Consider the following 72,089-nt stretch of genomic DNA (forward strand, 5'->3'; position numbering starts at 1 on the left):
CCCCGGCGCTCTTCCCTGCTGCCTTGTCTCCTTGCGTTCATCCCCCTCTGTTGCAGCACCGCTAAACCAAGTCGATCCGCTTCCTTTAGAAGGAATCCCTGCTGCCCCCTCGTGCTCCCTCCCCTCGCACTCTCCCCTCCTATCCTGCTCCCTCGCAGTTCCCACTCCTACTGCAGCCCCCCCCCCCCCCCCCCCCCCCCCCCTTCACGCTCGCCCTCTGTAGCCCCCCCCCCCCCCTGCCCCCCTGTTGCAGCCTCCCTTGGCGCTCGCCCTCTTTAGCCCCGACCCCCTTGTTGTCATGTACGTAGAGAGAGAAAGCTGAGAAAGAGAATATATATATATATATATATATATATATATATATAGAGAGAGAGAGAGAGAGAGAGAGAGAGAGAGAGAGAGAAAGCGTAGAGAGAGAAAGTGGAAAGAAAATACGCAGAGAAAAAATAGAGAGAGAAAGTTGAAAGAAAATATGTAGAGAGAAAAATTGCATGCGTAGAGAGAGAGAGAGGGAAAAAATCGATTTTTCCTCTCTCTCTCTCTCTCTCTTCAATTATGTGAGTGCGGGTTTTTTATAGTGGATATCCACCCAGATAAGTTTTTCCCCCTCCCCCTCCCACTCCCCTCCCCCCCTGTTCCCTTTCCCCACTTTATCTTCTTCTTCACTACATTCTATTTCTCTTCCTCTCCTTTTGTGGCCTTCAATCATGAGGAAACAAATTGACAAGGATGAATCTATGGAGGATGCCATTCAAAAATGCAAAGAAGAAATAAGCAACAGGGATTTCATTAACGTAATCACGATCGTGTGATTACGTCAACACCTCTAGTATTTACACAAGAAAATTGCGTGATCACGTTAATTGTAACGTGACTTTGATTATGACCTACAGAAACCTATAGAGCCAGTTTGCCCTCCGGGCTTTTTGATTTGCCCTGCGGGGCCCGCCGGGTTTTACATTTTCTCGGCGGGTCCGACGGGTATATGTAATTACCCGACGGGCCCGCCGAGAAAATGAAAAATCCCGGCGGGAGTGATTATATATAGTAAACAGTGTGCTAATCGTATTCCTTTAGTTAGGCAAATCCTTGGGGAGTGTATTCGAGTGCCGGGTATAGTCATCTCCTTGTGAATTGACCTAAGGTTATAGAGTCATGAGTCCTTTTTTTGGGCCGAACGTGATTCTTAATTCGGTAACCACTTCTAAAAAATTTTAATTCTTTTATCGACATAAAGGTACGAAACCAAAACAATTGAAAACTTGGAGAGTCATGCTCATTGCGAAGAAGCCATTGGTCCAAATGATGGCTGTAATTGGTTTTAGAAGATGAGCATATGTAAATGACGAGTCGATAGTCAAGGGTCAAATGTCTTGTACTATTGTACTGGGCATATAAAGATCCTTAAAGTCTTATATTTTTTACCATCATAGATTTGAGTTGATATACATTGTCATTCCACAATATAAGAGCTATAATCCTTAACAGGGTTAAAATAGTTTTTATATATGGAATTGCTTGCATGGGGGGGCTACACTCCTTCACTGGGTACAAGTAGTCCTCAATTAAGTGATTATATTGAAGATTTATTTGCGTTAGTTCATGAATTGGTTTATACACAGAGTGAATTATGTTTTACGATAGATTATTAGTACATGAAATGAAAATCATTATATGTGTCTTATTTGAAATTAGATGTGTCTTATTGTTTGTAAATCAAAGTGGACATATAAATAATCATTATAATAATAATTGCATTCAGAAATTCATAGCATTGTTGTAGTTATTATGTCGTGCATAGACTGTATTGCAATGTGTATGTTTGCTCACAATATAGGTGATCGATATGTGGATTGACTAGCGTGCATTGAAAATCTCATATTGTGTATCATGGTTCCTTTCATATTGAATGGTTTTTTAATATATATTGAAAATTAAAAAAATGTCTCAAAAACTTAACATGTGGTTCTTTTGTCTTCAGTTTCAATTTAAAATCAATGGAGCAAAATGTGAGCACGAGTGGTACGAAGAAGCCAAAGAATAAAAAATGTGTGTATGAGTGGTACGAAGAAGCCAAAGAATAAAAAAGCTCCTGGCAAAGCGTGGGATTATGCTCACAACATATGCGACCGATATATGGAGTGGCAATGTAAATTTTATCACACAACAAAATCTGGCGGTGCACCACGTATTAGGGACCATTTTTGGGTAGCGTTAAAAAGAGTTGTAAGAAATATGAGCATGCTCAGGCACCTGCACTTGCAAATCATTTGAGAGAAGAGCTCGCCAAAAAGGGTGGCAAGAGACACAGATGTATAGCTCTATGGCTACAAGTCAAGAGTTCTCAGAGCCAAATATTAACTCCACAGATCCTGTAGTGACGCCACCTAACCTTGGAGAACAACTCGCACAGGGGGAGGAAATTCCAGGCAGTGTTCCTTTTAAGCTTCACAATGAAGGTAGACTTGGTCAAATGCGTCAAAAATCATTACATCAAAGCTTTCGAGTGCAGTCTCTAGAAGAAGCACAAACTGCACCCGCCAAAGCAATATTTTTTACTGGAAGTTCTTTGGTCATGATAGACAGCAATCATTGGAAGGCTGCTTGGAAGAAAATCGGTAAGTTTGGCTTAGGATTTTCAGCTCCTTCTTATCACACGATACGAAATGTTTTCTTGGACAAATGTTACAACGAAGTCAAAGAGCGTGTTGGCAAAATAATACTTAGGAATATTTCGCTTTCAAGATGCAAATTGTGAGTGATGGCTGGTCAAATGTTCAAAGAAGACCGCTGATCAATGTAATGCTGGTTTGTCCAAGGAGAGAAGCGTTTATAAAGGTGATTGATAGTTCTGGTGCAATTAAAAGTGGCAAATACATTTTTGAGGTCTTGATTAATGTAATTAAAGAAATTGGTGCTAAACATGTCATTCAAGTAGTCATGGAAAATGCAAAGAATTATAAAAATGCCAGTAAATTAATAAAGAAGTGCTTTCCACACATTTTTGTCAATGGTTGTAATACGCCCAGGTTAAACTTGGTACTGAAGGATTGGTACACTAGCGAATAAACCACATGGTTCGGCAAAATAATTGACACAGCGCGTCAGGTTGTGAGATTTATCTTGAAACAACAAAGAGTGCTTGATTTGTTAGTGATGTTAAAACTTCCTGCTGAAACTCGGTTCTGCACACACTTTTATACCTTGGAATCACTTCTCCGCAATAAATGCATTGTGATTGACACATTCAATTGCATGGCCTTTGATGAATGGCAGCTTGAGCAGAAAGAAAAAGTAAAAGATAAAATTACATGTCTACGTGGGGATGTAAACCAGGCTGCTTGGTGGAAGAGTATAATGGATGCATATCATGTAATGATGCCCGTTATATTCGTGATCCGCAACCTTGATCAAAGGGCGCCAAACTTGGGCAAAGTGTGGATGACATGGTGGTCAGTCCAACAGAGTCTTGAAAATCCCGAAGAGCAGAAAGAGTATGTAGTAGAGAAGGAGTGGTGACTACCATTCTCTGGCAAACATTGAAAAATTTTGGCCAAGTATTTTCATGCAAGGTGGAAGAGCGCTCATAGTCCACTCCATAGCGTTGCTTACATTACTCGATCCGAAGTATTGGAATTTAGATATGATGTCCAATACAGAGGTGGTGAGTGATTTCTATCACGTGGTCAACAAGTTCTACTCCAACGTTCAGGACCAAATTGATTGAATCATTTCTGCATCAAAGAAATGAGTACATTTAGATTAAAATAAGGTTCTTTTGCGAATGATTTTGTACAGATAATGGCAAAAGAGCAACCTGCATGGAAGTGGTGGATGATGAATAGTGAAGAGCATTACTCTACCTTACGTCCCCTTGCATTGAAATTACTGGCACAATGTGCAATAAACTCAAGTTCAGAGAGAAATTGGAGTATGTTCATAGCACTATTTGCAAAAGACTATTAGCAGACAGAGCGGAAAAATTAATGTATATGTTTTGCAACAAAATGATATTGAATCACATCGAAAGTTTTGGCTACAAGGAGGAAATGCCAACCTAGTTGTATGATTGTCAAAATGAAGACGAAGAAGAGTTCAATGTTGGTGTATCTCAATGCACTATAGACAAAATAGAAGAGAATTTGATAATAGGTGTGGAGGTTGAATTACAAGGAGAACCACAACACTCAGACTTGAAACCAGATAACAACTTCACAAATTCAATATAGCTTGAGAGTAGAATGAAGACCGTATCAAAAACCATTGTAAAATACCTTGTATTCAAATGTGTTTTGATCATATATAATGCTTCAAATTCGCGATTATACATAGTTTGTCAATCTCAATTGTGTTGCTCTGAAGCAGTATCTTGTTCACTAAACAGATTTCTAATTGTGGTAGGGGTATTTTGGCAGGCTTGCTTGAATTTATACTCATTTTTCATGCCAAACGTAATATATATTCCTTGTGGAATATCTTGTGAACATATTGCGCATCGGCTACTATTTTGCATTAAACGAATAAGACAAACGAAGTGATAATAATGACCACATGTCAATGTATAATATCCACTCCATCCATCAAAATTCTTATAGCAAATTGAACATTGGGAAGATGAGGATGCATCTGAAGTAGACAAGGAAACCAAATCTAGATGCAGGATAAGGTGGTTGATGTGTGTCCCTTGTATAGCTGTTGGATTCACTCAATGTGTCAGATTTTGAATATCCTGGCTTAAGCGGTGAATGCTTTTTTCCATCCGGACTTGTGAGGGTTGGGGTGTCTGGGTGGTTATAGAAAGCCGTGTTATTTTAGCATCTTCTCTGTGTCATGTAATATCCTTCTCTCTCTTTAACTGTAGGTCGCCGCCTTCCACTATCAATGCCAGCTCATCTCGGGTGAAAGTGACACAACTCTCTCTTAAATCATGAGTGGCAATAGTTGTCTCCTTTGACAAAAATTCTATTGGTCGTTGTTGTACAAAGTGAATATATAACATTTTTGTAAAATATAACGCACAATCTGCATTGTGCATGGGATGTCCATAAACTTCCAAGTAAATCATCTCAGTGTTTTCTTTGATCACATTATGGTTGCACTTCGAAACCTTCCACCTTCCTTTCTTGATCTCTGCGTCCTCACATGGCCATATTGTTTTAATATGTCCTTCGTCACTTCTTTATTGATCTCTTTCCATTGCATGTGGTTTGGATTTTCCCATTTTGAGAGTCGTCGAGCAGTGCGCATTGCTTGTTGTGCCGACACACCGTGTGCTAGAGACTTCATATACTGAAATGCATTAACAGCCGCTTGTTGTTGATCATCAGGCACTGATTGGGTGCCAATATCTTGTTCTTCATCGATCATTTTCTCTTTAAGCTGCAATCGACAGATAGACAAATATTCAATATTAATGATAAATATATATTCTCACGATTCAACAGTCTCACAGATGTACAAGATAGCAACTTCTCATCCACTACATAAGACATCAAAATCCACTAAATCAAACCAGAACTAATATAACTAATTGAACCATAAGACAAATTTGAAATACCACCACTCAACACGACAAATTTGAAATGACCAAAGATAACTGACTCAAGGAGGTGAACCGCTTCAAACCACATAATACACTCCAATAACAAATAGAATACCATGACTAAGACAGATATATATCATAAAAATATTTAGATCGGATAAAATGATGGTGCAAGTTCAACAAGGAGACGTTGGACAGGGTTAGGGTCTGTCTTTAAATGTTCTTTGAAAAATATCAACACGTCAGATGCATTTCTTCTTTATTCGCGCTCTTTTAACTTCATCCAACAATCTACTTTAATCTGAATAGCCCTCATAACATCTTCGTCCGAGTGGTGAAAACTTCTTCTAGAAAATAAAGTTTCCTGGCTGCACTCCAAAAATTTGCCAGCATGTCGAATAGATAGCCCAATGCATAAATGTCGTTCGATTTTGTGTATGCATCTATGCACCATGGATCGTATAGTTCTGGAGAAATCCACGATCGCTTAGCCATCTCTGCATCCCCTGCTCTCTGTGCCTCCAAAACTGTAGAGTCCGACTATGTGCTTGGATGCAAATAACTAATTGTTGCACGCTTAGCTGGCATTCTGAGCATCATCCCCCAATCAATGATACCGACGCGGGATTTATTTGTGCGAGTAAAGTCCAACATTATGTTGAACGGATTGAGGTCACTGTGCACTATCCCGGCCGAGTGGACAGTCGTAACGCCATCAATTAAGACATGACAAATGGTTGGCATCTGCTCGATCACTACTTTGATCCATGCCGTGTCTATCTCTTGTATAGGAAGATTTGCTACAGGGAATGACCTCCAGCCATGTTGTAGCCTATGTATGTATCGTCTGAACAATCCGCGAGCGAATGGTAAGAGCCACATCATGTCGCCCACGGTACCTCCATTGTAGTATGGGAATATTGTGATCCAAGGAGCTTCGGTAGTAAAGCCAATGCACCTTACAATGGAGGGGTGAAGCATTTGCATTCCTTGCTCTGTCTGAAAGCTGTCAAATTTCGCCTCACTCCCTCCCTTGTAGCATTTTTCCACATATGTAATGTGGTCTGGAAAAAAGAGATGCCTTTGATGGTGTACAATGTGCACACACCAAAGGAGCCTGCTCCAATCCTCATACTTTCTACCAAGGCTTCATGAGGGATTTCGACAAGATGAGCGCACTTGGCATTCAAAGTCGAGTGTATGATTATGCCGGCGCCGCTAGCATCGAATCGACCTCCCAAAGCTCCTTGCGCATCTTGGGCCATCTTCAATCTCTTGGGTAAGGTTGCTTGGTCCTGCGCTTTCACACGCTTCATCTTTACCTTCTGTTCCTCCCACAATTTATCCCAGAGCTCTAATTTTGGCATGTCGCAGGCAGGAGGGATGTCTTCCTTTAAGTCTCTGCAACATACTTTCATATTGCCCAACACTGTCCCAACCTTGTGGTGGGGGTCAAATTCTTGAATCCCTGTTGAAATCAACAACTCGTATTGGCCTTCACCTCGCAGCCTGCACTCTGTGTTCTCCCATATAGCGCTAATGAGGTCTTTGTTGAAGACATTGCTTTCACTAATCTGTTGTATGCGACCATTTGCACATGCCATGAAATTACCAAAATGCATTCTTTACGAATGGCACACATAATACTTTTCTTTTGATTTGGAGTCATATTTGCATTGGACAATAAAAAAGAGCATATCAAATACAAATTCATGGTTGCAAATGGCACTAACACTCTCACACTATTTCAGGAAAACCCTTAACCACGACTTGAAGACTTCAAGAAATGTGCAAGGAAATATTGATAAAAAATAAAAACAATCTTCACTTAAAACTGCAAACTGTTACACGTGTAAAATGCAGATCAAACAAGTGTTTTATAAGAACTTAATCCAAATCAAACAATACATGTTAACAATCTGGCATATTTTACCATATATTGCATTTTTAACTTATATTTTTCTCCATGCGCACATACTAGTTCAAACAAAGCACACACCGACTTAAAGACTTCATAACATTTAAAACATTGGAAGTATATAAATCGGGCTAGAAAATTGCAAAGAATGTCTTGCTCTTTAAAAATATAGAAATAAATATTTAACATGCAAATTGTGTTCACACACTTTTTACTAGAATTTATAAAAATGTAGCATTCAAAATAGCGATGATAATTGAAGCTCTTTAAAAAGATACACAAAAATATTTAACATGTAATTGTGTGCAATTTCTTCTTTACAAAGAATTTATGTAAATGAATCATTAAAAATAGCGATAATGCTTGAGGTCCTTTAAAAAGATAAAAATGAATATTTAACATGCAAATTGTGTGCAACTACTTTTTTGCATATAATTTATGTAAATGTATCATTTCAAATAGCGATGATTGATGAATAAAGCATTCTTTTGAATATGACTAGCTAGTATATAATTTCGTATGGACACTTAAAAACAACAAAATCAAACAATTCAAACATTTGTATATGAAATACTCTTCACAGCCGCATTACCGACCAAGTATTTTATATACTTAATACTTAAAAAAATTAATTGCACATGCACATACAAATTATATGACATTCGTACGGTCAGGTTAAGGACCTGGACACCAAATTTATGCAAGAACAGATGCTTCTAACAAATGACACTCTATTAGCCGCGTTACCGATCGATTGCCGCACAAATCTAAGGAGAATAATGGCTTGCATATGAACATCATATAGCCGTGTTACCAATCGACGCCCATATTTTTTTTGGAAAAGGGGAAGGGAAGTTGACTTACCATAAGGATACTAGATTCGCCATGTTACTGACGTAGTACCCAGACAGTAAGCCAATACTTACCACAAGGACACCATCTTTCTCGCATCACCGAGGTGATGCCCCCGTGGTAAGCATTGTTCTGTAGAACACCTTACGCACACACTCCCATTGTGTGGTAAGGTTATACATTATGAATTCAGTGCAATACGACAAAAGGCACGCTACCACACAACGCATACAGACACATAACACATACCCGGATCGTGTGGCAAGGTACTCCGTTACTACCGCGCACTCCGATGCAGAGCACGCTTTCACACGACCCCCTCTCTCCTCTCTCCTCTCGACGTACCTGCAAAGGCGATTGACGAGCTCTCTCTCTCTCTCTCTCTCTCTCTCTCTCTCTCTCTCTCTCTCTCTCTCTCTCTCTCTCTCTCTCTCTCTCTCATACACACACACACACACACACACACAAAAGATGAAACAAGCGGGCCCGATCCGGCCCGTATATATACAATTTTGCAGGCCCGGCAAGCTTTCTTATTTTTTCAACAAGCCCGCAGGAAAAATGGAAAAGCCCGGCAGGATTTGAGTGGGTTTCCAGGTCGCCCTAAACCAGATTCTTTGTGATCATGTTAAGTGTAATCATGTAAATGTGTCAATAAGACCATGTGATCACGCAAAATTTGTGGTAATTACGTAATAATTAAATCCATTAAGCGAGTCCATCAATTACAAGATCAATCGCCACCTCCTAGGTACTATTAAGTCAATGATACATACACTTGAGGATCATGTGAAGGCCCAAGATGAGGAAATCGCACTACTCAAGAAAGAGCTTGTAGAGGTGCGATCGCAAAATGTCCTCGAAGAGGGAGAGCTTCAACCCTCAGTAATTGAAGAGCTTAACACGATTAAAGAACAAGTGCACGCCATCAAAGAAGGTGAGGAGCAACAAAAAGAATCGACAACCTCATGGGTAGATGCCATCACAAAGACCCAACAAAAAGCAAAACAGGCCGAAAAATGGATGGAGATTGTCAAGAAAGGAAAGGACAAGAAAATAACCACTACAACACGTCGCACGAAACTCGATTGTTGTACCGATGCAAATAAATGTGGTGTAAAATTAAAATGTGTCGGAATAAGCATCCCTATACACGTCGGACTCGTATCGTCGATATACACATCGGTATAATCACTTTCTATATCGACAGGTATACCGACGCTTGTATAGACACGTATACCGATGCTTATACCGACGCTCATATCGATGCCTGTAGAGACACCTGTACAGATGCACATACCAACGTCTTCATCTGCAAATTTTTTTGAGCAGAGAAGAGTAGAGCCATTTGTTGTTACATGTGTTGCAGTAACAAAGGCACAACCTCTCTACTCAAAAGAAGAAGGCAAATGTAATCGCACTTTGCATTAAGATAGATTGATAGTGCATCATAAAAAAATAAGAAAGTGTTAAGCAAACGATCATAAATACGAAACTAGAAATTGCAATAATCAAAACCATGATAACCATAACTATTACCATTGCCATAAATAAACACAAAACTATAACCATAATGATAACTGTAAGAAAAACCATAACCTTGAATTTAAACATAATGATTACGTTAACCAATGCCAATGACATAATCATAAACAAAATCATGACCATTGCCACTATCATAACCATAAAAATAAGCATAAGCATGACCATAAAAGGTTGTCAAAACCATAACCATTGCGAGTGACATAACTATATAAATACCATATCCAATACCGTTGTTAACACCATAACCGTTGCCACGATCATAAGTATAAGCATAAGCATAAGCATAAACATAAACATAAACATAACCATAACCATAAAAGAGTTATCAAAACCATAACCATTGTTGCTAGCATAATAAAAAATAAAAGATAACCAGTTTTAGTGACATAGCAAAAAATAAACCATAACCATAAGCATAACAATAAAGGTATTGTTAGAACCATAAACTTTTTTTATGTGCATCATAATCTTAATCATAATCATAAATAGTGATTATGTGTGTGTAGTTCTGTATGTATATTTATGCGTATGCATGTATGTGTTTATGTGTGTGTGCATGAAAGAAAAAGAAGAAGCACTCACATTTAAAGAATGTGAGTGTGCGAGAAGTACGAAGAGTCAAGCAAATACCTGCAAAAATAAAGCATAAACATTTTTACCCACACATAGAAACACAAATATTTATGTGTATGTGTGTGTGCATGAAATAAAAAGGAGCACTTACATTTAAAGAATGTGAGTGTGCGAGAAGTACCAAGGGTCAAGCAAATACCTACAAAAACAAAGCATAAGCATTTTGTTATCGACACACCCAAACACAAATTTTCTCACACAAATACAACAAAAAAAATGTACCTTCTTTGTGTAGAAATGTGTGGAAGCATAGATGAGAAGCCGGAAGAGGCAACGCCATGAAGGTCTGCAAGGAAGGAGGAGGATATGGGGAGGAGCTATGGAGGCGGCCACGGTGTGAGGAGAGAAAACACGGAAAATGAGCTCTCGGGTATTGTAAAGCAGCAGATCATCGATACAGACATCTATACAAGTGCTGATACAGACGTCAGTATGCACATCGATACATGCGTCGAGTAAAAAATGTTGGAATAGGTGTCGGTATGAGCATCGGTATATGTGTTGGTATTGGCGTCGGTATAGGCGTTGGTATGAGCGTCGGTATAGACATTGATATACGCGACAAAATTTAAAATTTGAATTTTGAATTCAGCAATGTCTCCCTCCATCTTTATCAATGCCTATACCGGCGCCCGCCATCGATGTCAAAAAAAATTGCGTCGGTAACCAAGTGATCCCTTGTAGTGAACCCCCACCCGCACACCAACCATCATTAACCTGACACTAGAAGAGGAGCAAAGGAGACGTGTGTGGGCCTTACACATAAGGATATGTGGCCTCGGAGACTATTAGCAGCTGGACACACCCTACACAGAATGATTGCTTAACGAAATATTATTTTTTGTAATTATTCTTTAATTGATAAAAACCGACATTTCACCTTTGTAAATAGTGGGGCTTGTAGAAGCTTCCAGATTGTATCCCATTTTTGACATTTAGATTGAGTAGATGGTTAAATTGGAACATTAGGGTTTGAGATTGTAAGGTATTTATACCACTTTTGACCTTAATGAGAAAAAACCTTTGTCATTTTAAAAAGTTATGTCTGTGAGTGAGTGTACTGTGTACGAGAGAGAGTGAGAGTTTCATCTTGACACTACGCGCACACCGGTGGTCAAAATCGACTACAGAGAAGTGCAACGTGTTGCCCCCGACGAGAGCTACGCGTCGATACCTACATTGCGGGTGTACGGTCTGGTTTTGCGAACTCGACCCACGAGCTACATCTGGTGATTCGGTGAGCATACTTTATCCGTTTTTGCATTTCAGCATATCCACGCGTTCGCATCGATTAGAGCTACACATTAGGCACTTTAGTTTTTGGAAACTACGACCTGCAAATTTCGACCAGACATCCTACGTGATTTTGCACCAGGTGTTTAGAATTGGGATTTTGGTTCATGGACCTTAGGGAGAGCGACCTATTGGTGTTAGTAGAGTCTCCTTCAAGTTCTGTGGCATTTCGAGAACGTTTGATGGGTATTTGGCTCTTGGAAGCGTTGTAGGAAATCTCCTCATATGCACTCCTGAAGGCTGTAGCTTAGACATTGGGTAGAGACCTTTGTAGGAAGTAGTCGAGAGTCGGTCGAGTGTAGGTTGACACCCTATGCTTCCTTCCACGTGCCTGCGGGTCGAGCTTCGTCCTTAGCTGACAAATCTTGTTAGGTGAGTTCTCGCTGTGTTGACGTCCGTCACGGCGTGTCCGCCAACATTGGCGCCGCTGCCGGGGACGAAAACCCTAGGTAGGTGACCGAGACTAGTCCTTGAGGATAGGGATTCTCTGGCTTGCCAGAGTCTTGTTTTACATTTAGATAGGATCAGAGGGTGGAGGACTCTCTAGGTCTTAGGAGGAGTCTAGGGAGCGAGTGTCTGGCCTAGATCCTTCGACTTAGGTAGACTTAGGTAGACTTAGGTAGACGTAGATAGTTTTAGGTATTAGTTGAGTTGTGGTGTAGAGAGTAGGAGTTGGAGTGGTAGAAGCGGTGAAAGGAGAGCTTGAGAGTCCGGAGAGGCAAGGAAGCAACCAAAACACCAATATCACCATCTCACATGATGAGTAGAAGTAGAGTAAGTAGGACATCATGATTAATGATCTGGAGCACTTCATGCATGTTATATTTGTTGTTAGGTTCATCACAAGGTTGTAAAAGATGCAAAAGAGTGTTTGAAAGCTGAAGTGAAGTTCAAAAAATTCTATGAGTGTTTCTGAGAGAGCTGCAGAGCATCAAGAGCATTTTTGTCAGGAAAAAATTAAAATTTAAGCCAGGAGACATCCTACGCGTAGGATGTCTACAGGGTGATCTGGTGGAAATTTTGAAATTCTAAGTTGACCAGTGTGTTTAGAAGGTAGGTTTTACCCTATTTTCACCTAGAAAGTGGAAGTTTGACCATATCTTGACAAGATAAGGCCAGTTAGAAAGAAAATTGCCAAACATCCTACCCAAATTGTGCCAAGGTATTATTTTAAGACCAAAACCATAGGGTGGGTGCATGAGCATGATCTACATGATTTATTGAGTGCCTGAGAAAGGTTTCATCTCAATTGGGTGAGAAAATTGGGTTTTAAGAAGACTTTAGCATTTTTGACTAAAAAAGGCTAGGTCAGCTAAAATTGGGGTCTTTTGAAAGCCAAACTAAATTCTAAGCATAGCACAAGGTTGCTGACATCAAGGGAAAGTTGTGGCTCACATTTGGGGTCAAACAGACCATATTGACATCCTACGCGTAGGATGTGTTCTGTGTGATTTAGCACTCCAAACCCTGATTTGAGCATACCAAAGTGATCAGCACCTTAAGAGGAGTCTGTGCTTTGCATTTGAGGCCATTTTGAGCAGTTAGACATGCTACACATAGAATTTCTAATGCATGAAATTGAAGCCAGAAACTGACTGTAGGCATAGTAGGGTGTTGTATAGTCTGAGACAAGCCTCCTAGTCAATTTTGGTCCAAATTGGAGTTGATTTGACTGGTCAAACCAACATCAGGCTGCTGGAACAGACTTTTGATCCATTGACCAGCTTATAGGTGTCCAAATCAAAAAGTAAAAACAGTTGTGGACTCAGCACATCAAGGGGAATCTATAGTGCAAAAACCAGGAAAAACAGAGCAGGAGACATCCTACGCGTAGGATTTCTACAGGGGCTTAGTGAAGAAAAAAGCTGACTGAGGACATAGGGTGATGTTCCAATTGACTTGAGGGTTCCAGAACTTCTTTCAGAAGTGAATTTGGACCTTGTTTGACCTTTTGACGGAGCAAAGACGGGATTAAGACTTTCCATGTAAATTGACCAACATCCGAGGGAAGTACAGTTCCAGATTAGCAGACCTAGTCAAGAACATCAGAAGTGTATAAAATAGAGTAGTGGTTGAGGTTAACCCTCCAGTTATACCAATCATTACTAAGACCACCTCTGGTTAAATGCTATGATTTGATTCGCTGAATTAAACGCTTGTATACAGGTATATTCAGCGGAAAAGGAAGAAGTTGTGCGGAAACTGATCCTTTGCCAGGTGAGTGGTTGGATTTGTGATAACCCTAAGGATTACAATAGATATGGAGATAATGTGGCAAAAGGAAAAATGGTTTCAGCAACTCAGGAACCGCCTCTAAACATTGATCAACCTGGAGCTCTTTTTATGTATAATAAGAAAACAACCAGGGTCTCTACTTATAATGAGAATGTGGGAATTTACAAGCATGAGAGCGAGGGAATAGTCTCTTACTTTCGGTGCAAAGAACCCTACCCAAATGAATTAAGCAAAGACAAGGTTCTTTACTTATTTAGTTATGAAATTGCTATGGGGAAGGATATTGTTTTTGTTGATAGGTACGGGAGAGAATACAAACGTATTCTCCCAGAAGAGGTAGAAAAGGCAACAGTTCCAGATACATCAACGTATGCCCCCGAAGAAGTGTCAAGGGTCACCTAGACCCCTAGCAAGTCGACAAATCCCTTTTCAGAAGAGTATGACGCGACCTCACATTCTAACCGTCGACAACAGATGTTCAACTACCAGAAGCAACAAGCAACCCAGCCATCATTGCAGGCATGGCTTCAATAGAGTGCAACATTAGAACAAGACCAAAAGCGAGATGGTTATCCAGCCGCACGAGGGCTAAGGGATTTACAAGAACCACCACTCTATTCACGGTATCAAGGCGAGAGTAAGCCAAAAACTCAAGGGTCAACAGAAGATGAAAGACCACCCATAGAACGAGTTCGACGAGATGAACCATCTCTTGTAAAAACCGTCAGAAATTATGGCTTAGGAGCACCACTGGGAGAGGAACCCTTCCACTACCGAAGGCCAGAGGAGGTATATCGATTAGGAAGAGGAGATCCAATGATGATATTTGTAGACCATCGTAGAATTAGACCTTCTCAAGTGCAAAAATGGGTAAACAAGAAATACATGGGAAACAGAGATCCTAGAGATCATGTAGCAACCTTTGTGTGTGTAATTAGAGCTGAAGAGGTGTTAGACTTTCCTACCTAATTTGGAGGGTTTGGACTGACCCTAGAGGAGGATGCTGCTACTCGGTTTGACTCTGTGGAGCGTAGAGACTTCGAGTCTATGGAGGAGGTGTTTGACGAGTTTATTGAAGAATTATCACAAAGGGGGATAGCTCATAATACAGTCTCACAAATCCATAAATTCAAACAGAAAGAAGGAGAATCTGTGCGAAAGGCAGCCCTACGATTAAAAAGATATGTTAAGTTCTGCCCTGTGGAAGAACTGCCAACTCAGTCCAGACTTATGTTATATTTATTCAAGGACTAAGGAATGCAGATCTCCAGAAGGACTTACATATAGAGAGGAGCACAACGTTAAACAAGTTACTAAGGAATCTCTTTACCTTGTAGACAATTGTGCGGTCTACAAGGAGGGTGAATTCAAGGATCTTGATGACGATTCATCCTCACAAAAAAGTGGAAGCAAGTCCGCTAAGACAACACCAAAAGGACAAGTAGCTGTAAGCCAGGAGCAGCTTGTACAGAAAGTGCTAAAAAAGATTAACCTGTATGCCAAACCTCAGGCTAAACAGCCAAAGTGGTGTGCTATTGAACAAAAATGGACAAATCATGTGACGGAGGAATGTTATTATAACAAGGGATATGTGAGAGAACGACCTTATGCTCCCTAGGCTCAGGTAGCATCTCCTCAACTTCCACCGATGCCTAGGTATCAAGCAGGCAACCTACCATGACCTGTCGGTGTAGAAAGACCACAACCAGTGTTGGGGCAGCAACCACCCCTACCAGGATTAAGATCAGTCGGCATAAGATACACACCAATAGTAACCAAACCAGAGGAGAATGCTTTGGTGCCTATGCATGCATATTATGAAGATCCCAATGGATATGCTGCAAATCTTTTCTATTATCCACCGGAAGAACCCCCGACGCCAGAACCATGGAGCATGATGGGAAGTGCAGCACCACCAACAGCTGCATAGGCAACAGAAGAAGGAATATATAGCTTGGATGAACAAACATTGTTTTTCATAGCCAACGGAGGCATAGGTGGGCAGAGACATGCATACCAACAAAGAGGAGCTTAAGGAGCACCTCAACAGCCTAAGGGACCCTGCTACAAGTGTGGTGGAGACCATTGGCTAAGAGACTGTCCTCATGATGAAATCATTAGAGTCAACACATATTGCACCGAGTGTGAAATTACTCATTTAATTCTTGATTGCCCTAAGAACCCGAGCAAAGGAGCAAAAACTACCTTGAACATGCTGGAAGCAGTGCCTTCCAGTGGAGGGTCAGAAAACGAGACAGTAATACCTATTCAGGCAATGACACGAGCCCAAGCTCAAAGAATGACGAATGAACCCATAATTGAAGAGCCAAAAATCGATGCCCCAAGTTCAGAAATGAAAACACAGAGAAGCACTTGGAAAGCTAGAAAGGCGTGTATGAAAGCCCGGAGATAACGAGAGAAAACGGCTCTATCCGAGGAGTTAAAACACACGAAGGGTAGATTAGAGCAGTTAGAGGATCTAGCTAGTCTAAGCTCACACGCTGCGACAACCATAGTACCCAAGGAAATAGCAAAACCCAAAAGTGCAGGATCAGGAGAATTAGTGTTGGTAGAAAAGGTAAATGAGCAGTTAGACGCACTTTTAAAAGCTTACGAAGCCAGACTCAAAAACAACCAAACCCAAGAGCAAAGATGGATGACTTATCCATATGCAGAGATAGAAAAACAGAGATTGGAAATGTGTCGAAATATGATTGAAACAGCCCAATCCTTTGATAGAAAACCCGCTTGGTAAACCTGCAAGTTGGCACGAAGTACCAGATCCAACCCCTATCAAACCAACTTTAGAGAAACCAGTAGACACGAAAGAGAGACTCACGACTACCTCTGAGTCTAGGAGAGAACCTATCATAGTGCCAAATACAGCAGATGAGACAATTGATGAGTTCCATCCTAAAACATTGGTAGAAATGGGTAAGGATTGTAACGGTCTAGATGACCTGTGGAAGCAAATCCATGATGCCAATGAAGCTAATAGGGTGAGTTACCACATGAATAGCATGAGAAAAGAGAAAAATGAGATCTTACCTCCTATTGAAGAATTCGAGGTAAGATCACAAATGAACTTTGATATGCATTCACAAGGGGGAGACCATGGATCAATTAGTTCGGGGCATAGCCAACCAAACTCGCTAAAAACTCTACCCTCTTACCTAGGGGAGTATGAAACAAAGTCTGAGGTGAGAGCAATTCCATCTCAAAGACTTTCTTCTAACAGAGTGATGGATTCACAAGGGTTGATTGAGTTATTGTCCACCCCTGTGGCATGCACAATCACATTAACCGAACTCCTAAGGCTACGACCAAACATGTGGACCACCGTAGGCAAATGCTTAGAAAAATTTGGAGTAAAAGACCGCACCTCGAAGTTTCAAGAAGGGATCAGAGAATTGGACAAGCCTCAACTAAACACTAGGCCAGTACCTTTAAACAAAGTTGGAGAATATTGTGAGGGACAAGATGGAAACACCACACTACCAGTAGAATTCCAAGGAGTAGTTTCCAAAGCTATTCTTGACAGTGGAGCAGGAGTCGCTATTGCCACCAAGGAAATCTGGAAAAAATGGGAAAAACCGGCTTTGAGAGCTACCAGAATGAAATTGCAATTGGCAGATGGGTTCATGGAAAATCCTCTAGGACTCTTTAAAAAAGTAATTATCACCTCGTGCGGAATCAAGTATGAGCATACATTTGCAATAATCGATTTCGACAAAAAGAATAATTACGAGATCATCTTGGGAAGACCATTCATGAGACAATTAAAGATGGTCCAGGATTGGGGTTACGACCACATATACCTCAGACGTGGCGAGACTACAACCAAAATACACCTAAAAGACCATAGTTACAAAGATGTGACACCAGTGGAAGATTTTGATTCAGCTACATTGGCAAGGTGCGAACTCCCAACATGGTTAGGGCCAAAAAAAAAGCTATGGATGTGCGGAGCTTCACATTGTGGGAGCTTAAAAAGAGAGGAATGCGTCTTAGAAAGAGCTGTTGAGGACAAGGATTATATTCCGGAACCTTTTTCTGAAGATGCCTTAAAACCTCTGGAATGGGAACACATACTAGAAACATTGGATGTCTGTACCATTACAAATAGCCCAACGACAAAATTTTGCGATAAGGACGGCTATGATGTGCTACCCTATTACATGGTAAGCCTTATACCAGCAGGAGATGAGAATGTAGAACCACCAAAAAAAGATGAGTTTTATAACTCCTTTGAGCATCTAGAGGTAAATAACGATGCAGATAACGAGTGTACAGATAGCTCAAGCGAGCGTGGGGAGAAAACAGCGAATACCAAGTTTTATGATTTTGCCAATCAACGCCCTAGATGCCAGGAACTCTATAGAAAAAAACGAGCAGAAAACAAAATGAGAGAGAACCCTATGCCTAGGATAAAAGATAAAACTCACTATCTAATGCTTGTCAAAGCAGAGGATTGTGTAAAAGACCAAATATCAGGCAGATTCTCAAAAGTTTGAAGGGAAAGAACGCAAGAGGAAATAAAACAAGTACGGAAGACTAAAACAGAAACAAAATTAAAAAAATCTCAACAATCAAAACAGGAAAAAACAAAAGACCCAGAGTGGACCAAAATGGAGCGTAAAAAGAAATACCAAGAACTAAAACGGTCGTTACGAGAGGAATGGACTACGGAGGGAGAAAGTGATGGTAAGGAGGAGTCAGAAAAAGAAAACATGAATGTACCATCCCACTATCAAAAATTCACCATCCAGGATAGAAAAATCATAATGACACCACCAGTCAGGGAAAGAATAAACCAGGAATCTTACGATGGGCCGAAAAATGCAAAACGGATAGACCTCGCTGCGCCAGGCGAAGAGCCTCAGCCGGTCTATATCGCAACTAATTTAGAGCCTGAGAAAGAAGAACTGCTAACACAACTTCTCAAGAAGTATAAAGATGTGTTTGCATGGTCCTACAAAGACCTCAAAGGAGTTGATCCATCGATATGCCAACATACAATTCCTTTGAAATCAGATGCCAAACCTAGCAAACAGCGTCCTTATACATATAATGACACATTTTCTAAACGAATCAAAGAGGAGATTGACAAGCTGATGGATGTTGAATTCATCTATGAAATCGAACATACAGATTGGGTGTCACCCATTGTGGTTGTCCCCAAAAAGAACGAGAAGTTGCGTGTGGGTGTGAACCTCAAAAAAGTAAATGCAGCCACACCATAAGGGATAATTATCCCTTGCCAATCATAGAACATGTACTTGAGAGGGTGGCTGGGAAAAGGGCTATAGAGCTGGAGGCTCGCAACTTTAGTTTAATTGGGAATCAACTCTATAAGCGAGGAAAGGATAATCAACTTAGAATATGTGCAAGTGAAAGTGAATACCTATTGATTCTAGAACACGCACATGGAGGTATAAGTGGAGGCCATTTTTCAGGCGATAAGACTGCAAAAATTGTCTTAACCACAGGAATATGGTGGCCTACATTGCATATGGATGCCGAGGAGTTTATAAAGCGTTGTGACGCATGTCAGTACACCAAGGTGCCGATAAAGAGAGATGAGATGCCACTACGGCCAATGATGGGAGTAAGGGCATTTGCAAAATGGGGCATTGATTTTGTGGGGCCTATTTCACCCCCTGTATATCGCACCCATACCCAATATATCATTGTGGCTACAGACTATCTCACAAAATGGGCGGAAGCCAAGGCAACACAAAAAGCAGACGTAAGAACCACTGCACAATTTTTGTATGAGAATGTTTTTGTACGATACGGATTTCCAATAGAAATTGTCAGTGATCGAGGAACACATTTTCTTAATGAAGTCATTGAATATCTACTAGAGAAATTCATGGTCATACATAGAAAATCTGCTCCATATCATCCACAGGAAAATGGACAAGCTGAGGCCACAAATAAAACACTGTGCACTGTTCTGACTAAAATTGTATCAGAGTCAAGGACAGACTGGGATCAGCAGTTACACTCAACACTATGGGCATACAGGGTAGCTTACAAAACATCCATAGAAACAACACCATACAACATGGTGTTTGGCCTAAACGCTATATTACCCATAGAGTTTTTAATTCCAACTCTACGAGTAGCGAAAAGCTTAGAATGGACAGGACATGAGCTCTCTTCAAGAATAGATGATCTTGAAAAACTAGATGAACTTCAATTGCGAGCTGTAGCTTCGATCTATGCTAAAAAGAGAAGACAAAAAGAGTTTTTTGACAAGCATGTGCGCACAAAAGAGTTCAAAACAGGTGATTATATATTTGTTTATACCTTGAAGCAACATGCCAAGAAACTTAAAAAGCGAGGGATGGGACCTTTTGTGATTAGTGACTTATCACAAAGTGGAGCTGTCAAGCTTGTTACATTAGCAGGTGAAGAAATACCAAATTGGATTAGTGGGTGTCAATTAAAAAAATATCATTTACCACTAACACAGGATATGCTTCAACAAATCCATCAAGAAAAACAACGGATGAAGAAGAAACAGAGGGTACGAGAAGAATCTCAAGCAAAAGCAAAAGAACGCATTGCAAAAAGACAGTTTCTACGACAACAACAACATTGTGGATCACCTTTGCGAATAAATTCTATTCGACTAACGAATTTTGATGAAGACACAATGGAGCCAATAATTGCAGTCAAAGTGGATAGCAATCAAGTTGAATCGACGGCATTGCTTGATTCTGGAGCTCAAGCAAATCTAATCTCTTACAGATTATACAAACAGCTCAAGCCCAAAGATCAACTACATCCTACTCCACAAGTGTTGAAAAGTAGTACATCACATTCGCTGAAAACATTGGGCTGGATCATATCACATGTACAATTACAACAATATATTTACCCACACAAGTTTTATGTGGTTGAGGATGAAAGCACACAACACCCCATGTTGTTGGTCCAACCACTAAAGAACAACACGATACCCATGGCGAACAAACAGGGAACTTCCAACCATGTTCACTACAAACATAAAACAACACAGACCGCAGTGCCAAGATCAAGGTTAGCAACCGTGACAAACAAGTATGGGTGCGGAAGGATAGAGGTGACATGGCAGACAAACCACAATACAACAGAAGAAGTAAACAGAAGCACACAGTTCAACCAACAAACAAGGGAATAAAACAAATATGGATCCCAAAGATAATTCTCAGTAACAACTTAAATGCGACTCGCATTTGGATCCCGAAAACAAAACAACAGGAACTCCCTTCAGTACAAGCAAGATCAGCATGCAGACACACACAACATATGAAACCGGTAAACCGATAAATGTGGGTGCCAATCAGCAGCACAACAATGACAACCGCGAAAGTAGAAATAAACCTACAAAAACCTCCAAAAGAGACAAAGACTATGGCCAATCCTACCACGACAATTCTCTCCAAGGAGATAACCATGGCCATATCGACTGTAGCGGCAAACCAAGCGACTTTTGCAAGAAAGACGATCAAACAGAGAGCGGTAGAGTTACAACTTTTACTTGCAAAGAAAAACCTCCAACCAAATCAACAACAAACAGGAAACCTCGACGACGAATGCCAATAAGCATCTTGCATATACCCTCCTCTTGCACAGCATTGCTTTTTCCATGCATTGACTAAGTATGCATCGTATAGGGCCACATTACATGGCCGAGCATTAGCACAATTTTTAACCCATGCACGGCACATACTCCGAGGCGATACCTTGTCGTCCGGGAGGACTCCGGCTAGGAGGGGGGTAGGCATTCTCAAATGCGAACGCAATGAAAAAAAAAAAAGAGAGCAAAAAAGGGCATGTTTTTCGACTATTTTAAAGGGTTGTCGTTTGATTGCAAAATTTTATGGACTAACACAAGTACATATGCCCTTATACAGCATGAATCTACAAGTATATGGGGCCAAACGTCAAATCAAGCCCCTATGTGTGTGTATATAGGTAAAAATAGCCATTTTTTGGGCAAAATATTGATAGAACGGAGAAATCCGGCCATAAAAATTGCATATAAGTGTATATAGTGTTTTGCGGTGATGTTTTGAGTTATTATGATTTTTGGGGATTTTTTGGGTTTAATTTGCTATTTTTCTTTTAATTTTACTAATTATCGACAGAAAAACTTCAAAAATACAAAAAGCGGGTGAAAAACGATCGTAATGAAAAACAAAAAATATGCGGATATTCAGTGACTATAGGACAACCTATGGTACAATGGGGGTGCAATTATGTGAATGGAGCGGAAAGCGTATTTTGGCCAGATTTTGACCGAAACGTCAAATTTCTTGGAAGCTGGGCAAATGGAGTCCAAATCAAAAAAAATTGAGCTTAAACCACATCTCGCAAGAAGTTGGGAGCACATATCAAATTTCATGGAAAGTGGTTCGGGGACCCCCATTATAAGATTTTTTCACTTCATTTTAAGCTCATTTCTACTATTGCCTTTTGAGAGAGAGCTCCTACCACCTAGAGCGAACGGGACTTCCAGCGGCTTCTACGACGCGCACGACCACCCGACAGGCTCCAGACATGAGAGATAGGCTCACCACCTTGAGCTTTTCGCGCATGTTTGTTGTTTTGTTGCGAAAACTAGCGTAGGGTCACACGGGAAGAGGGCAGTAGAGACCTACAGGTAGAAGTGACCACCTAACGGCTAACCCAAAAGCAATGAGGCTTCATCGACGGCTTACCCTAGCATAGGAGACCACTTTTGAATGCCCAAAGGAGGTAGAAAACCATCGGAAAAAACCCTAACTTCTAGAGCCCTGCAAGAGGCCACCAAATGGTAAATCGGTGGAAAGACGCCCAAATGCTACCAAAACTTATGGGTAGGAGCATCTCGACATGCTCAACAAGTCTATATAGCCCACATGGCCATAAGGCGACCCGAAACGGCACTAAACTTCAGAAACAGCATCAGACACACAAAGCGTCAAATAGCTCTCACGGCCAAACCACATGTCCGTTTCCCACCAAACTTCACGAGCGGCTTTCCTAGACCATCAACAACCAAGTCCCATTGTGGTAGACCACTACAAGTCATCGACGACATGTAAACGCAACCACGGGTGCTTCCAGAGTGACAAATTGCCAAACGGAGCTCCAGTGAAGCCAAAGTCGACAAAAACCATATGGCAAGGATCCCCAAGGGACCGTGAAGCTATGGAGACTAACATCAAGAAATTTCATCGCCGAAAAGCACTCCAAGAGTCAGAAAATGGCTCGGAGGCTCTGAAATCCACACAGGGAGTTTCTTTCTATCTATTTGACTTTTTTGTTGAAATAGGGCTTAAAAGGAACTCAGGGGAGCTCAGGGCAGGCACCAGTAGCACTTACCACATAAATTTCATCAGGAGACATCCTACGTGTAGGATGTCTCAAGGCAAAATCTGGGCACAAAACTCAACATCTCTTATCACACACAGTTTCTGAATAGCCTGTACATGCTAGCCACCAAGTTTCATCACATTTGGACAAAAGTTGACCTTATGTACATCAAAAAACTCAAAGTCAGAGCATAGAGGCAATAATGGGTCATAGACCTACCAAAACTAGTCCAAATCACATGAAACTTGCATAATATACTCATGAGCACATTGCCAAGCTATCTGTGGGGTCATATGTGAAAATTGATGAAATAGACATCCTACGCGTAAGATGTCTAAATGACCAATTTGACCTTTAGCTGGTAATTTTGAGTTCCAGATCTCTTTATAGCACCTTCCTAAGCTCATGTATCAATTTTCAAGCCATTCTCATCACATTTGGCCCCCAACACCTCCAAAATGCACTTTTTTTGAGCCTAAAAACAATACACATGCTCTTACCAACACCAATTCTTGTCCAAATCAAAATCCAAGAGCAAGGCCATGTTCCACATGCCAAGAGCTACCCCTAGAACCAATTTCAAGTCATTTTGATTAAAAAGACATCCTACGCGTAGGATGTCTCCATTGTGATTTTGACCTACTCTGCAGGATCTGACTTCATGGAACCCATTAACATGGTGCAAGAAGCCTGTATACCAACTTTCAACCCATTTGAATATCATTTTTCACCTGTTGAGGATATCCTACCCAATTTGTGACCCTAAAGCCTAAATCTACCCAAAATTGCACTTTTTGATGCCCAAACCCAATTCCAATCACATAGCCATGTTGCATTGGTCAAGGATCACCAGCATACCAAGTTTCACCAAAAACAGACAAGTTAGACATCCTACGCGTAGAATGTCTAAGTGAAATTTTTAGCCAGAAAACTATTGTGAGCACATGCAGAGTTTCCCTAGTCCCTTTTAAGTTTTATTTTCAATTTTCAAGTCATTTGGATAGTTAGAACTCAGTTTATCAGCTAATATGGAAAAAAACGCTAACTTCGGACTATTGAGTGCAACAGGATCCATGGCGACCACAAAATCACCTGCAAAGAAGAAGAGGATGACTATAAAAGACTACTTGAAAGAAGTGGAGCCATTTGTGATCCTAGAAGGAACTCTGAAGCCCACAAGCACATGGATTCAGGATGATTTGCTCGAGTCCAATGATTTGAGAATCTACCAAGAATTATTCAAAGATCATGAAGGAAATGCAGTGGAGCTACCCATGCTACCTCGGGAGCTCAATGAATTTGTGAGAAGCAAGATGGGGGATTACCTGGAGAAGCTGGATCTACATAATTACTTTGAAGCTTTGCCAGCGGGGATTGACATCAAAAGAGTGTGGGAATTTGTAACCACTATCAAAGAAGATGGAGTGGCCTGAGTCACTAATCTACAGGGGAAGCCATATACCATGATTTTCATCATAGAGAGGGTGGTGGCAGCCGCACTTGACATCTCAAACAAAGGAGATAGTGTGACAAAGAGGCGAGACGAAGTCAAAGTCTACTCGGAAAAGAAGAACAACTACACATTTGAAGATATTGCAAACCCAAAAGTGGCTATCATGAGCCAACTCTACAACCAATACTTCCACATGTGTATGAAGCAGCCACAAAAGTAAAGGATGCCACCTGGAGCCATTGCTACCACCTTCACCTGGGCAATGCAGAAGAGCAAGCCAAAAGTGATCAATTATGCTGCTTACATCCATGACAAACTGGTGAAGATGGGGAACAGAAATCCCACCTACATTGTACCTGGTGAGCTGATAACAAAAGTGGTCTATGGAGCACTGCATGCCAAGGGAAATTGGCATAAACCTCCTTCACAGAATGATTGGCTAAAGCTGAAAGAAGATAAAGAAGAAGAACCTACCAGGGCACCCAGAGTAGCCACGCGTTTGAAGCGCCGGTTAGAGACCGTGCTAGAAGAGCCGCCAGAGTCGAAGAAAGGAAAGAAAGAAAGTCTAAAAGTGCCAATCAAAGAGACCAAGTCACAGAAAGCGGCGCAGCTAGAACGACTAATGGAAAGCTTCAGAGCCGAAAGAGCACTCAAGGGAGATCTAAGCGAGTTGTGGAAGCCATCCCTAGAAGCCATGTCAGGATCATCTCGAAGGGTTCACCGGGATAGGTTTGAAGACTACATCAAAAACTTTGAGAGTTTAGATGCTACAACGGAAAATATCCCGAATGTCCCTTTTACAGAAGAAGAAGTGGACGAAGTACGACGGCAGCAGCTGCTAGAAGAGCAGGAAGGCCAAGAAAGAGAGAGAAAAACCAAGGCGGACAGAGATTTCAAGAAGAAGCCAGCAACTCCACCGTCAAGCAGGGAATCCAACCCACCGCCATCACCACCTCCCCTTAGCCCTCCAAAAACCCAACAAAAGGAGGATGAACAAGAAGATTCCAAGCAAGAGAAGATCCAAGAGGAAGAGCAGAAAGAAGAAGCTGAACCAAAAGAGAAGAAGCTAGATCCAGAAGAAAAGAATTTTAGAATATTTCTTGATCTACTATCTGCGGGTTATTCTCGAGAAGAGGCAGCTAATGTAGCCTTTGAGTTGGCAAGCACAAGGCCCAAGGAACAGATGCAGAGCCTTCAGTTAGTGGAATGGAAAGAGATGGCCACCGATACAGTGGACCGACAGCCAACAACCAATGATTGGGATGTGGTGATGCAAAATCTAACCGGGCTCAGAGCAAGATCAATGGCCACGGAGAGTGAGATTGATAATCTCAAAAACATGAAGTTCAGATCCTGGTTGAAATCGACTCACCACAAAAACAAGGCCAAGAGCATATAGAGAAACAAACAAAGCTGCAAGCCAGTCTGCTGGACACGGCATTACAAAGATGCCAAGAGATGGAACGACAAAACCAAGCAGCCGGACACAAGCTTCAAAGAGCAGAGGAAGAATACAAGAAAATCAGCAAGTCATTGACAGATGCGGAGAGAGAAAGGGACAACCTGACTCTACAACTTGCTGAAGAGTCCAAATAGGTGGAAACCTTGAGAAATTCCAAGGAAAAGGCTGAGATAGAGCATGAGGCAAGCCAGGATGAAGTGATTGAGCTAAAAGATCAGATGAAAGTAAAAGATCAGACCATCCAAAGGCTAAGAGCATCTCCGGCCAGAGTTCGAGCTGCTAGCTCGACTAGCACGACTTCAGAGATTGAGTTGTATGAAGAACAAATGAAGGAACTCCAAAAGGAGTTGACATTAGAAAAAAGGCAAAGGCTGATGCTGGCCGAGGGGTCTCTGATAATGCAAAACCGCGTGGAAGAAGAGAACAAAACCATGCAAAATGAGCTAGAAGCCGTGAAGAAGAAGATGAACGAAGAGTTTCAAAGATGGCAAGCAGAAAACTAAGACATCAAGAGAAAGCTCGAGGAGGCGGAGAAAATCAATGCCGATTTGAATGACCTCCTAGTGAATATGGGAGATCAAGCGGAAGAAGCAAAGAAGGCATTTCAACACCAGATAGATGAGTTGAAAGGCCAGCAGCAAACAGAAGAGCAACAATTTAGCACCGGGCCAGCCGCAATGGAGGGGATCGACATAGAGAATGTGTCAGATCCAGTGGACACCACCATGCAAGAGGACATCCTGGTGGGAACCTCACAAGAGCCCCAGGATCTGACACAAGAAGAGGAAGAAAAGTTGCAGAAGGCCATAGAAGCGGCAGTAAAAGACACAGCCACAGAAGCATTGGAGTGGGAGCAGAGAGTGTTTAAATCAATGACTATTCAGAAGATAGATGCCAATGTCCTTCGACATCAATGGCTACAGCCTTCTCTCCCATATCCTCTACTAAAGTATGAAGCTGCTACGATCAACAAACAGATAAAGGAGGAGCCAACAGTGCCACTGTACAAAGCAGATATCTCCAAACCTGAAGGGGTCGAGCTGATAGTGGATTCTCAACCCAGGTGGAGAAAGGCATGGCTCACAAAATATCCTCAATATTTAATCCATCTGGTCGAGGCACCTAAAGTGATCAGAGACAACCTCAGTTTCTGACCTCTACCAAGGATGAGGACATGGAAAGCCCAAGAGTTGTTGCAGAGAAGCCAACCCACTTGGCTCAATTACTCGAAGCGGCCAGGCTTGAAGACAAGCGAGAGAATGAGTGAGCAATACATGGTGAAAACCCTAACGGGCGCCATCAAATTGTTCACTGGCTCGCCTGACCTATCTTGCATCATGATGAGAAAAATATGTGAAACCCTTCTGGCAGTCTTTGAAACCTTCAAACCAAACCAGGCGACAGACAGTATCTTTTTCTTTCAAGATACATACAGATGTGCATACGATCTATCTGCTCAGCCTTCTCACGAGGTGATCCATGCACTATATCAGACGATTATATTTTTGCCTTCTTATCACCTCCAGGCCTTTGAAGAAGCCTTCTACACCGGCTTCTTCACCATCAACACAGATATATTTGGCCCGACGCTACTGGCTCAACATCCGCGATATGAGTCCCTTCTAAAGATGCGTGAAAGCTTACATTAAAGAAGCAGCTCAACTACCATGTCAGGGACGACATGAATTAGGAGGGGGGGAGTGTTAACAGCTGGACACACCCTACGGAGAATGATTGCTCGGTGGAATATTATTTTTTGTAATTATTCTTTAATTGATAAAAACCGACATTTCACCTTTGTAAATAGTGGGGCCTGCAGAAGCTTCCAGATTGTATCCCATTTTTGACATTTAGATTGAGTAGATGGTTGAATTGGAACATTAGGGTTTGAGATTGTAAGGTATTTATACCACTTTTGACCTTAATGAGAAAAAACCTTTGTCATTTTAAAAAGTTATGTCTGTGAGTGAGCGTACTGTGTACGAGAGAGAGTGAGAGTTTCATCTTGACGCTACGCGCGCACCGGTGTTGGAATCGAGTGCGGAGAAGTGCAGTGTGTTGCCCCGACGAGAGCTACACGCTAATACCTACATTGCGAGTGTACGGTCTGGTTTTGTGAACTCGACCCACGAGCTATATCTGGTGATTCGGTGAGCATACGTTATTCGTTTTTGCATTTCAGCATATCCACGCGTTCGCATCGAGTAGAGCTACACATTAGGCACTTTAGTTTTTGAAAATGCCGACCTACAAGTTTTGACCAGACATCCTACGTGATTTTGCACCAGGTGTTTAGGGTTGGGATTTTGGTTCATGGACCTTAGGGAGAGCAACCTATTGGTGTTAGTAGGGCCGCCTTCAAGTTCTGTGGCGTTTTCAGAACGTTTGATGGGTATTTGGCTCTTGGAAGCGTTGTAGGAAATCTCCTCTTATGCACTCCTGAAGGCTGTAGCTTAGACATTGGGTAGAGACCTTTGTAGGAAGTAGTCGAGAGTCGGTTGAGTGTAGGTTGACACCCTATGCTTGCTTCCACGCGCCTGCGGGTCGAGCTTCGTCCTTAATTGACAATTCTTGTTAGGTGAGTTCTCGCTGTGCTGACGTCCGTTGCAGCGTATCCGCCAAACAGAGACCAAGATAATGTGGATGAAGAGGTGAAAGAACTCATGACGCTGGTGGGGGTTAACAAGCATATGTGTACAACGTCTTGGAGAGTGGGCAATAAGAAAAGTGGTAGCAACGGGGAAACCTCGAAGAAAGGGCACTCATCCTCCGTTTCCCCTCCATGGAAGTGAAGAAGGAGTTCTTGGATAAGAGACCAACTTTAAAGAAGGTAGGAATCTTTCTTGGAGATGACCTCACCCTCTCGCAGATTGCTCATATGCAAGAGGTAATGCCTGACATTAGAGCAGCAAGGGAGAAAGGGAAGATTTCTTTTTATAGGGATGGAAGGGTGGTGATATTGGAGCGACACCTTGCATGACATTGTGAGACCTATGGGACCACACTAAAGATGGCAACCTGGAATTTTAATGGGTCACTCCATCTTGATGTAGGTGCCTTTGAGGATAGTTTCACTAGGAGAGACATCATTTTCTATTCTGAGACGCATCAAGCTCCTGGGAAATCCATGCCACAGGTGAACGGATATAGATGGGAGACAACCTGCAGATAGGAGACCAGACCGGAGCATTGAGGATGGGGCTCAGGGGGAGTGGTAGTTTTATTTAGGGAGGAGTTGCAACCATTGATATATATAGCATGCAAGGATGAGCATGCAAGGTACATGTGGGTGAGGCTAAAGGCAGAGACAGGCAGATACCTCTACATTGCTATTTGTTACTTTCTTCCTAATACGTCAGTATATGCATCACCTAGAGGACAGTCCCCCTTTGCTATTTTGGATAATGACATATGGGAGTTTTCCAAGGATGGTGGCATCATCATACTAGGGGACTTCAATGCTAGGCCCATCACCAGACAATATTTTATGATACTTCCGAGGAGGTGCTTAGGGAGCTAGACGTTACAAAGATGGGCCTATCTAGACTATCACAAGATGAGGAGTACAATGAGTATGGCAAATACTTGGTAGATTTTGGAACTGCACATAGACTGGCCATTTTGAATGGCCTACAAAGATTTATGAGAGCTGGAGGTTTTACAACTTTCCACATTGACATGGTGCTAGTACAGTGGATTATGGGAGCCGGGACAGCCACTAGATGAACTTACTCAGACATTGATAGAGAGACGCTCCATGATGCAGCATCAGAGGCATATCCCCACAGCCAGCCTGCATGGAGACAATATGGGAGCATTCGCCAGAAGAGTTGGTATGATGAGGAGTGTAAAGAGACGAGGATCAAATTACAAAGGGAAGTGCTCATGGGTATTACCACACTATAGACAATCACGGATTATCTTTCGCCACCTAGTGCGACGAAAGAAAAGTGCTTATCTATCTCAGCTAGAGCGGGATCTATATCATCTATTTATGATGTCAAGACTCCATGGAGGATATTCCACGAGCATTCACCACCACCAGCGATCACCTCCACAAAGACATGGGGAGAATATGCCACATATCTCTACACAGCATCAAGGGAACCACCTTTGTCGGAGCCACTAGAGAGATGCCCGGAGACATGTACTTTCTTTACTGCCGAGACGGTAAGGAAAGCCATTGACAGGATGAAGACAAGGAGAGCACATGATCATGAGGGTCTGGTAGCAGAGAACTTCATCCATGCCAGAGATATGCTTGCAGAGCTTCTTGCTATGATGTTAAATCGAGCCATGTATGAAGGCTTTCCTGAGACTTGGAATATGTCTATGATTGTGCCTATCTTCAAGTCAAGAGATCCCATGATTCCCAGGAATTATCGCACCATCATGGTTGGTCACACATTGGCTAGGCTGTATGCATCCGTTCTTGAGCAGGAGCTGAGTAGATGGGCAGAGCGAGAGGGAATACGAGCACCAAGGCAAGCAAGATTCAGGAGAGGTTTCTCCACTCTTGACCAAATTCTAACACTCGGAGCTATTATTGAGGATGGTAGACACCATGGCAAGAGGATCTACTGTAGCTTTGTGGATTTTCGCAAATCTTTTGACACAGTTTCGAGATCCAGACTTATACGCAGACTACAGGTTATGGATGTGCCTATAGAGCTGATATGGGGTATTATGGCTTTATACAGGACAATGATGGGGCGGGTACGCACTACTGAGGGAAATTGGAATGTATGACATGGTCCACTCCAATATTGGAGGGAAGCAGGGATGTCCCCCTATCTCCGACTCTTTGAGATTTATGTGGATGAGTTTTCATACTATGTAGAGCGTCAGGGAGATAGAGGGTCTCAGCTAGCAGGGACGTGGATTCTGTTGTTACTATATGCTGATGATATTGTGTTGATTTTTTACTTTTCAGAGGGGATGCAACGTGATTTAGATGCTTTCTATACATTTGCTCGTGACAGTGGATTGTCTATCAACCATTAGGGCCAAAAACGACTCAAAAAGGGCTGTGTAAGGAATTGGTTAAATTACTAATTAGCAGAGCCGTTTGTGGTCAAAACGGCTCCAAATTTTTCCGTTTTGGTCATTTAAAGCATATGTACGCAATCTAAAGCGTATCTAGGTACATATCTCTAAATATTCAAAAAGATATCGTTTTCTTCACATTCCTTTGTGGCTCACCTCGAAATTTGTTTTCATTTACTTGCGGCAAATAGTTGTTTCCACTTTTGAATCTCTCTTTTTTCTCTCACCTTTCGCGAGCTTTATCTCTTCTTCTCTAATGCACCTTGTTCTGCTGCTACGTTATTTCCATTATACTTTCTGCTCCTTCATTACTTACAATGACTAATACATCTTTCATTAGTGATAACCGCAAGTTTCAGTTGAACATTAAGCTAAGCGAGGAATATGCTACTACGCGGAGTGTCTATCAAAGACCAGTTACAACTGCAAATGAAGCACAACAACTTCGCAACAAGGGAAAGAAACACATTGATATATGGACAGATGGGAGCTTGTATCCACCGGATCCTAGCACTGGAAAGTATCCATCTTTTCACACACCTCATGATTTGATGAGATTTGTTGGTGATGGGGTTGATGGATTACTAGGATATAGTTCTAGGTTATCTCATTCACACATTGATCATACACATTACATTCAATATCTCAAAACTATTTTGTCTTCAAATGCAACAAGAATTTTAGAACTTGAAAACCAAATAGCATCTCTAAAACAAGAAAATCACCAACTTCGGACTTTAAAAGAAACTCCAATAGGATTAAGAGCACGAGTAAAATGAATGAGAGATGTAGTAAACTTAACAGAAGGTTCTGGACAAAGAAAAAAAAGATTAAAGATTACTAGAGAACATGTGACTAGTCTTTTAGGATTTGATATGTCCAATGGTCAAGAAAGGGTGATATTTTTGAATGAGGTAATGAACAAAAGTGATATTCTTAAACTTTTGAAACTTCCTGAAAATCAAACTCAGAAAAAAATAGTATTTCAAAGTTTACTGAAAGATATGGGTTTACTGGTCAAACCTTCTCAAATGCAAGAATTTTGTGACACAGTGGGGGTGAGTAGAAGGGGTTACAGGGCCATCTCTAAAACCTGGTTTTAGGTTTTAAAGTATTACAAGATTAAAGTTTTTGGGTTGCCTAGGCCTCATAATGTTGGGAAAGTTAGGACTCTATTAAACGAAGAAATACCCGAACATTTTGGAGAGTACTATCATATAGAAGGAACGATGCCATATGAAAAACAGAAAAAAAATCTTCTTTTGAGTATAATGTTTTTAATAACATTTGGATGAGTATAAAAAATGTTCAATCTGCTATGGTGAGATACTATAATATGCAAGAAGTAGATTGTGAAGGAAAACTTATATTTGTTCTGAAATTGGATGAAGCTCAAATTCAAAAATGTCAAAAAAAGGAAAGAGTATCCATATCCCTTATGAATAGAGCATTGGACTATAGCCAGGGTAAGCTTGATTCCCCATACCACAAAACTCAATCAGAAATGGAACTTTGGTGGATCGAAGCAGCTCAAATACCAGTAGAAAATCACGATACATTGAAATGGCTGTTTTTGCAAACCGATATCCCTTCTGTTATACAAGACCAAAATGCAGGTGAAAAACTCTGTGTAGATGGCATGGGTGACTTTTTTGTAGAATGGCACTTGAGTGCCGACCTAAAAGAATTAAAGTGCATGTTTCGTGTATATGGAGGTGCCAATACCAAGTATCCATGTCTATATTGCATGGCAAGCACTGGAACAAAAGGATGGCTTGCAGACACGAGGTTGGAAAAGCACCATCGAGGAATAGTGTTAATGTCATCGACTACCCATCGTCTTCTATGATTTGGGATCCAATTCTAACAATAGATTTAAAAAATGTACATATATGCACAATGCATGCAGAGATTAGAATCTTGGACAAATTGCTTCGACTCCATCTTGACTATGCATATTCTATTAAGCCAACTAAACTTGCAGACCAGTGTATAGAAAAATGCGAGGCTTTGCTCTCTCAAATGGGTTTTCATGGTGGTCAAGTGCATCTAAAAAACGATCCCACTCTTTCAAAAGGAACCGGTGATGTTTTGCAAGATGTTTCAATGGGTGGAGCAAAAGCCAGAAGATTTTTGAGTAACCATGACAACAAACAAGTTGATGCTATGTGGAACTGCTGGAAGGATCTTTATGTTATAACAACCAATGTCAAAAGTAGACCAGATGTAGCCAACAAACGCATGGAAGTGTGGAAGAAGCTCGACAATTTTTTGAAAGTTTTGAGACAACAAGTTAGCTCTGCTACTTATGCAGATGACTTTCAAAAGACAATAAAGCTTTTAATAACTGCTATTACAGATGCTTGGGGAGCAAAAGACATCACATATTACTTGGTGAGTATTCAATTACTTTCTAAAGTCTGGATAGTATTTTACATTGCATCCTATTGAGTTCAACTATTTTATTTTATTTTTTTAGCATATTTTGTACCTGCATGGACCATATTTTGCAAAACAAGGACCCCTTGGAACATGGAATACTCAGGGAATGGAAAAATCTCACTATCAAGCGAGGTCTTCTTTTTTCAAATGTACGAGAAAGGGAGGTGGACAAAGAAGGAGCAATGCACTAAAGGAATTATTCAATTGGTTCTATAGGAGGCAATTACAGCGGATGAAATCAAACAACCATGCTGCTCAACCACAGATCTGAGATTAATGCTTCACTTTGAAACTTTGTACTGAATCTTTCTAAAGAGATCCAAATTCAAAAAAGATATTTTGGTGCAAAAAATTGTCAAATTTACATCAGTTTTTTATTTTTATTTTATCTCTAGGCATATCACCCCTATATCTCAAAAACTTTCTTCTTTTATAGCCCCCAAGAAGGTTGACATTTGTCTCCTCAGCTGCTGCTGCATAGCTAGAGTAGCAAAGAAAGTATCCTGCTCTTGAGGCATTGAATCCTGCAGCATATCCAAACATTCGAAGTGTTGCTGCTCTCTCAAGTAGCATGATCTTGTTTACATTGATTTGAAGGGGAGTGTACCCTAAAAACCATGACAATATCTTCAGTGCAAACATTGGCAACTCATGATCTTCAGAATACTGCATGTGGAAAGCACAGAAGGTGGCACTATCCAATGTAGGCATGTAGTGCATGAGAGAGGAGGCATCCCTTCTTGAAGAGCCCTCTATTGCTTTCCCTCTCGAGCCTTTAGCTCTCCCAAGAAAATTGTCTTTGTTAAGGAGTTCAATCTTCAAAACAAGACAATGAGTAATTAAAACTAACTTGAAAAAAAAGAAAGATTTCAGTAGGGAGATCACCTTTTGCAATTCATCTTCGGCAATGACTTTTTCTTGAAGGAGATTGCATGATCCTGTCATCTCTCTCTTGTCAACTTCCTTTCCAATTTTTTTCAGCTTAAAGTCTCTGCCAAAAGATTGGATGCCAAGCTCAACAAGCCTTTTCTCAAAATCCTCATCTTTGAGGGAAGGTTTTTCCTCTTCCACTCTTCTCATGCATAGAGCAAGTGCATCAGGAGCAGGCAAAAAATCTTTATTGGATGTATGAAGATCAAGTGCCAAAAACTCCTCTTTTGACTCTTCTTCTGTGTCAATAAAATCTTTGGCCACCTCAGAAGCTTCAGAAATGGTTGCAATACAGTAGTCCTCCCTCATATTAAGCAGACACTGGATATGATGGAGAGGGATATACTCTTTCCCATTGATAAAGAAGTAGGGAAGGTTTGGAATAGTAAGGGAAGCTTCAGATACCTCTACCTCATCTGTTGGCTCATCAATGACAGTACTAGCTCTAAATTGAGCAACATCAAAATTTGCACTCTCCTGCTCCTCAGCTGCAACATCAACTTCCTCCTCTTCTAGAATTTCACTTTTCTCAAGCTGCAAAACTGTGGAAAAAATTTTATTTGTTGCCTCATCTGTATCTTTCACTTCATCAGCTTTGCCTTGCATGTCAACTTTAAGGAGCAAAAAGAAAAGAAAAGCAACTTCTTTTGGAACAAGGTTACAAGGTTTTAAATGTAATTGACAAGAAATGGTAGGTGGACAAACAAAGGAAATCTTCTTAGAAAATCTTTGAAACCTCCTTGTTACTTTGCTCTTCTCGATTGAGTTTGTAGTATATTCGGTTAGATGACAATAAGCCTTCATATGCTTTGGTGTACACCTCCATGTCACCACCATCCATCACAGCCACCAATAGTTTCTCACTTGGACTCTCCTCCAAAATCTCCTCCCGACCTTCAATCATGGTAGAGGAAAAGTCGACAAGTGAAGCTAGGTACAAGGTACGGGAATACGCCCAACGTTTGCAAATGTACTAGTGCCAATGACAAACCCAAACCACGCGATACACGTTGGACCCAAGCTTTGGAACTTGCTCCCTGCGCGTTGTGCGGGACAAAGCCACAGCAAAACGAACAACCCCGAACCACGCAATACGCGCTGGACCCAGGCTTTGGAAGTGCCTCCCTGCGCGTCGTGCGGGACAAAGCCACACCAAAACGGAAAACCACGCGATACGCGTTGGACCCAGACTTTAGAACTGCTTCTCTACGCGTCGTGCGAGACAAAGCCACAACAAAGCAAACAAGAACCTCGAAAGACGCGATAGGGGCCCCGAAAGACGCGATAGGGGAGGGACCACTGATGTGCAATTGCAATGAATGAGATCGTGCGGGACGAGAGGATTAGTACACAAAAATGGATAATATCTCGCGTCGTATGCGACAAGTGTACGTGCAACATTCTTAAAATTCGAGACCAAGCTTTATATAAGATCCGAAATATGACCGTTAGTGACACGTGTCAACCATGCACACGTGCCACGTGGCCTGCGCACAACGGTCGTTGTACGGACGGTCTTATGTATATAAAGCTTTGTCACGTGTTCATTTTGTGCTTTCTCCCATACTCGACATTCACGTCATGTCATCCTCAACTACCCGCACTTCGAGTCATCCATCCACTAAGCAAAGCCAAGCTTCTTCTCAAACGAAGCGACCCGGATGTGTTGGGCATGTGAGCGCACCTTCTACCGCTTCCCATACTCTTAGCATCCCATACGACGCGATAGGCGCAAGTTGCAAAGTCTAGGTGAGCCTCTCATCGCGTCGTACGGAGGTTTCTACTCGGCTAACAAAAGATTTCACAACTCGCATATGACGCTCTATACAATGTTCTAAGGTGTTTGTGTGCCCTCTATCTCATTGTGAAGGTCTTGTTTTTTTAAAAACCCATGGCTTCCCATACGACGCGATAGGCGCGTGTTGCAACGGTCAGGTGAGGCTCTGTTCGCGTCGTGCGGGGATTCTTGCTCGGCTTACTTAAAGTTTTCACAGCTCGCAAACGACGTGATACGGTGATGTTCTAGGGTGTGGGTGCGCCCTCTATCGCGTCGTACAGGGTTTTTTGTGAGATTTTCTTTGGAGGTTCCGGTGCTCACATACGACGCGATACGGATGTATTCCAGAGCCTGGGTCACCCTTCTATCGCGTCGTGTTGTTGTCACCCTTCTCTTCACACACGGCACGATAGAAACATTTTGAAGGTTGTGGCTGACGCGTCTGTCGTGTGGTGTGTTCTTTTACCCAAATGGCGAGGACTAAGCAAACTGCAAGGAAGGTCTACCAAGCCCCAACTGATCCATAAATAGATGATGCTGAGAAAGATGCAGAGAAAGCACCCCCTCCACTACCTCGTCAGAGGTCCAATGCCAGAAAAAGATTGAATTATCAGGTGAAATCCCTAAGAGAAATAAGAAAAGCACAAAAGTCTACTTGTCTATTGATTCCAAAGCTCTCTTTCATGAGAGTTGTCAAGGAGATATCTGATAGACTTGTAAGCATGATGAATATCAAAACTTTTGTCTCAGTAAGGTGGCAATCTCAAGCTGTGATGTGCCTTCAGGAAGCTGCTGAGGATTTTCTCATAGACTTTATGAATGATAGCTACATTGCAGCTGCATTTGCTCACAGGGTCACATTTATGAGCAAATATTTTGTGCTTGTGTCAAGGCTAATGTACAAGTTTGATAAGGCTCTTGAGCTCATTCCTAGTGAGGATCTTAGAGCCTTCCAAATTTTAAACATCCCTCCTTCCAGGTAGCAAAAAGATTATGGGGTTTTCATTGAGGATGTTACACATGAGTACGAGACAAGAAAGTCCCAGGATATCAAAGCAGGAAAGGAAGTTGAGAGGGAGCAAGACATGATATTAGAGGATGCTATCCTTAAAGAGCAAGCTGAAATTTTAAGAGCATCCAACTCTCTTCTTTATGAAAAAGCCACAGGCCAAATGGTGGTGGATGTCTCCTTGTTTGGAGATACTGAGGCATATTTGGACATATTCCCTCAAGACACAAGTATGCTTGTAAATCCCAACATTGAGCTTGGTGACACTGTGCTCTATATATGTCTCAGGTATGTGTTGCTTTGCTAATTATTAGTGCATGTGCAACGCAGACAGGCACAAGGGGCTCATTGGGGCTTGTGTTTCCTTTTCCAGGTGTCTTATGAGGGATCTTCCACACTACAAGAGGTTGTGTGCTCTTGTGACGCTGTTAGCGACGGAAATACACTGGGTTTATATAACCCCCGGCGTCGCTAAAACCGTCGCTAATAGCGTCGCTACGAAAGCGTCGCTATATGCATCTCTATAGCCGTCGCTATATGCGTCGCTATAGCCGTCGCTATATGCGTCGCTATGAGCGTCGCTATATAGCGGCGCATATAGCGACGTCTATAGCGACGCATATAGTGACGTCTATAGCGACGGTTATAGCGACGTTTAAACAGAAGTCTATAGCGACGCTACAGAGCCATAAATAGTGACGGTTATAGCGACGCCCGAGAGAAAAAATTTTGGTGACAGTGCATTGAATGCCCTGCCACCCATCAACCATATTGTACTTGATTCACTTTTTAAAAAAAGTGCAAGGGTAGATAATAGACCCAAAATAGTCACCCACAAGACGCATTGTTTGCAAAATTGACAAGCGTAAAATTGACAATTGTACACATCATAGGCAAAATGAATTGATTGGCAAATGTAATAATGACAATTGTACAACATCATAGGCATAAAGAATTGATTGGCAAAATGAACTGCGGTGACAAATGTAATAATATACATGGTTCAAAAAGACGTATAAAATCCGTCTCATGATACATAAGCTATGAGAAACCCTAAACTAATGCTATCTAGCTACGGCTAAACTGACGTCGTCTAGTCAGACGTCTCATCGCGTCCAAGCGGCGTATCTGTCGAATTTTGCAAAAAAAGACAATAAGACAGCTTTCAGTAAGTATAAACATATAACGACATTTATAAAACAATACAAAAAATAGAAAAGAGTAAACCCTAATACTAACCATGCCGCCACGAGAACTGAGAATGTCCATCAGGGAGTTTAAGCCCTTCCTGCCTGCGTACTCGCTCTCGTACGGTGTGGGATCACGTCCTGTCATCGACCACTGTCAAAACATACAAAGATTTTATTATGTTAGAATTAAAAAACTCATAAACCCTAAACTATCGAACATAAAGAGCAATGTGAAAACACTTACAAAATCGGCCTCAAATGATGCCCATCCACCGCTCCCCAAGTGGTGCGAGCTCCCTGCCTCTACTCGCGCTGTGGCTGCATCCTTTTGTTGCTTTCACAGTTCATTCCAGATGGATGTTCTTCTTAGAACGTTTCATGAAAACGCTTAAGGGATATGTGCGTCAAAAGGCACGTCCGAAGGGTAGCATGGCAGAAGGTTGGTTGGTATCAGAGTCCCTAGTGTACATTGGAGAGTGGCTAGACGGACACGCTATGGCGAACCATAGATGATGAGCGCATATTTGGGATTGTCATGTGCAATCTCGGTGTTGAGAAGAAGATGACGCAAAAGTGGATTTCACAATATGAGGATGCAAAGCAAGAGCGACAAAGGGCACGAATCGAGTGGAGATGGGGAAGACGACCACCGATGCACTATCCAACGGTTCTGGAGAGCCTACCAACCTTCATGAGCTTAAGATGGTTGCACAACCAATTGAAAAGCGCACAACAATGCGGTGACGAAGTGACTGAGGAAGAGTGGGAGTACTCTCGGGGTTGCGCGACCAAGGTAAGTTTGTAATGTACGACTAGCAAGTGACTTTATTTATAAACGTTTGAACGGCCACTCATAATCTTTGTTCGTTGTAGTATAAGTCATACACAGCATCATGGTGTAAAGGTCGACATTTTAGGGTGGAACGAATCGACAAAAAGCGTTTTACTCAAGATTGTGGAATCATGGCAAAATTTGAACAGTCTAGTCGACGACGTTCCTCTGATGCAGATCCTATGGTGGCGGAACTCACTTACTTCGGCACGCTGCAAGAGACTTTGAGGATCGATTACAGAGGATTTTTTGTCGACTTGTTCGACGTGCAATGGTTCAAGATAATCATGGAGGGTCGCAACGCTACTGTGCGTAGAGGAGAGTCTGGTTTTCTTGAGGTGGATTCTACTAAGAAATGGACTGACCTAAGAGACACTTTCGTACTACCCGAGCATTGTGAACAAGTAAGTATGTAAATAGTTAACATCCCCCTTTTACAAGTTATGTGCTTGAAAGCTCTCATGTAAGTTATGTGGCTCTGGCAGGTAATATTTCATCCTACAAAGTCTACATCAAACTGGTGGTACGTCATAGAGGTAGCCCCTTGTAGTGCAAGGACGTATGAAGGCTACCATGTGCCAATCACAACGACATCAATGGAGGAGATCAAAGAAGATGCTCAATCAGAAGCCGCTGCGGTGGTGCCAGACGAGCATCAAGATGCTACTACTCTATATGGGGTGCATGCAGAGGAGCTACAAAATGAAACAGAGGATATGTGTTTAAACGGAGAGCTCTATATAGATATAGGAAGTTATGCTGAGTTATGCGAGGATGAGAGAGAGATCTCTTAAAGCCACAAATATTATATTTGAACAATTTTGCTCCGTGTTGTAAAAGCTCTGGCTCTCTAAGTACCTTCCATGGTGTATAACGCTCTTTTCTACTCGCGCTCACATCTTTTGATTGAAAATTCTGAGTTTTCGACTTGCCTCTTCTATCACTCGATTCATTGCGTCATTGTATTTATATGCGTCATTACGTCATTGTATTTAATGGTCTTTGCGTCATTGTCTACTCTATTCATTCAATATTAAGATTAAATATTCGTGTGTTTAATGCAGGTATGGATGATGAGGAGTTTCTTTCTTCTTTGTCACCGCAGCAGAGACAGTGGTACGTGGAGCGTCATCGCTCTGGCGCATCATCGCGCGTTCCTACTCCATCCGCATCTCCCTCTCTTTCGGAGCATTCGGCGCGCTCCGAAGCTTCGGCGTCGACGAGACGAGCTTCACACTCGTTTAGACACCGGCGCTCTAGTGGTGGCGATGGCGGTTGTTGTGGGGATTCCGCCACCGATGCCTCCACACCGCCTCGTGTTCGACGAGGCTCTTTACCCTCCCCTTCTTTGCCCGCCCCCACACCAGCCACAGCATCGCCATCTACGCCAGGTTTTGCACGGCTGACTGTTCCTAGAAGCTACACACCTCTACCTACTCCGCCAGGAGCCACCCCACTCGACACTCCTTGCTTCGGGGTCCAGACGCCAGTGGAGACACCTGACGTCCGTACCTCCATCGACACGCCGCTAGAGACCCCTGCCGGGACACCCAGGTTCATGCGTCACCGGCCAGAGGGCTTGCCTTACTCCATCGACATCAGCGGCGGCATCATCATGGATGATGACGACAAGAAGGTGATCTCGCGCATGCGTGGTCTTTGCTCTCAGCTGTTTAGACACTACATACTAAACAAATCGAGTGAAGTACCAAGTGATTTAAAAAACAGAGTCATCAGCATACTTCATGATGAGTTTTCCGTTCCAACACGGGATCAGCGCTTCAATGAAGACCTGATGAAGATTCGAATGCGCGAATACTGCAAACACAAGCGTTCCGAAGTGCAAAAAGCAATCAAGAATGGGTGGAACAGGCCAGATTGGCTAGCCAAAGAAGATTGGAAGAATGCGAAGAAAGCAGCGCGCGAGAATCCCGACAAGTGGAAGCAACAAAAGGATGTAGCCAGAGCGCGAGTAGAGGCAGGGAGCTCGCACCACTTGGGGAGCGGTGGATGGGCATCATTTGAGGCCGATTTTGTAAGTGTTTTCACATTGCTCTTTATGCATGTTCGATAGTTTAGGGTTTATGAGTTTTTTAGTTCTAACATAATGAAATCTTTGTATGTTTTGACAGTGGTCGATGACAGGACGTGATCCCACACCGTACGAGCGCGAGTACGCAGGCAGGAAGGGCTTAAACGCCCTGATGGACATTCTCAGTTCTCGCGGTGGCATGGTTAGTATTAGGGTTTACTCTTTTTTATTTTTTGTATTGTTTTATAAATGTCGTTATATGTTTATACTTACTGAAAGCTGTCTTATTGTCTTTTTTTTCAGAATCCGACAGATACGCCGCTTGGACGCGATGAGACGTCTGACTAGATGACGTCAGTTTAGCCGTAGCTAGATAGCATTAGTTTAGGGTTTCTCATAGCTTATGTATCATGAGACGGATTTTATACGTCTTTTTGAACCATGTATATTATTACATTTGTCACCGCAGTTCCTTTTGCCAATCAATTCTTTATGCCTATGATGTTGTACAATTGTCATTATTACATTTGCCAATCAATTCATTTTGCCTATGATGTGTACAATTGTCAATTTTGCAAACAATGCGTCTTGTGGGTGACTATTTTGGGTCTATTATCTACCTTTGCACTTTTTTTTAAAAGTGAATCAAGTACAATATGGTTGATGGGTGGCAGGGCATTCAATGTCGTGCCACCAAAAAAAAATTCTCTCGGCCGTCGCTATAAGCGTCGCTATTTATGGCTCTGTAACGTCGCTATGAGCGTCGCTATAGTCTTCTGTGTAAACGTCGCTATAAGCGTCGCTATATGCGTCGCTATATAGCGACGCTCATAGTGACGCCTATAGCGACGCTCTCGTAGCTACGCTCGTAGCGACGATTTTAGCGACGCCGAGGGTTATAAAAACCCAGTGTATTTCCGTCGCTAACAGCGTCACAAGAGCACACAACCTCTTGTAGTGAAAATAAAAAGAAAAATAGAAAGCTAAATACATACTAGATACATACCAATCATGCTAGGATAATAAAAGGCATGATCCTCTATCAAGAATTGCATTTGTTAAAACTTAGCATGTTTATATATATATATATATATCTATATATATCTATATATATATATATATATATATATTGTTGAGCATTGTGTACCTTGAAAGATGAATGAAGTCTTCATGAGTGTTGAATAGAAATGTAATCTCTTGGAAAGCCCAATTTTTGGCTATGCTAAGATTACAAGGTCTTAAGTTTTCCGAGGAGGAGGTGTTGCACAAAGCTCACGTTGGGGATATGTGTTAGATCATTCCTATAGCATCAAGACCAAGGAGCATGCATGGCAACATGCACGGATAAGTGCATAGAACACACCATGTATGTCGAGCTAGGGGTGGAGTCCAGATAGGATTTGAGAAGACCTATACAGACTACTTAGGTTGGGATAATAAAAGGCATGATATGTTGTGAATGTTTCTATATGTGCTAATGAGTGAGTTGTAGAAATTGTATAGGATTGGCCATCTAGAAGCGTTCATTTAATGAGCTGTGAAGCGGCCCGTTTGTAAGAGCGAGCGAGCCCCCCGTTAATATTCCTCCTAGCTTCGTCTCCCCTTAATAGTACAGCATATCATCTCACTCAGCGGTCCTACTAGTCATTCCTGCTTGAGCTTTCCTTGCTCTCCTGCAGCTGTGAAAACTGCACAGCCAGACTCCCGCCTGTTCCATTTATAATACTTTAGATTAGAAGAAGTAATTAAAGTAGTAGCTGGGCAGAATTAATTAAACATGAGCAGCGACTATATAATGCATACCGAAGATAAGTAAAGCTCCCAACCAGCCTTTTAGACCCCATCTCTCCCCCAGAAAACACCATGCAAACGCAGCTCCCCATAGCGGCTCTAAACTGTAGATCACTGCAGTGTCCGTAGCAGAAATATCTCGCATTGCCGTAAGCTGCATGACACATAATTATATGGGGATCAGCTTTCAACCATCTTATAAATTATTACCTTACACACTCTTACAAGCCCAATATATATAATAACGTGGATCACACAGAGAGAGAGAGAGAGAGAGAGAGAGAGAGAGAGATTATTTATTTGAAGCTCAAATGATCACGCAAAATGATGAAGGGCATCCTACATAAATCGATGTATGCATGATCTATATAATTAATACAACTTACCTCTATCCACAAGCAAAATGCCGTTGAGACTGTCCCGGTGTAGATAAGAGGTAACCAGGGAAAGTGCACCAAAGCAGGTTGTACATCAACAATATTAGAAAGGCTGGAAAAGCTCAATCCTTTGAACCAATAATCAGCTGGACTGGCTATGTAAGAGAACAGGAGAGAGGACAATGTGATTACAAGTAGCTACAATCCAACAGTAAAATATGTCAGTATTTACTAGCTGAGCCAGTTACACATTGGACCTGAATTTGCTGCTAATTGGGCAAATAAACAGTCCACATGCATGCAGAATGAGAAACAATTAAGCGGATGTATGGCCATCTTTTGGTGGGAGAAAACAACCTTGCCTGCGTCCCAAGCATTGGTAATAACTTTCTTGAGGAAATGGCTCTTGAGTAATGCTCAGTGCGAAGCATATGCACACCAAATAAGACAGCACTTGAGAGGCTCCAAAAATCTCCCACCTTCAATAGCCCCAACAACAGCACCAACCGTTTCTGATATTAACCTACTATCATACTTAAAACCAAATGAGCATGTCGAGCAAAATTCGATTAACCAAGCAAAAGTAGTATTGGCCTACAGTGGCAGGAGATCCACTGGTCTCCAGCAACCCCACCCCTGTGAAAGCCATTATGGCAGAAGCCCAAGTTGCTTTCGAGATTTCCCGTCCTGACAGTCCCGCAAGAAGAGGAACCACAATTACCTGCCATCGACAGGTCACATGCTATATGGCTTAATTAAATAGGTCTTGGCCCGCATGACACTGATGCACAATATGTCTAATAGATGATACCTGCAGCAAAAGGAATGATTACCCTTAGAACGACTTACTGTGAAAGCTGAGATAAAGGAGGCCCTTCCGGCATCAGTGGAAAGAAGGCTGATACTTTGGGTCCAGTAGCCCATGCTTATCCACAAGCCCAGTTCAAGACTGGCCTTTCTTACTTCACAGTCCTTAATTCCACCAACAATGAAGGGAGCCAGGACCATGGTTGCCAGAGCAAATCTCCCACATAAGAACAGCGATGGATTCGCAACTGCCTCAGCTTCCTTAATTATGGGTATGTTGGTTCCTGAATATTTTAACGAGAACGAGCGCAATAATATTATGGTATTGTCTGTTCATTTCATTTCCACATACAAACACAAATATATATGCTCAAACTTGTAGGCGACTTAACAATATTAAAAGGCCCACTGCACAAATTAAGAGAAATTGCACTGCCATTACTAAGAATCTATCTGAGAGTAACAAATTATGGTGCTCCTACAATAGAGGCATCATGTCAAGGATGTAATATGAATTTCTTTCAAAGACTGATCAATATGACGTTGGGCTGGCCAGCAAGAGACTAGAAATGGGGTCAAATAAATCTCCATACAATATAACATACGGGTTAAAAAGTCGAGGAAGAAAAGCAGATATAACATAAGCCACAATGAATTAACGTATTATAAGTAATTCCTGCTGTTCAGCTTTGTTGCCGACATAGAGCACACCCCCCCTCTCTCTCTCTCATTACTATTTGGCTCTTGGCGGCAAAAGAGGAACTTACCGTAAAGAAAAGTGAGGAGATTGAGAAGGAGAATGCCACGCACACGCGCACTTGATAGACAGGCGAGGGAGGTAGAAGTTGCTGACGAGACCGGAGAAGTGCGCAGAGGATCTTTCAACTGTACTTGAGAGAATTTGGTAGCACGTTGAGTATCATGGTCGCCACCATCATCATCAAATTCCACCAGCGCTTGAATGCCAGTATCGTTGCCGTCCTCATCAGTTTGAGGGGTGTTGGTGGCGAACGTGGGACCGCCTGCTCCTTTGAAGGCTGAAAGCTGTAGATGAGAAATGTAACGTGAGCTCTTGCAAACAGGAAAAAGAAAGTGCTGCAAGTGGGGAGTCATCAAGGGCCGAGGTTGCTTGCAAAAGAGGACAGACGGCCGCGCCCACAATAAAATAGGTTGAGCTTCAGTTAATGTACCGTGTCGAAATCTCAAATTACACAGGAGCTGCCAAGGCACAGACATGGCGGCTGGCTCTAGCAGGCAGAGAGAGAGAGAGAGAGAGAGAGAGAGAGAGAGAAGCAAGAGAACAACAACGGAGAGAGACTGGCAGTCCGATGGTCTATAAAGCGGCTCGTGAACTCACGGATTTAATTTAGATGGTGGCTCTTCGACGACGAGATTTTTTAATATCACGGGAAGCAATTGGTAGTTACTAGTAGGGATAGCATATCGATCTGTCAATGCTCTAAATAGTAAAACTCTGGTAACTAGTGCAACGTTGTGGCTGAACATTCAAAGCCTATGCACGTGACCAAGGCGCTGCACAAGGGACGACGGCAGGGGTGGAGCTCAACAGAACTATCAATGATTTTGTAGTGCTATAAATACATACGGCGCTTACAGCAGATTTGCACAGGCAGGGTTGAACCCCCGCCCGCTTGCATAAGCAAACGCTGCCGAGTAGTCTCAACTCTGCCGATTTCGGCAGAGTTAGCTTCTATCCCCGCCCTTTGAAAGCGTGCTCAATTCCACGCATGTTGCGCATACTGCATACGGATGAAACTGCTGACGCTAGGCGGAGTTCCACCCCCGCCTGTGCGGATGCGCCCTTATCTTCTCATGGGAGTAAGTAGTCCAAGAAGCAACCGTCTAAGCCGAGCAGGAAGAGAAAAGAGTAGTTGAAAGAGTAGGATTGTTGTTGGTGTCACTCTTGGCCTGCCATGACCACTGAGAGCAGGGGAGGATTAGTCTTTGTGCTGGGAGGTGGATGACTGCTCTCGCGTGGCTGCACCGAGTAGGGGGCCTCATTGGCGACCAATTCAGGGGTTGTCCCCGCCCGTCTCAAAGGTTGCAATGGACCTGCACGCTTAGATCTCAGGGCGAGCATGGTCTTCGGACTATGGATAAGGGGTCCTAGGGTTTGGGCTCCCGGTTGCCCTGGCTCGCGATGGGGCCTCCAAGCCCTCCTAGGACTGGATTTATTTTTGCCACAGCGGCCTGGCGGTGGCCCTGCTTCTACCAGGGGCAAATCAGCCTGCCAAGTTATGATTGGAATCGACAGGCATAGGTTTTTTTTTTTCCTACTACTGCATGGAGGGACTTCTGGTTCAGGGATGTGGAGCCTCGTGTGGAGAGGCCTAATTCTTGCCCTACAGTGATGGGCGTGGTTGCATGTATGCTATGGTCTTGTGGTAACCGTTGTCAACTCGGTGGGCATTTTGGTGTTTTGTCTCCCTTGATGTGGCTTTATCAAACACTACAAGAGGTTGTGTGCTCTTGTGACGCTATTAGCGACGGAAATACACAGGGTTTTTATAACCCCCGACGTCGCTAATAGCGTCGCTACGATAGCGTCCCTATAACCGTCGCTATAGGCGTCGCTATGAACATCGCTATATATAGACGTTCATAGCGACGGTTATAGCGACGTTTAAACAGAAGTCTATAGCGACGCTCATAGCGACACTACAGAGCCATAAATAGCGACGGTTATAGCGACGTCCGAAAGAAAAAAAATTTGGTGACAGGACATTGAATGCCCTGCCACCCATCAACCATATTGTACTTGATTCACTTTTTAAAAAAAGTGCAAGGGTAGATAATAAACCCAAAATAGTCACCCACAAGACGCATTGTTTGCAAAATTGACAAGCATAAAATTGACAATTGTACACATCATAGGCAAAATGAATTGATTGGCAAATGTAATAATGACAATTGTACAACATCATAGGCATAAAGAATTGATTGGCAAAATAAACTGCGGTAAAAAATGTAATAATATACATGGTTCAAAAAGACGTATAAAATCCGTCTCATGATACATAAGCTATGAGAAACCCTAAACTAATGCTATCTAGCTACGGCTAAACTCACATCGTTTAGTCAGACGTCTCATCGCGTCCAAGCGGCGTATCTGTCGGATTCTGCAAAAAAAGACAATAAGACAGCTTTCAGTAAGTATAAACATATAACGACATTTATAAAACAATACAAAAAATAGAAAAGAGTAAACCCTAATACTAACCATGCCGTCGCGAGAACTGAGAATGTCCATCGGGGAGTTTAAGCCCTTCCTGCCTGCGTACTCGCGCTCGTACGGTGTGGGATCACGTCCTGTCATCGACCACTGTTAAAACATACAAAGATTTCATTATGTTAGAATTAAAAAACTCATAAACCCTAAACTATCGAGCATAAAGAGCAATGCGAAAACACTTACAAAATCAGTTTCAAATGATGCCCATCCACCGCTCCCCAAGTGGTGCGAACTCCCTGCCTCTACTCGCGCTCTGGCTGCATCCTTTTGTTGCTTCCACTACCCATGCTTGATTGCTTTTTGCACTTCGGAACGCTTGTGTTTGTAGTATTCACGCATTCGAATCTTCATCACGTCTTCATTGAAGCGCTGATCCCGTGTTGGAATGGGAAACTCATCATGAAGTATGCTGATGACTCTGTTTTTTAAATCACTTAGTACTTCACTCCATTTGTTTAGTATGTAGTGTCTAAACAGCTGAGAGCAAAGACCACGCATGCGCGAGATCACCTTCTTGCCGTCATCATCCATGATGATGCCGCCGCTGAAGTCGACGAAGTAAGGCAAGCCCTCTGGTCGGTGACGCGTGAACCTGGGTGTCCCGGCAGGGGTCTCTAGCGGCGTGTCGATGGGGGTACGGACGTCAGGTGTCTCCACCGGCGTCTGGGCCCCGAAGCAAGGAGTGTCGAGTGGGGTGGCTCCTGGCGGAGTAGGTAGAGGTGTGTAGCTGCTAGGAACAGTCAGCCGCGCAAAACCTGGCATAGATGGCGATGCTGTGGCTGGTGTGGGGGCGGGCAAAGAAGGGGAGGGTAAAGAGCCTCGTCGAACACGAGGCGGTGTGGAGGCATCGGCGGCGGAATCCCCACAACAACCGCCACCGCCACCACTAGAGCGCCGATGTCTAGACGAGTGTGAAGCTCGTCTCGTCGACGCCGAAGCTTCGGAGCGCGCCGAATGCTTCTAAAGAGAGGGAGATTCGGATGGAGTAGGAACGCGCGATGATGCGCCAGAGCGATGACGCTCCACGTACCACTGTCTCTGCTGCGGTGACAAAGAAGAAAGAAACTCCTCATCATCCATACCTGCATTAAACACACGAATATTTCAACTTAATATTGAATGAATAGAGTAGACAATGACGCAAAGACCATTAAATACAATGACGTAATGACGCATATAAATACAATGACGCAATGAATTGAGTGATAGAAGAGGCAAGTCGAAAACTCAAAATTTTCAATCAAAAGATGTGAGCGCGAGTAGAAAAGAGCGTTATACACCATGGAAGGTACTTAGAGAGCCAGAGCTTTTACAACACGGAGCAAAATTGTTCAAATACAATATTTGTGGCTTTAAGAGATCTCTCTCTCATCCTCGCATAACTCAGCATAACTTCTTATATCTATATAGAGCTCTCCGTTTAAACACATATCCTCTGTTTCATTTTGTAGCTCCTCTGCATGCACCTCATATAGAGTAGTAGCATCTTGATGCTCGTCTGGCACCACCGCAGCGGCTTCTGATTGAGCATCTTCTCTGATCTCCTCCATTGATGCCGTTGTGATTGGCACATGGTAGCCTTCATACGTCCTTGCACTACGAGGGGCTACCTCTATGACGTACCACCAGTTTGATGTACACTTTGTAGGATGAAATATTACCTGCCAGAGCCACATAACTTACATGAGAGCTTTCAAGCACATAACTTGTAAAAGAGGAATGTTAACTATTTACATACTTACTTGTTCACAATGCTCGGGTAGTACGAAAGTGTCTCTTAGGTCATTCCATTTCTTAGTAGAATCCACCTCAAGAAAACCAGACTCTCCTCTACGCACAGTAGCGTTGCGACCCTCCATGATTATCTTGAACCATTGCACGTCGAACAAGTCGACAAAAAATCCTCTGTAATCGATCCTCAAAATCTCTTGTAGCGTGCCGAAGTAAGTGAGTTCCGCCACCACAGGATCTGCATCAGAGGAACGTCGTCGACTAGACTGTTCAAATTTTGCCATGATTCCACAATCTTGAGTAAAACGCTTTTTGTCGATCCGTTCCACCCTAAAATGTCGACCTTTACACCATGCTGCTGTGTATGACTTATACTACAACGAACAAAGATTATGAGTGGCCGTTCAAACGTTTAGAAATAAAGTCACTAGCTAGTCGTACATTGCAAACTTACCTTGGTCACGCAACCCCGAGAGTACTCCCACTCTTCCTCAGTCACTTCGTCACCGCATTGTTGTGCGCTTTTCAATTGGTTGTGCAACCATCTTAAGCTCATGAATGTTGGTAGGCTCTCCAGAACCGTCGGATAGTGCATCGGTGGTCGTCTTCCCCGTCTCCACTCGATTCGTGCCCTTTGTCGCTCTTGCTTTGCATCCTCATATTGTGAAATCCACTTTTGCATCACTGGATTGTGAAGCATGCAAATTCGGTTGATTTTAGCCTCTAGATCTTCCGTCATCTTCTTCTCAACACCGAGATTGCACATGACAATCCCAGATATGCGCTCATCATCTATGGTTCGCCATAGCGTGTCCCGAGCTTTATCAAATCCGTCTAGCCACTCTCCAATGTAAACTAGGGACTCTGATACCGACCAACCTTCTGCCATGCTACCCTCCGGACGTGCCTTTTGACGCACATATCCCTTAAGCATTTTCATGAAACGTTCTAAAAAGAACATCCATCTGGAATGAACTGTGCCAGCTATTTCCACCTCATCAACTATGTGAACAAGAAGATGCACCTGAATGGTTAGCATGGTAGTAGGAAAATGTTTCTCAAACATGCACACAAGCTCCGCAGCATTTAGTTTGGCGAATGGTATGGAGTCTACGTTGGTCTCCTTTTGTGAGATCCATTGCACCAGCTTTGCAAGTTTGTAGATTGTGTTACAGATGTCGAGAGACAAACATCCCTCAATGGCAACCGGTAAAATAAACTGTAAAGTATGTGCAGCAATGATATTAAAGTCCACATTTTATGCAATGATATTAAAGTCCACTATGAACGTACCTGACACATTTTATGCCAATCGTGTGACTTCAAACCGGTAAGCTTTCCTTCTTTAGTAAAACACGTTCGGAGCGAGTGCATTACGCCAGTGGGGTCCGCAAAGATCGAATGGTCTCTTTTACTTTGCGTTCTTGGGCTCCTGTGAAAATCCATGGTGCTTTAGGGAGTTTTATCGATCCATCAGACGCTGTTTGCGGCCAATATTACTCCATACGATCCACATTTCTAAGGTCAACTCTGGCTCCCAAAGTATCTTTCTTGCCGGTCAGATGGTCCCATAGTAGATTACCCACATTCTTGAATATGTGCATTGGATCGAGCAAGTGATTGATCATGAGTCGGGGCCAGTATGGTAACTCGTACCATAGAGATAGTCTCTTCATCCCTAGAGGCAATCCGTCATCGCACATCTCCTTCTGCTCTAACCATGCTTGTGCAGACATCCTTGGTGGATCTCTTCCCAAAAAGCCGTTGTGTAACACATGATTCTCTGGAAGATACGCTTGATGACCTTCGTAGATTTTCTTCTTCAGTGAGGGCGCCCTACATGCATTCAGTCTAGGTCCACATGTGACACATGCTCTGTATCCGCTTGTTTGAAGCCCTGCATGTATACACATGATAATAGATCAACTATGGGAAAAAACAAGATTTACAGTGTCTGAGTGAGGAGTGTCAATAGATCACCTGAGCATTCTGTTAGCCCAGGATATAAGTCATGCATGGTCCACACTAGAATGCCTCTGATCAAAGCATTCCGTCGTCCTGTGTGTCGGCTCATATCCACCACCTCTATGCCAATCCACAATTGTTGTAGCTCTTCCAATAGTGGACGAAGATACACATCCATATTCTCCACTTTATATCGCCCTGGCACAATCAAGCTTAGCCATAGGTGCCCCTTCTTCGTAGTCAACCACGGGGGAATGTTGTAGTTGACGATGACAACGGGCCATACACTGTAAGATGTTGATCTTTGACCAAATGGATTTATGCCATCCATAGCCAGGCCTAAGCGCAAATTTCGAGCTTCCCTGGCAAAATCTGACCATGTTCCATCTATATGTTTCTAGGCTGCGCAATCTGCAGGAATTCGTAGCACACCATCCGAAGATTTATTCTCCTCATGCCATGATGCTAGGGCGGCCATGGACTTACATTCGAAGAAATGCTTGATGCGAGGAATCAGAGGAAAATGTCGCAAAACCTTTTGTGGAATTTTTGTCCCGTGGAGATCTACTCGATATCTTTTGGAATCACATTTCGGACACTTCTCCATGTCTATGTATTCCCCTCTGAAAAGAATGCAGTCATTAGGACAAGCGTGGATAGAATTGTAATCCATCCCCAAGTTTCGCAAAATCTTTCTTGCTTCATCTCGGGAATCTGGCATCACATTGTCAGCTGGTAGTATGTGCTCTTTAAGCAATCTACACAACATAAAAATATGATACAGTCGTGTGAAAATCTATCAGATCATTATACATTTAGAGTTTTATTAAAGTAAACTAATTGTAATAGATCACCTGAAAAGCGTTGTGACGCTAGTGTCACTCCATCCAAACTTTGCCTGCATGTTGAGAAGAACCAGGAGTGCTTTCAATCTAGACATACGTGCTCCATTATACAATGACGTATCGGCTTCACTTTTCATATCATCATAGATAAGCCTTTCTGAATCCATGATCGTCTCGATCATTTCATCAATCTCGGGCTCAAACATTGCCTCGTTGGGAATGTGCTCTGCATGATCATCCCCCGAGCTGTCAGAGGCTACATCTTGTGGCCTCACATATGCTGCTTGACCAAAGCGCCTGCAAACACGTCTATTGAGTTGCAAGATTGCTGCTTGTTGGCCAGCGTCAGAGTCCGACGAGTTATAATTGGCAACAACTCGATCTATAATAGATGGATCGAACTCGCCAAATTCGCGAACGTGCTGCAAAGAAACACGTCTTGTCCGTCGCACAGCATGCTTGCATTGATTACAAGGACATAAGACCCTCGTTGAGAGATAGGTGTTTCGGTTGGACGGTCCCACATCCTCGTCACTACTCATAATGAGGATAAAAATCTTATAACCTGGACAACAAATTTAATATTCTATTGGCATTCTTCGTCTTATCTCTCTCTCTCTCTCTCTCTCTCTCTCTCTCTCTCTCTCTCTCTCTCTCTCTCTCTCTCTCTCTCTAGTCATGTCCAATCCCCGCACACCTCGGTCTAGAGGTGCACGGAGATCAGAACCACCGGGTTATAATCTTGTCTTTATTGGTCAATACCTATATTTGTGGGTACAAGAAATCTACAGACCCACGTCTACATGATACTACATGTAGTGGACAAAACCCCTTTGCCTCTTCTCTAGCTATAGCACTTCACAACATCTTAACATCTTTTCACAGTAGATCTTTTCACTGTTCGTCTAACTCTAAACCCTAAACCGTAAGTAATTCTTGCGTGGACTCGATCTAACGTAAATAAGCGTAAATCTAAATAAACGTAAATCTAACTAAAAATAAACCTAAATCTAATTTAACGTAAGTCTACATCTAACCTAATCTTTAACGTCTTTTGGGATAGTTTCTTACGACGTTAAAACTCTCTTCTTCTTGTGTGTGTGTGTGTGTGTGTGTGTGTGTGTGTGTGTGTGTGTGTGTGTAAACCTAAATAAACCTAAGTCTAATCTACTATAACATAAATCTAAATTTAACGTAAATTATGTTATATTAAAAACAAAGAACTAAACTAACAGGGATTATAAGAACCTTAAAACTTATTTTTCACATAACTCGGCAAGAGTTGGCATTCTCATCACTAAAGATGTGAAAGTTAACTTTCGGCGGTGACGCTGCCTCATCTCCATCCACATCTGACGACAGCAATTGGCCCTTTGGACCGTTCTTGCTCTTGTTACTAACTTTGAAGTTGCTGTTGAATGACTAGAGGTTGTCTAGATGGTCATTGTCGGGGATGTAGTGACTCTTGCCGCCCTGAAGATCCACCTTCTTCCCTATCTTCTGAAGACATTTCACCAGTACTTTTGGATCGACGGAGCCCACCATGAGTGAAGGCTGCAATACCCTATATTCCATTGAGGGCTTTCTTCACCCGCTTCATGCAGGCATCGCAGTCTATGGAGACCTAAATCTAATCTAATATAACGTAAATCTAAATCTAGCGTAAATAAACGTAAATCTAACTAAAAATAAACCTAAATATAATCTAATTTAACTTAAATAAACCTAAATCTAATTTAACGTAAATCTACATCTAACCTAATCTTTAACGTCTTTTAGGATAGTTTCCTACGACGTTATAACTCTCTTCTTCTTGTGTGTGTGCGCATGTGTGGATGTGTGTGCCAATAAAAAGAGATAAATGGTATAACCTTTCTATCACCCATGCCAAGTATGATAGATTGGTTATGCCATTTCCCTCTTGAATAATAGGTCTTGAGTTCAACTCCTCGTCGGCTAGATCTTTAGGTCTTTTAATTTTAATTAGTTTCCTACGACGTTAAATTAGTTTCTCTCTCAATGTGTGTGCGTTTTTTTGTTTATGCATGTTTTCTCTCTCTTTTCCTCTCTCAATGTGTGCGTTTTTTGTTTATGCATGTTCTCTCTCTCTTTTCCTCTCTCAATGTGTGCGTTTTTTGTTTATGTATGCTCTCTCTCTCTTTTCCTCTCTCAATGTGTGTGTGCATTATTTGTTTATGTATGTGTGTGTACGTTTTTGTTTATATTTGTACTCTTTCTCTCTCTCTCTCTCTCTCTCTCTCTCAAAAACACTATGTGTGTGTGTGTGTGTGTGTGTGTGTGAGAGAGAGAGAGAGAGGGAGAGAGAAAGAGGGGAACGGAACATGAGAGTGAGAAGAGGGAAGGAGCATACCTGGCTCTCCTTCCTCTCCTCGTGTGTGTGTGTGTGTGTGTGTGTGTGTGTGTGTGTGTGTGTGTGTGTGTGTGTGTGTGTGTGTGTGTGTGTGTGTGGAGAAGAAAGAGAGAGAGAGAGAGAGAGAGAGAGAGAGAGAGGGAGAGCGTTACCTGCTCTTGCTTGAGGGCGCCGAAAAACTCAAATCTGAGATCTGAGTTTTTGGGCGCTCTCTGTTATTTTTTTAGCTCAGCCGGTGTCACTATGAGCGTCGCTATGAGCGTCGCAAATTTACTCGTAAATTTACAACGCTCATAGCGACGCCGGGATTTTTTTTTTTGAGCGTCGCTAATATGAATAGCCTCTTGTAGTGAAATTTCATGGATTTGTCCGAGTATGGTTGTGTGTCTTAGGTGACCTCGATCGGTGGTGGTTGTAGGCAGCCTCGCCTTGGGCACCACTGCAGACGGTGACGGTGCCTTCCATGGTGGTGGTAACCAAGATGTTGGTGCTACTATCAAGTGGCAGCTTCGGTTTCGGCGGCTCGCGACTCCTCAATGTTTGGTCATGTATGATTGTGGTCGCTTTGGTTTGTTTGCCTTTTAGGGCATTGTTTTCTCTGTGGGAGAGGGTCAGCAGTGGTGGAAAGCTAAATGGTCATTATCGGCTTTATGTATCTAGTTGTATGGGTTTGTGCCTTCCCTATCAAAAGCCATGGTTTGTGGGCTCGGTTAGGATGGTACTCGTTGCATCTGTGGCTCGTTGTGAGCATAGGTTTATTGTAATTTTCTGGGTTTTATCTAATATATACACTCACGATATGTGAGTTTGGCCAGAAATAAATAAAGTAGTTGAAAAAACAGTAATGAAGCACAAAAGGAAGCAAAAAGAGCTAAAATGGGAGGGTTTCGACGATCACGGGGTCTCACAACCCTACTCCATACTGGCTTTGCTTGAAGAAAATCCTATTATTTCCCAAGATCCCCCCAGATCTTCTTCCCCCCATCTCCCCCTCTTCCACGTCAGCTACCCCCTCCACATCCGCGCTCCCCTACGCGGAGGGAGGGGGGAGACAGAGAGAGAGAGAGAGAGAGAGAGAGAGAGAGAGAGAGAGAGAGAGAGACCACTCTGCACCTCTACTATACCCTCTGTCTGCACCTCCTCCCCCTGTTGGGTTTCCAAGCCCGTCTAGTTTGGTACCCGTGGGAACACTCTCTTGGAGCATATAGATACACAGCTCTGCCCTTTATAATATATGTACAAGGTTTTTTAATGAAACAACATAGCTGGTCTTTTTAATATTGTGTTAAAGTTCTCTCTCTCTCTCTCTCTCTCTCTCTCTCGTGTCCATCTCCTTCTTCCTCTGCACGCCCTACAGCCATGAATCCTCATCATTGGCTGCATCCACCATAGCTCCGAAGGCCCAACAACTGGTATCAGAGCTCGGCTTTGCTTAGCCTCAAGGGTCTGTGCGGGAAAATCTTTGCGAGAGCGGCTGCTTGCCGGGGAGACAAAAGCTTCATCGACCCGCATGGATTTGGTCTTAACTACCATCAGGAGGTTCGCCATGGTCTGAAGTACAACTTTCCACAACGGAGGACGGCCTCTACTGGCTACGCTGAAGCATATCGACAGCAACACTGTCTGCAGATACAGAGCTCGCCATCATTTTGTATTCTTCATCCCTTTGACAGTCAATTAAATGTTTTGAGTTTTTGATCGTTTGCCTTCAATCAAGAGGGTCGTCACACCCTTACTATCTATCGGTCAAGCTTCTGAAGCCGACAGATTTTAGCAATTGTTTCCGACAAGCATTTCAAAACACTCTCTCCTTGGTTGCATGTGCTAAGCTATCAAATCAACAAGTGGATCCATTTTTCTTAGAAAGCAATTCAAAATGCTATCACCAAGGGACTCGCACATGATGGAAGAGATAATAGAGGAGGTGAGAGACCATGTGCAGATTGATTCAAGGCAATTTTGATCGACTACATGTGATATCTTGAAGGACCAAGATGTTTTCAATTACATAAGCATTTTGCATATTAGTTTGCATGCAACACCTCTCTTGGACGTGTATGCCAAATATGTCGGTCAACTGGTTCAAATACAGTTAGCAATGAGGCAAGCGATGCAGAACATGATGATTTGCTTTGAGCACTCGATACCTCAACAACACAGCGTTCAAAAACAAATTTTTTCAGTTCAGTGTCATACAAGAACTCTGCCATAGTCTCTATCCAGTCCATTGTCAATTGCTTGGTCTTTAGAGGGGGGTTGTTGGGTTTCCAAGCCCTAGTCGAGTTTGGTGTCAAACCCGTGGAAATGCTCTCTTGGAGCATGCAAATACACTCCACTTCTTTTAGAAGTTTTCATGGAAACATTGCCCTTTATGTATGTAAAAGGGCTTTTAATCAAACAACATAGCATGGTCCTTTTTATATTGTGTCGAATTTTTTCTCTCTCTCTCGTCCATCTCCTTCTTCCTCTGCTGTATGCAAACAAAAAAGACATTATATGCGAGGGAGCCTCGATCTTAGTAGGCACAGCTTTACCATGTGGATTCAGTCCAACAATGTGCACGTGGCTCCCTCTTTTGCAAGAACCCTTCTCCTCTTGCAAATGCGGAGGCATGGAAACCAACATTTCTCAAGTAAGCAACTTTGAAAGGAGCCTTTTGCCTCCATGGTCGTAGCCCTCATGTTTCCACAATATGCTATCATGAACTAGCCATCGTGGCAGCTCATCAAGGGTTGGGTTAGTTGGAACTGACTCTTGAATTTGTTGACTTTGTCTCTGATGATTGACTAGGCAGAGCTTACCAGGGGCAATGTTGAAATGCAGCAAACAACTTGCCATGCTTGACAAAATTAGAGAGAGAGAGAGAGAGATAACAAAAACTTTTCATAGAATAAATTGTACAAATTGTTTATAAATCATCTTCCAAAAGATAACTACAAGTAGCTTGATCGAAATCTAAACCCATGGCTCCTAAATCAATAAAGAGAGGAATTGAATTGTCATTGGATGTGTTGGCTTCATCTTCTTCGAACTCGTCATCATCCATCTCATCATCGTCATCATAGCAATCATCGTTGTTGAGATTGGCGGCGTTAGGACTTGAATAATTAATCTCTCTCTCCCCTGACCCCCCCCCCCCCCCCCTCTTTTGCAAGAACCCTTCTCCTCTTGCAAATGCGGAGGCATGGAAACCAACATTTCTCAAGTAAGCAACTTTGAAAGGAGCCTTTTGCCTCCATGGTCGTAGCCCTCATGTTTCCACAATATGCTATCATGAACTAGCCATCGTGGCAGCTCATCAAGGGTTGGGTTAGTTGGAACTGACTCTTGAATTTGTTGACTTTGTCTCTGATGATTGACTAGGCAGAGCTTACCAGGGGCAATGTTGAAATGCGGCAAACAACTTGCCGTGCCTAACAAAATTAGAGAGAGAGAGAGATAACAAAAACTTTTCATAGAATAAATTGTACAAATTGTTTATAAATCATCTTCCAAAAGATAACTACAAGTAGCTTGATCGAAATCTAAACCCATGGCTCCTAAATCAATAAAGAGAGGAATTGAATTGTCATTGGATGTGTTGGCTTCATCTTCTTCGAACTCGTCATCATCCATCTCATCATCGTCATCATAGCAATCATCGTTGTTGAGATTGGCGGCGTTGGGACTTGAATAATTAATCTCTCTCTCCCCTGACCCCCCCCCCCCCCCCCCCCCCTCCTCCAATGTAATAGGTGGGAGAGGGTCGAAGACGGTCTCCACTTCACTAGTGGAAAAATTGGTTCTTCCCCAAGGTGTCACGCGAAATACGAAAAAAAATGGTTGATGGAATATAGATGACCTATAGAGGAGAAGTTCAAAGTGAGTGACATTGGTATTATGTTACAAGAAAATAAGGGTAAAGAAGGTTTACACTCACCTGATCACAAATTGCATAGCAAAACTAAGTTATCATACCTCCACATGTGATACACGCTAGAGTCCACCATGTAGAGCCCATTCTCATGTCATCTAGACACATTTGCAAACCATTTATTGTAATGGAAATGGACTATGAACATTGAGAATAGCGGAATTAAGAAAACTGGAGTGAGCATTTTTATGAGAATACTTTGAGAAAATAGAGGGTGAACTTGATTAGAGGTAGCAACATAACCATTATACTTAGTTAACTTGGCATGAACAATACTTTGCAAGAGAGAGAATTAGAGAACTTGACAACGATTGAGGACCTGATTTATGTGGATCCGGTCCCCCCTCCAAAAGGCTTTTGTATTGTAACTTCCCCCATCATAAAGAGAGACTTGGTACAATACAAGCTTTGTGCTCCTTGAGACCTTGATGGTGCAATGAAGATAGAGATAATCATGCACCACCATTATGCCCGTAACTTAGCTAAATGAAAACATTAACTTGTCCCCAGCCTCAGCCCCAAGACCTTAAACACCTTTGAAGGTGGAGAGAGCTAGCAAGGGATGAGGATAGGGAAGAGGAAGAAGAAGTGACTTATGAGAAAGAAATTATCTACTCACTTGTATTAGCCTTGTAGCTTAGCATAGCATAGTAGCATAGTAATGGAGATGAAGAAGATGGCAAGTATGCACTTTGGAGCATGGCTCTTGGTTGGATTTTCATTCCATAGCCAAGAGTTGTTGGTGTAGGTTCTCAACTTCTCAAGCTTGGAGAAGGAGATGGAGTTCTTGCTCAACACGCCATGAGAAAATGAGTGTGTGTGTGTGTGTGTGTGTGTGTGTGTGTGTGTGTGTGTGTGTGTGTGTGTGTGTGTGTGTGTGTGTGTGTGTGTGTGTGTGTGAGAGAGAGAGAGAGAGAGAGAGAGTATATGGTCAAGCTACCCCCCTCCTTGCTTGGATCGACCCCTCTTCCTAGCTCACGCTTGAAGTTGATTGGACCTTCTGTAGACTAGCCAATCACATGCATTAGACATATCAAGCAACCATGGTAGCATTTGTACAAGTGGCCTCTTTTCCCTTTGAGGGAGAGGGCTTGAAAATTTCTTAAGCATTCGATATAAATTCTCATTGGACCCCTTTAGAGGTCAACCAATAGGATTTAGGAACTACATGAGGGCACCATGCGTAGGTGCTTGATATGTGTCCTTGGTGCCTCTTAGATCTTGGGCTTACCTTGAGTGAGTGTGTGCGTGTTTTCTCTCTCATGTCCCTAGCTTTAGGGCTCACCCCCCTTCTTGTAGGGATCATGTTGACTTTGAAACACCTCACCCCCTTGTTGCCTCTTAGGTCTTGGGCTTGCCTTGAGTGAGTGAGTGTGTGTGTTCTCTCTCATTCCCCTAGCTTTAGGGCTCGCCCACTTCCTTGTAGGGATCATGTTGACTTTGGAACACCTCACCCCCTTTAGCACCTTAGTCATAAAACATGACAAGGTCAAGCACCTTAGTCAGCAAGCACGACAAGCACCTCAAGCACCTTAGTCAACAAGCACCTTAGTCAACAAGCACCTTAGTTTGCAAGCACGACAAGCACCTCAAGCTTGGGCCGGGTTCCCATCTCAAGTCCGTTGCCTAAGGTCCTAGATTTAAGGACTTTTAACACTAACCTTTGGAGGTCTTTAATGAAGCTAACCCTAAGGTCTTTCAAGCTCCATTAGCTAGCATTGCTCTTTGACAGACCATCTCTCATTTGGACCCATTGACTTTGGTCCCGTTCTGAGATAAATCCATAAGCACATGTCTATATTCTAACTCTTGTCTAGTTTATTCTCCCACATTAAATGATCAATTTAATATGAGAAAATCTTTTGGGTTAGCTAGATACTAGATTTTATGGCATTACCTCTCTCTTGAAATCATAGTCGTCCTCTACTATGAGGTAGAGGAGATAAAACCTTAGTCATTAGTCTATGTTTCTTAGCGGGTAGAGGATCCCTTTTTACCCTACAACATCATTCCAAAATGGTTGACTAATCCATTTGGTGCTTGGGAGACTTATCTACCGCAAGCATGTCTGCTCTTGAGTCGATATCATATTTCCAAAGTAGAGTGACAAATTCTACTTGGTGTTTGAAAGACATCGTCATCACAAACGTGATTCTAAGCATGCATAGTACTTAAATTTGTGCACAATAAAAAGAGAACTAGTATTATAAGACAGGAACATTGATCATTTAAAAGAAACATTTATATTTTCTTACTCTAATATAGCATTGTAAGCTTTGACAAGGTTCATAATATCCTTAAGGTGTGTTCCTTGCATCCATCTAGCGTCTTCAAAAGGACAATTTTTGAACTTAATATGATATTGTCGGATAATCTTACCATGTTTTAGTACCTTGTCTTCCATGTCGAAGAATCAATTCGGGATAAATCACCTCTTCTTGATCTTCGATCTCAGGCAGGTCCTCAATGATTGGTTCTTGTAGTGGCTCTCCTCTGTAAGGCTCAAGTAGGCTCACATGAAAAGCATTGTGAATGAGCCAATGATTGGGCAACTTGAGTTGATAGGCCATCTCATTGATTAGTTTTAGGATTTGAAAAGGACCATCATATCTTTTTGCTAGTTTAGCATAATACTTTTGGTGGCCCGTAGGATTTTTGCCCGTAGTCTGCCTCAATCAAGCCTTAGTAAATTTGAGTAGGATCCAATCATTTTCTTTGAAAGCTAAGGCCCTTCTGTGATTGTCAGTAGCAGCATTTTGCCTTTGCTAGGAGATGAATATAGCCTCCTTAATCTTTTGGAAAGATTCTTGTAGGTCTCAGCTATCCTCATCAGCAGCGAAGATCTTCCCATGTACCTTAAGTAATAAGGGACTTTTGGGTCTTCCTTCAATGATTTTGAAAGGTGCTGTTAAGGCGGTTACGCCGCTAGCGGAAGCTAAATAGCGAGAACTCAACCAACAACAGAATTTGTCAGACGAGGACGAAGCTTGACCCGCAGGCGCATGGAAACAACTAGGTGGGTGTCAAATCACCTACTCGACCTTCTAATGACAATCACTACTAAGGAAATCAAATCTAAGTTCTAAAATACGCAAGTGACTGAAATCCGTACTACGAACGAATGCTATACGAAACAGGATCTAGAATCATCGAATCGATCTCAAACTCAAGGGGAAGTCTATACACTAGGCAAGAACAACACCCTAAAGACTTGAACTGCAAAATCAACCTATAACCACTCCGTGCAGTAAACGCGTATGAAGACAGGCCGAAAAATACAGGTGACCGAAACTTGACCCCGATGGTACGAATGTGTAGCTCTACTCGTTGTGGTTCTATAGATATGCTGCACGCTCTATTCCGACACACGAGTTGGAAGAAAACTCACACCGAAGCTCGTAGGAACTTACCACACGTAGAAGCCAATAGCGCGCACTCTTGGTATCTGTGCGTAGCTCTCACCGTTGCTAACACAATGGTGGTGTCGCTTCTCCAATGGCGGCCCCGTAGCTCGCGTAGCAAGGAGATAAGACTCTCTCTCTCTCTCTCTCTCTCTCTCTCTCTCTCTCTCTCTCTCTCTCTCTCTCTCTCTCTCTCTCTCTCTCTCTCTCTCTCTCTCTCTCTCTCTCAGACACAGTCACGGCGCTCCAAAACTCACTTTGATTAATAATTGAATCCTTCTTTTAGGTTACAAAACTTTGGCTTATATACCTCAGCCTTGGAGGTGAGAACATCTCTAATTATTTACATCAGCAGGTGAAATTACGTCGGAATTACAAGCTGGAAACTCAATTGAGTCCCGTTACTTAATGAATGGCTCAAATCAAAATTAATGTCGGAAAGACATTTATTACAATCAATGGTTACAAAATGATGAGTGTGAACAAAAATGCGGGTGTGATCCTCTGCTGGCTCAACACTCCCCCCCTCCGCGTTCATGTCGTCCCTGACATGACTTTTAGGCTTGGTCAATAGAGTCCTGTCGTCTTGAGCATCTGCAAATGTGATTCGTAGCGTAGGTTGCCGATGGTCAAGGTTGGGCCGAATATTTTGCTTTCATGAGTGAAAAAGCCGATGTAGAAAGCTTCTTCGAATGTTTGCATGTGGAAGCTAGGCAAAAACATAATTCTTTGGTATAAGAGATGTAACACCTTTGGTGATGGCTGCAATGAAAGATCATACATCATATGCGTCACTGTGTCGGCCGTCGATAGTAGACTCGAGGTCGTGGCTTTGTCTGGCGCGAACACTTCAATGCATGCTAAGAAAGTCCGGCAGATTTTCTTTAGCATCTGACACGAAAGGTCAGGAGAGCCAGTAAAGAGTTTGATGGTGCCCGTTAGGGTTTTCACCATGTAGGCTTTACCTATTCTCTCTCCTTCCTTTGGTCCTGGCATCCTGGGATAATTAAGCCAATTTGGCTTCTTTTCTGCAATCCTGCCATGCTCTTTCCAGCTTCTGACTCTTGGCACCGGGCAGAAGGTTGCATCCTCCTGAATCTTTTGGAGCCTCTACCAAGTAGATGAGGTAGGCTGGGTATTTGTTCAGCCAACCTTTCCTCCATCTAGGTTGAGAATCTACAATCTTCTTTGATTGTTCATCCTTTGTGATGTCGCCTTCGTAAAGAGCGACATACTGCTCCTCCTCTATTCTCTTTTTCGTCTTTATCACTTCAAATTTCATCAGAGGGAAAGGCAGGCTTGGTTGCATCCACTCTTCGTGGAGCACTTTTGTGTCTAAACCTTGAAGTCTAATGGAATGAGGAGTCTCCTTTCCCATTCCATTTCCGCCTTGGCACTTTCCTCTGTTGACTTTTCTATTTGGTCCTGGAGCCTTCGTTCTTCTTCTTCAGAGATTCCTGAAGTTGAGGCCACTTCTTGAACTGGGGCTGGATCTTCAATTGTGGTTGCCTCTCCAGTTTCTGGTAGCTCTATGGCTGCTCCCCCTGCTTCTTCTTGTGGTGGCTCTGTTTCTCTTCTTTGTTGCTCTTGGAGGTCTTGGAGCTGTTTGCGGAGGGCGTCATTTTCTGTCCTTAGTGTTTGGTTTTCTGATGTGAGCCTCTCCTCTGCAGCCAATGATCCCTCCGCCATGTGCAACCTTTGTACTTGCTCTAACCTCAGCTCTCTTTGCAAACTTCTGACCTGCTCTTCCAGAGCTGGTACGAGGGCTCCCTCTTGTTCTGTTCTTGCTCTGCTAGCTCTAGGGGTGGTCCTGAGTCTCATGATTGTCCTTTCTTGAAGTTCGACTCTTTCCCTTAGCTCAATGAGCTCATCCTTGGCTGCCTCCAGCTCATCTTCTATTCGCTCCTTTGCTTCCTGTGAGCTTGTTACCTCTCTTGAAGCTTCGGCTAGTTGGAGTATCAAGCCGTCCCTCTCGTTTTCTGCGTCGTAGAGTGATGCTTTATGACTTTCAGATTCAGTCATAGCATTCTCTAACTTCTTCTGCAACTCTGCTTCCTTTTGTTTTGCTGTCTCAAGTGCTACTTCCTTTGCTCTGGATCTTTCTTTAATCTTGCTGAGCAGTTCATGCACCATGTGCATGTCTTTTTCATCTTCATCTGTCAACTTGACTGCTCTTTCTGCCACCACCTCCAATGGCTTCGGCTCGACCATTTTTTCTTCACTCTCCATTGTACCCTTTGTCTTTTCTTTCGTCCCTTTCCGATCATCTTGTTTCCGTAGGGATATCCCATAAACTGCCTCCAGGGCCTCTTCTTCACTGTATCCGATCGCTACCAGATCCTCATAATCATCTTTCTTTTGCTGAACTGGATCTATCCTCTTTTCCTTGGTCCCGGCCTCCGGCTTTTCCATAATTTCTGTTTCTATTTCTATTGTGGTTTCCTCCACAATAATTTCCATCTTCTTCGTGCTTGGTACAACAGTAAAAGAGGGCTGATTGTCTTCAGTCATCTTGGCTTTCCCTTTGTTTGCTTGCCTTACTGTCTCTTTAGGTTCAGTAGACTCATCTATTTTTTTCTTCCCCTTGTCGTCCTTTTGCAGCTCAGCTTTTAAAAGCTGTACTTCCTCTTCAGTATAAGGCTCGACAGGTTGCTGCTCCAGTATGGCCTCTGACTCCTCATAAGCTCTAATATATTGATCATATTGATCAACATGTGGCCTGGCTGAGCTCGTTCCGACTTTACTGGGGTCTGGCACCCACATCTCTTCAAAATCCCCCTTTAGAGCTCTTTCCGCTCTAAACTGCTCTACCAGCCTTTCCATTCTTGCGGCTTTTTGACTTTTGGTTTGCTTGGGATCGGCCTTCTTCTTCACTTTCTTCTTGAGCGGCTCGTCCACAGCCTCTTCAGGTTCTGAAACTATTTCTAGTTTTCGGCGTGCTCTTGTGGACGCCCTCTTGGATACTTCTTGTTGTTCTTCCTCCTCATTGGCTTCTCTAAGCCACTCATTCTGGGAGGGAATCTGTGGCCCTTGATCCCTAGCTCCAATAGCTTCATAAGCTATTCTTGTTAGGATTTCTCCTCCTCCTATGTACTTTGGCTTCTGGTTGTGCATGGCGATTACTTGCTCGTGGATGTATTGAGCATAATTCACCTCTTTGGCACGTTGCTCTTCAGTGCCCATGTGATGGTTGTCGCAATGGCATGGGGTGGTGTAGTACTTCTGCGGTCTTTTACTGCACACATGGAAAAACTGGTTGTATAATCGGCAAAGGGTTGCCGCTCGTTGATCTGCCATATCTCCGTAGGTTGTATTTTGTTTCTTTGATCCATAGACCTCTATGGCCTCCCTTCTTTCTCTGACAGAACTCCCTTTGTTGTGCAGCTTCAATGCATCTGCAATGAGCTGTGGAGTGATCTGTACTTCAACTGTTTCTCCATCCATGGCTGTCAACGTGGCTTTCCCATCCTTCTGAATGGATGTTGCCAACTCATACACTCTTCTTGTGTCTACACCTGATGGTCTCGAGGTGAAGAACCTGTGTAAGTCAGCCTTTTCCAGGTATCTGCTTATGTTCTCTGATCTGCTATAGTCCACTAATTCTCGTGGGATCATAGGTACATCGACCGATTGCCCTTGAGGATCTCTGAAAGTCCCCTGGTAGATCTTTATTCCCTCTTTTTCTAGTACTGCTTCCTCCACCCAAGTCTTGGTTGGCTTGAGGGTTTCTGTTGGAATATCAAAAGGTTCTGCCTCTGCAAGAGCATCCTTGATGGTTGGTCTTTTTCTCTTAGTTGCCGATGACTTCGCGGAATCCATGGATCCTGTAACTCCAATTTCAGAAGTTAGCGTCTTTTTAGTACTGAAAGCCGAAATGAAGCTTTTAACTATTCAAATGACTTTGAAAATTGAAACATGAGCTATTCAGGGCCTAAGGATGCAATGTAGGTGAAAAAATATGCAAACTGGGCTCAAAAACATGCTTGAGACATCATACGCGTATGATGTCTTTTGTGTCAGAATGACTTCATATTGGTTGTGCTTGTAGCTGATAGTGTCATATGCTTGGATTTGAGTTTGGATCCCATTTGGTCAAGTTTTGGCCAGTTTAGTCCAGTTCAGGCTCTTGGCAAAATTTTGAAAGGGAAATGGATTTTATGATCCAAATTGGGTAAAACTTGGTGGATCACCTTCAAATGGCATGTAGAACACTTCTGTTTGGTGGTTGAAGCCCTTAGATGCCAAAATCACATAGTGAGACATCATACGCGTATGATGTCTTTTAGTGCATTTTTGGACCAATTTTCTCTATAAGCTTGGATTTGGCTTTAGATAGGCTTATTCAGTGGATTTATGAAGTTTGGATAGATTTTGGGCTAAAAATGGCTCTGGAGACATCATACGCGTATGATGTCTTTTTCATCAATTTTTCATGGGATTGGTTCTGTGGACTCTCCATGTGCTAGTGAAGGACTGTTTATACTCAAATCTTGGTTTGGACTTGAATATGTTGGATTTGGGACAAAAATAGGCTTTGTATGAAGGATTTTCTCTTAATTGGGCTAATGGGGTGATCCACTTGACCAAATGGTTCCAAACTTCATATGTAGCATGTATTAGATATATATAATGGATGTATGATGACAAATGAGCATTTTTGGCTCTGTAAGTGCAAATAGACATCATACGCGTATGATGTCTTTTGTGTCAAAATGGTGCTTTTTGGTTCCAGATAGCTTGTAGATGTGTTAATCAACAATCCTACAAAGTTTCAATGAGTTTGGAGTTATTTTGACAAAATTAGGACCAAAAATCAATTTTATGGCCTACTTTGCGTCTTTTTGGTTTTCCTTGGGTTTTCTAACTCCAATTCTCATGATACTTGGTTCATAGGATGTGATTAACATGTGGAATGAGGCTATGCACTCAAATGTTGAAATGGATGTGAAAATCATGCTGTGAGACATCATACGCGTATGATGTCTTTTCTTGAAATGTTGGTCTTTTTGTGCAAAGAATGCTTTGTGCTAGTGCCCTAAGCCCTGCTAACTAGTTTTCAACTTAAAAAGTCATCAGTTTAGCTAAAAAGCCCCCTTATAGGCATTTCAGTCTCCGAAGTCGTCTTTTTGCCTTGGAGTTGAATTTCTTCAACTTTTCTTCTTGAGAGTTGCATTTCCAGCTCATTGGATATGTTGTGAAGCCACCTATTTGGTTGAACTTGACTTTGGCTCCCCGTTCTCCATCTTTCTCCATTTGGTTGCCCGAAAGCGTCTTTTTCACCATCGGTAAGTGAATCAGCTTTCTTTTGGGTTTTGCTTGCAAACATAAGTCATCCATGTATATTTGAAACTGCTTGTGAAGTTTCATGTCATTTGGTCGTCAATTTTAGCCGTTATGCCAAAATGACGCTTTGTGTGTCCGCAGCCGAATCGGTTGTTCCGACCTACTTTTGGTGATCCAAACCCGGAGATACTCCATGGTTGCATTGCCCTCGATGTTGTTAAGCTTCCTGAGAAGTTTTGTGTCGTTCCGACAACTTTTTTCTGTTTGCCTCTTGCAGGCTCTGTTGACCTAGGGTTTTTCCAGTCGTTCTTTCTCGAGCTTTGAGTGCTAGAAACTCATCCTCTATACTAGGGTAACCCACCTCTAAGTTCTTGCAAAGTTTGGTTAGGTTTGGTTTGTGCCCCTACCTAGCGTTCTTCCCCATTCCCCGTCTGCTCTTGTTTCTTGGTTTTGGTGAGTTTTCGCGACAAAAGTTAACGATAAGCATCAAAAGCTTATGGCAACGAGTCTACCTCTCATGTCTGGTGTCCTCTGAGCTCTCGTAGCAGTCGTAGAAGGCGGTAGAAGGTCGGATGCTCCTGTGTGCTCTTTGCTCTCTCCAAGAAGGTAATAGTGGAAATGAGCTTGATAGTGAAGTGAAAAATACTTAACTTCGGGCTTCCCGGATCACTTGTTACCAAATTTGACATGTGCTCCTATCTCGTCGTGAAATGCACTTTAGGATTTGAAATTTCTCAATTTGGACTCCGTTTGACCTGTTTCTGAGAAATCTGTCCACTTTGCCAAAATTCTGTCATTTCGGGCTTTCCGCAACTTTTTCAGAATTGTACCCCATTTTTACCATGGGTTGCCCTTGTCATTAGGATCATCACCGTCTATTCTTTTCTTTTTTCCGATCTCATTTCACCTGCTTTTTTATTTTTCTTTTATTTTTATTAAGAAAATCATAAAAAATAAAGGAAAATAGCAAATTGAAGCCAAAAAATTCCAAACATACACGATAAATAGCTGGTAACCCTGTGTATATGAATATACACTTCTTTGTGATTTTTGGACTTGGATTACCACTTTTTTCCACTTTTTAGCTCCAAAAACACTCTTATTTAGTGATATTTACACATCTAGAGACCCAAATTCATCATTTGATCTCTTCTTGTTGCAAAACAAGGTATATAAGGGCATAAATATTATCAATATCCGCAATCAAACATAAAAAATTGCAAAATCATGTAAGACACTGCCCTTGTAATATAATTTTTGTTTTTCTTTGTTTTTTCCGCTTGTAGCTGCTTTGTAGCTCCTGTATACCTCCCCCCCTCCTAGTCTGAGTCCTCCCGGACGACTATGAAGTGTCTGTGGGTGAAGCATTGTAGTTGTTTTGGTCATAAGTTCCCAATGCAATTGTAGAGCGATGATACAACAGTCTTTCCAATAAAGCTGCTCTTTGTTTGATTGAAGGATTGGTGGTCGGGTTTTGGGTTGGTTTTGGCACTTCGGTAGTAGAATCAGTAGATGGATTCTTCGTTACCTTGTTGTCTTTTTTCACAATCCAAATCTGCTTCCGCTTTGCTTGTGCTTGCCACAAACTCTTTGCGACCCAAACCTGCTTTGTTCTGTGTGTTGATTTCCTCGCCTTGAAATACCTAGGAGTTTCCGTTGATTGTATTGAAGGGAGTTCCTGTTTACAAATCTTTGGGATCCAAATTTGCTTGCTATAGCTTTGTGCCGTCATGAACTTCTTTGGAATCCAGATCTGTTTCACTGTCCTTGATTGTCGGGGATCACTCTGTTGTCTGGTATTGAAGACTCTGTTTGTTTTTTCTGGCACCAACCTTTTTTGGTCTCCATACCAACTTTGACTCCGTTTTTCCCAAGGTTGAGCTGTTATATTATTGCTTGTCTTCCTTATCCACTGTTGAGAATTCCTCGTCGAAGAGTAATCCGGTTGTATAGAAACTTTTGGTTGCCATTGCTTCTTCTTTTCCTCTGTTTGTTGTTTGCCCTTGTCCGTGGATTCTTCCTTTGGAGTTGGCTCTGCTCCTTTGGTGAACTTAACTGATTGACTTTCACCTTCGTATTTGATAAGCACTGATTTAGAACTCCAGTCAATCATTGCATTGTATTGCTTCTGCCATGGTTGTCCTAGCAATAATGGATGTTGTGTAGCTTGGTCTTCAACCACGTAAAACATATGAGGATACACATATTGGTTAATCTGTATATGTAAAACTGTGCATCCGACAGTTTTGATTGAATTCTCAGAGTAACTCTTTAACTCTTGCTTGGCAGTTTGTAGTTTAGTGTCATTTGTCAATTGTCTATACAAACTGAGTGAAAGTAGGTTAGCTTGAGCTCCTGAATCCAATAGTGCTCTGGCTTTGATTTGGTTGGTTCCTACTTTGCATTCAATGATGGGTTCTTCTTTGTCATTATCCATTTCTGTTATACTGACTGCGTTTATTCGTATTGCTCCTTCATTGCGCTGTTTCTGACGCAGTAGTCTTCTTTTCTCCATTCTTTCCTTCGCCTCGGCTTGCGCTTCCTCCACAATCTTTTTCTTTTTCTGGACACGCAGCTTTTCTTGATGTATTTTGAGAAGCATGTCTTGTGTTAGCGGCAACAGATACTTTTTCACTCTGCATCCACTAATCCAATTGGGCATTTCTTCTCCGTCTAATGTAGCAAGCTTGACGGCTCCACTTGGTGATAGATCTTTAATCACCAGAGGTCCCATCCCTCGCTTTTTAAGCTTCTTAGCATGCTGTTTCAGAGTGTAAACTAGGACATAGTCCCCAACTTTAAACTCTTTAGTCCGCACATGCTTATCAAAAAATTCCTTTTGTCGCCTTTTTTGAGCGTAGATGGAAGCTACTGCTTTTAGGCGAAGCTCATCTAGCTTTTCCAGGTCATCTATTCTATCAGAGAGCTCGTGCCCTGTCCACTCTAGATCCTTAGCCACCCTTAAGGTTGAAATCAAGAATTCTATTGGTAAGATAGCATTTAGCCCAAAAACCATGTTATATGGGGTCGTTCCTATTGATGTTTTATATGCTACCCTATATGCCCATAATGTTGAATGCAACTTTTGGTCCCAGTCAGTTCTCGACTCAGATACAATCTTCGTGAGGACCGTGCATATGGTTTTGTTTGTTGCTTCAGCTTGTCCGTTTGCTTGTGGATGATACGGGGCTGATTTCCTATGGATTACCATGAATTCATCTAGAAGGATCTCTATCACTTCATTTATGAAATGTGTGCCTCGATCACTCACAATTTCTATTGGCAATCCATATCGTACAAAGACGTATTCATATAGAAATTGTGCCGTGGTCCTGGCATCTGCTTTTTGAGTTGCCTTTGCTTCGACCCACTTTGTTAGATAGTCTGTAGCCACAATGATGTATTGTGCATGAGTCTTATATGCAGGAGGTGAAATGGGTCCGACATAATCAATCCCCCATTTTGCAAAAGCTCTTGCCCCCATCATTGGTCTAAGCGGCATATCATCTCTTTTAAGTGGTACTTTGGTCCGCTGACAGTCATCACACCTTTTAACGTATTCCTCAGCGTCCATATGTAATGTTGGCCACCATATTCCTGCGGCTAAGACAAGTTTTGCTGTCTTATCACCTGAGAAATGGCCTCCACCTACTCCTCCATGAGCTTGCTCCAGGATTATCACATACTCAGACTCTGATGCGCAAATCCTAAGCTGGTTGTCTTTACCTCTCTTATAGAGTTGATCTCCTATTAAAGCGTAATCTCTAGCTTCTGTCTCTACAGATTTCTGACGAGCTTTTGACGTTCCTTCTGGGAAAGTTCTATTTGTGAGATATTCAACAATATACTGACTCCATTCTGGAGCGATCATTATCTGATATAATGTTGAATACTCGGCTGGCGGTTTTGATGAACATACAATACATACAGTGACATATTCATGTACGCTTTCTTTCATTCCTGGCCAATAGACTCCCAATTGTAACAAATTCCTATATGTGTTCCTTCTTGAACAATGAAATGCACATTCCTGAACATGTGCTTCGCGCAGATATATACTATATTCCTCAGGATTGATGCATAGTCGTAAAACATGATCATTTCCCAATTGATACAACCTTCCTGCAATCAATTGAAGATTCTTGGATTGCTGAATAGCAATATGTTTCAGGTTGTATTCTCTTCTATCGAACTCTCCTCCATAGGTTAATAGGTCAACGACATTTTGAGACCACTTAGGTATCATTTCTATGTTGAACAAGTACGCGTCTGGCATGTCGTCATCTACTCCTATAGGGTCTTCTCCATTCGTCAATCGCGAAAGATGATCAGCTCTAAGATGTGTTTTTCCTTTCTTTACTACTACCGTGAAGTCGAATTCCAGTAAGATAATGAACCATCTCACTATTCTCCCGGTATTGCATGGTTTATTCACTAGGTAGAGCAAGGCTTGGTGATCCGTAAAAAACACAAACTTGTTGGCTAGAAGATAATGCCGAAATTTCTTCACAGCATATATCATTCCTAATCCCTCTCGCTCTGTTGTGGTGTAATTCTTCTCTGCATGGTTGAGCTGTCGACTGGCGTAACAGATAGGAAAATCCATGTTTCCTTCTTCTGGCTGAGCCAGAATGCATCCTATTGCATATGCCGAAGCATCTATGTGCACATGGAATATCTTCTCCCAATCTGGTGATTTCAAGACTGGAGCAGTAATGAGTGCCTCTTTCAATTTCTTGAATGATTCCTCACATTCCTCTGTCCATTCAAAGTTCACTATTAGCCTGTAAAGTGGTTGGCCTATTATAGC

General features: G+C 42.4%; 2 protein-coding genes across 2 annotated transcripts; one reads left to right on the forward strand and one right to left on the reverse strand.

The window, feature by feature from the left end:
- The first annotated feature begins 40,088 nt into the window (after positions 1–40,088).
- LOC147445041 (uncharacterized) lies at positions 40,089–43,099 on the forward strand. The gene is made up of 3 exons (XM_086528166.1): positions 40,089–41,545; positions 41,643–41,744; positions 43,046–43,099. Exons 1-3 carry the CDS (start codon positions 40,481–40,483, stop codon positions 43,097–43,099), a joined length of 1,221 nt encoding a protein of 406 aa, XP_086384292.1. The 5' UTR covers positions 40,089–40,480.
- LOC147445042 (uncharacterized) lies at positions 42,720–46,553 on the reverse strand. Its single transcript, XM_086527519.1, has 7 exons — positions 45,285–46,553; positions 44,560–44,801; positions 44,309–44,431; positions 44,073–44,189; positions 43,720–43,908; positions 43,346–43,487; positions 42,720–43,250 (listed from the first exon to the last, which is right to left on the reverse strand). The coding sequence occupies exons 1-7, from the start codon at positions 45,751–45,753 to the stop codon at positions 43,183–43,185; spliced, it is 1,350 nt and encodes a 449-aa protein (XP_086383645.1). The 5' UTR covers positions 45,754–46,553; the 3' UTR covers positions 42,720–43,182.
- Positions 46,554–72,089: the final 25,536 nt, after the last annotated feature.

This window comes from Adiantum capillus-veneris, chromosome 13, assembly GCF_014529385.1.
Source record: "Adiantum capillus-veneris isolate H3 chromosome 13, ASM1452938v2, whole genome shotgun sequence".
Classification (NCBI taxonomy): Eukaryota; Viridiplantae; Streptophyta; class Polypodiopsida; order Polypodiales; family Pteridaceae; genus Adiantum; species Adiantum capillus-veneris.

Excerpts from the sequence above, each read along its gene's own strand:
- LOC147445042 (XM_086527519.1), bottom strand. The coding sequence starts at position 45,753 with ATGTCTGTGCCTTGGCAGCTCCTGTGTAATTTGAGATTTCGACACGGT. Across the intron at positions 44,432-44,559 it reads CCTTTATCTCAGCTTTCACA|GTAATTGTGGTTCCTCTTCT; the intron begins GTAAGTCGTTCT and ends TGTCGATGGCAG. Across the intron at positions 44,190-44,308 it reads CCAGTGGATCTCCTGCCACT|GTGGGAGATTTTTGGAGCCT; the intron begins GTAGGCCAATAC and ends GGGCTATTGAAG.
- LOC147445041 (XM_086528166.1), top strand. The coding sequence starts at position 40,481 with ATGCGTCATTACGTCATTGTATTTAATGGTCTTTGCGTCATTGTCTAC. Across the intron at positions 41,546-41,642 it reads CATCATTTGAGGCCGATTTT|TGGTCGATGACAGGACGTGA; the intron begins GTAAGTGTTTTC and ends ATGTTTTGACAG. Across the intron at positions 41,745-43,045 it reads TCAGTTCTCGCGGTGGCATG|GATTGGCCATCTAGAAGCGT; the intron begins GTTAGTATTAGG and ends GAAATTGTATAG.